Source organism: Ailuropoda melanoleuca, chromosome 17 (assembly GCF_002007445.2).
Source record: "Ailuropoda melanoleuca isolate Jingjing chromosome 17, ASM200744v2, whole genome shotgun sequence".
In the NCBI taxonomy this organism is placed as follows: domain Eukaryota; kingdom Metazoa; phylum Chordata; class Mammalia; order Carnivora; family Ursidae; genus Ailuropoda; species Ailuropoda melanoleuca.
The window spans coordinates 39769493-39841346 of record NC_048234.1 but is presented as its reverse complement, the minus strand read 5'-3'; the positions used below and the strand labels follow the sequence as shown (position 1 = coordinate 39841346).

Below are 71854 nucleotides of genomic sequence, written 5' to 3'. Positions count from 1 at the left end.
GAGTCTTTGTTCCAAGATTAATTCTTCAGAACAGACATTATTCAACTGACTCAAATACCCACTGAGTCCAGGCAGGCCATATAAATGAGTGAGGTGTACTGGGGAAGGAAGGCCAAGGGCAGTGGTGGGGGTGGGGGTAAGCTGGAGCGGTCTAGCAACTGTTAGCATTTGGAAATAGGGGCCCAGTCTTGCCAAGGCTTCCAGCGTCTCAAGAAACACTGGATTAAAAAAATGTAATATTTCTAGATTTGTAAAACATACGTGCTAGCCAACTGAAACACATTCATGGACCACATGAGCCTGTAGATGGTCTCTTTGCCACCCACCGTGTCCATGCCTCGCTTGTTCTGCAGAGGTGCAAGGGTGTCCCAACTGATGCAATGGATTGCATTGTTCCAGACTTAGCTACCAAGTCCATTTCATGTTGTGCGTACACGGGTGAGCTCTCTGAACGCTCGCAGTTTCCATAAGGCTTCGAGAAGGAGAAAATGAATGAAATGAAGGTAAGTCCTCATTCCACTTTAGAGAGAAAAGCTACTTCGTGAAGAGGAGCCCAAGGTGCCATGAAAAATATTGATTAACAGCTTGAATTTATGGATAATTTCTCCCATATGTTTATTAATTGGAGTTACTTATTCAGGTAGATGACAGTTCCAGTGAAGCTGATGAATTGTGGAAAGAAATCGCTTTCACTGTTAGCCCAGCCTACCGTTGAATCTAGAATGCAGTAGGTGGGCACGTTGATCATGCACTTGATCCAGGGCCCCGAAGGGAAAAGGATTGGGTTTGTAAATACCTTTTGGTTTTAGACATGTCCTCCTATGACAGTAATGAAACTTGATTGATTCGGTGCGTTCTGGGGCCACGCTGAACCCAGGATACACAGAGCCGGCTGGAATCGGGCGGGAGACGGAGCTCCCGGTGAGGCCCCGGGCTTTGTGTGCATGGCATATCATAGCAGTGAGAACGTAGGCTGCTTTGGCCCCCTGCACTCTTGCACAACTGGACTTTGGCTCCTTGGAAGTACCAGCGCTTAATAAATAAACAAGGGTAGGAGAACAACACTCGATTAAGTCTCTAAATGGGGCGACCTCAGGGGAAAATAGTGGCAGAGCCAGAGCAAAGTTCACCCGGAGCCCCGGGTACAGTTTCTGCCATCACTGAAGTCTGCCAGAGATGTACTGCTTCCCCAGACGTTCTTCTAGTGACTTCTCCATTGCCTTTGAGTTGATGACCGTGTAGAAAAAATGAAACCTTTCTTGTTTCCAGGTCATAGACCGGTGTCTCAGTTTCTGTGTATTTGGTAGGCTTTTGTCACACCGGGATGTCGTGGCCCCTCACTGCTGGGAAGACCAGCGGGTCTGCTGTAATAGTCCCCCTGCTGGGGCCACCTTCTCATTAACCCCCTGCTCGGCCCTGCCGGCGGGGGTGAACCTCGGACCCCCCCGAGTGCTTCCTTTTCATTCTGGCTGGCGGTTTCGACTCTAAAAGACGGAGGCAGCCGAGTGTGCGTTTCCAGCGGGCTTGCACTCTCAGAAGGCTCTCGGGCTCTCGTCTCGCGTGCAGGAGACTTTCCTCGGTCGCGTCTCGGACGCTCTGGCCGGGTGCCAGAGCAGGGCGTCGGGGAAGCAGGGCTTGGTTTCCAAGACTTCTGTAACGATATCTAGTTAGTTTTCTGATTATAAAAGAACGTTTCTACAGAATTGTGGTCAGAATTTTTGGAAACACACACACACACACGGAGTAAAAGAAAGAAAAGAATCGCTCATGTGAAAGCTTTCAGTGACCACTGTTAATTCTATTCTCTCTCTGTCGTTCCCCTTCTCCGTCCTGCCTGCCTGCTCTCCTATTCCTCCTTCTGTCCCTCCCTCTCTTCCTGCCTTTCTGGGTCACTGTCTTACCTGCAGGAACCACTCTCTGCGATGGGGGTGAGTGGCTGGGGAGAGGCGTACGGGCACCTCCTTTCTTCTTAACCTCCTGCCTCCAGGGAGCAGCCCCTCCCGACCAGAGTCACCCTCTTCTCAGGACACGTGGGAGCCCCAATCAATCCTCAGTCCAGAACAACAGAAGTTAGGTGACACTTCTCTCCACTTTCCAATCTCCTCTAAAGCACCTCAGCCCTGAAGGCATCAACTCAGCCCCGGAACTTGGTGGCAGGACGTTTTGCAGATCAGGGAGCTGAAGCACCTGGGGTTACAGACGCTGTGAGTCCAGACTCAGGATTCTCTTCTCTTCTGTGGCAGCCCACAGAAGGGAAATGTCATCAAGGCAGAAATGGAAAGCCCAGAGCACCCCTGAGCACACCGGTGTAACTCGGTGCCCACGTCTCCTCATACCCCACCTCCTGGCTGCACCAGCACATTTTTCCTTCCTTTTTTTTTTTTTTCCGCAAAATTGCATATTGCTTTGGACACACATTTCCTCTCCCCTCCACCGGGGGGCACAGCTGTTTGTTTATTTTTTATCTTACTTTATTATTATTATTATTTTCTCATCATGATGAGGGTTTCCCCACCCCCTGCCCCCCTCCCCTCTGGTAACCAGCAGTTCGTTCTCTATACTTAAAGAGTCTGTTTCTTGGTTTGTCGCTCTTTTTTTCCCTTTGCTCATTTGTTTCTTAAATTCCACATGAATGGATACACAGTTCTTACTCTCCCTCAGGTTTTGCTGCTGTTGTACGTATTTCTGCCCTCCCTGCTTTTGCCTGTTTTCTGTGTTTTACTGAAGCCATTTGAAAGCCAAGTCACAAGTTTCGATCCCCTGACAACATCTGTGGCAGCCTCATTTCTCCTCCTATTTCCTTTTCGTTCACTGGCTCTTCCCTGGTCCTGTTCACAATTCCTGGAGTGGCAGGCCGGGAACAGTGTGTCCCGGGGCCTGGAGAAGCACCCTGTGCCCCCAGAGTCAGGAGCCCCGGCGCAGCCCAGCCCATCAGCCCTCACAGGGGCTTTGAGGAGGCCGCTCATCAGCTCTCTGTCTCCTTCCTGTTTTCCAGGCCATTGGAGAGTTCATTTTGGTGGACAAAGATGTGAAAATCAAAAAGAAAGGGAATATCTACAGCCTCAATGAGGGCTATGCCAGGGAGTTTGACCCTGCCGTCACTGAGTACGTCCAGAGGAAGAAGTTCCCCCCGGTAAGTGAGGGCTCTGGGGAAGGGCCCCTGAGGTAGGCACAAATTTGTTGGTTCATGATTTACCCTGGAGGCTAAAGGTGGCAGGGATGGCAGGGGCTTGGATTCCACTGTGCACCGACCCCATGGTGAGGTTCGGACTGGGGACTGGAACTCCTGCCCTCAGATGTCAAAGTCCGAGGGTCCGTTAAATCAGGATAATAAAGTCAGCCAGATGAATGAGCTCAGGGCAGTAAAACATTTCACTTCTGTGGCTGATGGATTTCTGTCAGCCATCTCAACATCATGAGTGTCCGTCTTGGTACCATCTTTGTACCGAATACAAAGAGAAGAATGCCTGTTTACAGAGCTGGTTCTATGGAGGAATATCCAATTTTGTCACACTCTTCAAGGCCGTTGAAAGCTGCTGTGTGATGAGGAGAAAGCCCAGATCTTGATAGGATGGCATTCAGGGCCTCCGAGCTGGCCCCAGGCTCTCTCTTCCAGCTTTCTTCTTTCTCCTTGCACCTTACCCTGCATTGCCCTCCCACCCGCTGAACCCCGCACACACGCAGTGTCCCGGCTTCCTCCGCAGGCCCCAGGTAGATGGACGGCATCTGTCTCTGGGTTGCATGCTTTGCTCAGGCAGTTTGCACCCCTTGCCTGGCTCCTTAGCTTGGCAGAGTTGTCCTGAGCCTGGAAGGTTCTGCTGAAATGTACAATTGTGTGATGCCTGTCTCAACCCCGTGGTCAGAATCAACCGCACCCTCCTTGGGACCTCTGCAGGTAATTTGACCCTCTGATGAGATGCGTAAGAGGCTGTCTGTTTCTGCTCCTAGGGCTCAGGATTTTCATCATGTTTCCTAGCACAGCTCCGAACATGCACCTCGTAGGTGCTCATTAAGTGATCGTTGAACCACATGAGCACAGAGGACACAGAACTCTTCCCATTCCACAGCCCTAATTATTGTTGGTCTTAACCTTGCAGGATAACACAGCCCCTTATGGTGCCAGGTACGTGGGCTCCATGGTGGCCGATGTGCACCGGACCCTGGTCTACGGAGGGATCTTTCTGTACCCTGCTAACAAGAAGAGCCCCAACGGAAAGGTAATCAAATCCCCTGAAAAGTGGTTGAGAAGCAGTGGATTCCATTTGCAGCCCGGGGGATTGGACTTAGGAAGAGAGAGAGATGACAGTAGCTGTTACGTTGCTGTTCTGCTCTGTAGTACGATGCTGAGGATGTCTGTGGCACATTCTGTCCTGGATTGAAGGCTGTTTTAGTTACAGCCAGGTGACAGTGGCTTCAAGTGGTCTCGTGAGAGCCCTTCCATCGCTGAAGATGAGTAATAGTGTTGGGTCAGGATGGGTGCTTCCAGTGGGTGGCTTGGGCAAGATGAATGCCATTCACAATGTGAAATGAAACCGTTCAGCTTCATTATGAAGGCAGAAAATCAGATATGTATCCAAATAGAGGTTTCGTTTGAAATTGCTTTCAAAAGGCCTAAAATAGAAATAACTGATGAGCTGACATGGGCTGCTTGGAAAATGAATGATACCTTCCTAGGGAAGGAAAGAATCTCTGGGGAAACCTAGAGCTTTCAGGTGAGCTGTTGCTACCGACTGCACTGGTCTAATGCCCAGTGTCCCAAAGCCGTGTGTGTGTGTGTGTGTGTGTGTGTGCGCGCAGGGCTGCGGAGCGGGGGGCTGTCCTTGCTTAAACTGGCTAAGGGACAGAACAGTTCTCTTCTGCACCATGACAATGTCTTTCCTTCCCAACTATTGTCCCTTTACCTTCCCCAACAGATAGTCTCTTTTTTCCCCTCCAGATGTGGGAGAAGGAATGGGAACAATAATCCCTGTAAGATAGATAGAAATGGGTATGTTCCAGATACGTTCAGATCCCTGTTTAGAGCCGGTGGTGTCCAGTTCACTGCACTTAAAACACTACTCTTGCCATTGCCTCCTCAGACATCCCAGCTTATGTGATTAGCCTCGACAGCACTTTTCTTTAATGCCTCAAAAAATGGTTTCTTGACAAGAATATTGAGTTTCCTCCTTTTTTTTTTTTTTCCTGTTTTGCAAATATGGCCATGACACCTGTATGCAAATACAGCCAGGAAACACCTGCAAGGAGCTGTCTGCTCAATAGGCAGACTGCATGAAAATGCAGACAATAAAAGTTAATATTTAAAAGTAAATGCCAAGATGTATAACATACTAAATCCCAACCCCGAAGCCTTCAGAGAATTATAAAAAGAATGTGTACAGGGTTGCAAACAATATTATACTGTTTGGAGGAGCCAGCCTGCTTTCCAGATGTCTGCAGCCAGACAGTACCATGGACGTTTAATGCTTTTAGAATAGGCAAAGCTCCATCCAAAACACACAGAGTCACTCATTAGGTCCAGTTTCCATGCTATAAAGAGAAGGGAACCATCAGTTCTGCCAAAATGTCATTCAGTCCTGAGTCCAGGTGGTCTGTCTCACCCGCATCAGGCAATCTGTTGCTGGCTCTGGCTGGATGAATGGCTTAATTTAACCAAATGGTTAAATTAACCATTAGGTCTTAAGAGGACTATTAGAACCTCACAGAAGGAAAGGGTGAGTATCAGTTACCTTGGAAACTCCCACCAGCTCTGTACTAGTTTGCTAAAGAACGCATGCCTTTTCTGTGTAATATTTGCTGGTGTGAGCTTGCTGCTCGTGGCCCTTTTTTCCAGTTGAGACTGCTATACGAATGTAACCCCATGGCCTACATCATGGAGAAGGCGGGAGGACTGGCCACCACTGGGAAGGAAGCTGTGCTGGACGTTGTTCCCACTGACATCCACCAGAGGGCGCCAGTGATCTTGGGGTCGCCTGAAGACGTGAAGGAGTTCCTGGAGATCTATAAGAAGCACGCTGCCAAATGAAGAACGGGCCTTGCCCATACCAAAAAGAATTGCCATTTATCTGGACCTTTCGTCTCACAGGGTGCTACCCCTTTCTGACCGTGCATCACACGTTCCTAGACCGCAGAAATAAAAAGCATGGGTATTTTCACCATCAAATGCCGTGTAGAGCCTGGCACTGCCTTGCTATCTCAGTAATGCCACTGAGCGTGTATTTTGAGTGGATGGGGAGAAATAAACATATTCTTTCTTTTTCTAAAAAATAGTTTTCTTGCCTTGTGTCAAATAGTAGTAGTAGTAACAGTGAATGCGTATTGCATTTGGTAACTCACTTAGTTTTCACAACCTCACGAATTAGGTACTCTATACAAATAACCCCTTTCACAGATGACAGAATGGAGAACGGAGAGGGGAAGTCATCGGCCCAAGGTCTCCAGCCAGTGAGCGGCAGCACAGGTATGTGAACCCAGGTAGTCTGGTCAGGAAACAGTTCATGTATTGCTTCTCCCGTGTGTTGTCCGTTGGGTCTGAGTGTGCAGACCTGACCTGTTATGCTTTCTGGGTACTGGACAAGTGAAAAGTTAGGGGCTACCCATCTACGAGCTGTTGGCCTCACGTGTGGGTGGAACCCTCTGAGTCACAGAGGAAGGCTTACATTAGTACTCAGGGGTGACATTTCTATAAAAACGTAACACACTATTGAACAACAAAGCCTAGTCATTCCTAATGTCTTAATTACCATAAGGAAAAATATTCATCGTAAAAACAAGGTTTAAGGAAATACAATTTGTTGCAAGCAAGTATATTTCTCACTAGGCTTTCTATATAAGCAGTTTCTGCCTTAGCTGACCTTGGGCTAGAATTCCAAGATCATAGCAAGTTACATGTTAAACATCTGTGGACTTTCTTGAGCTCAAATTTAGGCAACTAATATGTCATTTGCTATATAGATAATATCTTGAGCTCTAGATTTAGGCAAATATAATATGTCATTTGCTAAATATAAATACATTAAATACATTTAATCAGATAAGTTGAACATATTACATATTAAAATTTAATATTTTAAATACTTCAAGTCTATTTAATGTGTTAATATGTTAAAATGTAGACATATAAAATACATATACATATATTTAACTTGTGAGCTTAAATATGCATCCATGTAAATCCTCTTTTCCTCCAAACGATCCCTGCTAATTTGGTGTTTTCCAATAGGAAACTTAAGTCTGAGCTTAAGCATTGGATCTGTGTGTCCCTTGACCGGACCCAAAGCCAGTATTTTTTCCACTCCAGCTGTGGCTAGGCCTCTCAGGAAAGTCCCCTGAACTCACAAAGCACCTTTTGATTTTTCACCCTCTTGTAGCTTAGTTCTTGTAACTCCTGGCTCTCGAAGCACTGAGGGAGACGGGGTGGCCTGGGAGCCATTTCTTACTATTAAGAGAACTGGATGGGAAACGATACTCCCGTACCCAGTGCCATGATGAAACCAGACAAAACCACAAAAAGATAAGTTTGCTCTGCTTTGTGTATTCTGTGTGGTGTCTTTTGATGAGGCCGCTGCTTTATTTATATCTTCCACTGGTACTTGCGTTCTGCCGTGGATGCATCCAGTCTTTCTCTCTCACACTGAGAAAGGAAGACAGACTTAGCATAAACAGTGATTGTCCTCTGATGATTTGTGGAATCTCAAAACTTGGATTTGACCTTGGAAATCCTGAGATGCCCTTCACTGCTGAGGACGAAGGGCTGGTGTTCGCTGAGCATCGTGTGGAGGCTTGGCAGGAACTCGGGTCTGCTGGTTCTCAGGCTCCACATGTCATGCTGTCCCTAAAATGCGAGCTCCCTCCTACTCCTAATCAAAACTCGTAATGTTCTCTTTGCAAAGGAAAACACCCCTTCAACCACTCAAATATTTGGCTGCCAGGGACTTTCTGTTGGGTTCCTCAGTAACAGCAATAGCAGGATTTGTAAAGGTCCCCATTCCTCCCTGCTGCCACCTACAGGCCTGACTTTGGTTCCCAGAGGTTCCATAGCCATATTCCTCATGTTCTAAGTTAAAATCGTGCCTAAATACTTTAAAGTATGTCAGTAGAGGAGTTTCTCCACAATGGCATTCTTGCTGTTTTGTGTCTTTTACCAAAAGCTGAGTCCAGTTTGACTTGAAGCACCTGTCTGTCCTGACTTTGCTACCATGCTATGCCACTGGGTGTTCGATGGGATGCCCTGTGACCAGGAAGGGGGTAGAAACTCCAGATGAGCATTATTGGTTCTCAAAAGTTCTCAGAGTGACCGTGGTCCCTGGTCCCCAGCTTAGAATTGGAAATAATTTCGGGATGACTACAGTAGCACTGCCCCCACCCTGCAATGACATGTCCACTTCCAAATCCCTGGAGCCTGTGAACATGACCTTATTTAGAAAGAGGATCTTTGCAGATTTAATTAAATTAAAGAATTTGAGATGATGAGATTATCCTGAATTACCTGGGTCTGTCCAAATCCAATGATACGCATTTTTATAAGAGAAACACACAGAATGCAATGTGAAGATGGAAGCAGAGACTAGACTGATGTGTCCACAAGTCAAAGAAACTGAAGAATGCCAACAGCCACCAGAAGCTGGAGGAGCCAAGGAAGGATTCATCCCTACAGCTCGAGGGAGCACCCAACTAAATGAAATACATATAAATCCAGCAAAATATGTGTAAGATCTACAAAACTCTGATGCACCAAATCAAAGAAGAATTGCATGGAGAGTTATTCTGTGTTCATGGATAGGAAGACTCAATATCGTCAAGATGTCCGTTCTTCCCAACTTGATTTATAGATTCAATGCAATCCCAACCAAAATTCCAGCAAGTTATTTCATGGATATTGACAAACTAATTCTAAAGTTTCTGTGGACAGGCAAAAGACCCAAAATAGCCAACACAATATTGAAGGAGGAGAACATGAGTGGAGGACTGATGCTACCCAACTACAGGAGTTACTATAAATATACAGTAATTAAGGGGCACCTGGGTGGCTCAATGGGGCAGCCAACTTGATTTCAGCTTGGGCCATGGTCTTGGGGTTGTGGGATCAAGCCCCGCATTGGGCTCCACGCTCAGTGTGGAGTCTGCATGTCCTGCTTCCTCTGCCCCTCCCCCTGTTCACGTTAGCGTGCTCTCTAATAAATAAATTTAAATATTTTAAAAATCTAGAGTAATTAAGACAGTGTGGTATTGGTGAAAGAATAGACAAATAGATCAATGGAACAGGATAGAGAACCCAGAAACAGACCCCCATAAATATAGTCAATCAATCCTTGACAAAGGAGCAAAGGGAATACAACGGAGCAAAGATAGTCTCTTGAACAAATGGTGCTGGAAGGACCAGACATCCACATGCATGAGATGAATTTAGAAACAGATCTTATACCCCGCACAAAAATTAACTCGAAATGATCATAGGGCTAAATATAAACCGAAAACTCCTAGAAAATAATATAGGAGAAAACCTAGGTGAGCTTGGGTATGGTAATGACTTTTCAGATACAACACCAAAGACAAGATCCATGAAAGAAGTAATTGATAAGCTGGGCTTCATTAAGATGAAAAATTGCTCTGGGAAAGACAGTGTCAAGAGGATGAGAAGACAGGCCACAGTCTGGGAAAAAATACTTGCAAAAGACACATCTGATAAAGGACTGTTACTCAAAATATACAAAGAACTCTTAAAAATTCAATAAGAAAACAACTGCTTAAAAAAGGGGCCAAAGACCTTAACAGACACCTCACCAAAGAAGATATTCAGATGGCAAATAAGCCTGTGAAAAGATGCTCCACATCTTATGTCATCAGGGAAATGCAGACTAAAGGAACACCCCTACACACTTTTTAGAATAGCCAAAATCCGGAACACTGACATCACCAAATGCTGGTGAGGATGTGAAGCAACAGGAACTCCCATTCATTGCTGGCAGGAATGCCAAGCGGTACAGCCATTCTGAAAGACAGCTTGGCAGTTTTCTTATAAAACTAAACACACTCACCATATGATCCAGCCATCATAGGACTTGATACTTACCCAAAGAAGCTGAAAACTTCCATCATACAAAAATCTGCAGAAAGTCATTTATAGCAGCTTTATTCATCACTGCCAAAACCTTGAAGCAACCAAGATGCCTTTCAGCAGTGAATGGGTAAATACACTGTGGTCCATCCATACAATGGAATATTTTTTGGTGCTTGAAAGAAATGAACTATAAAGGCATGAAAGGACATGGAAGAAACTTAGATGCATATTTCTAAGAGAAAGAAGCTGAAATGAAAAGGCTACATGGTGTATGATTCTAACTATATGGCAATATGGTAAAAGCAAAACAATGGAGACAGTAAAAAGGTCAGTGGTTGGCAGAGGTCAGTGGGGGAAGAGACATGAACGGGCAGAGCAAAGAGGGTTTCTGGGGCAGTGAGAATACTCTATGATATGATGATAGATACATGTCAGTATACATTTGTCTAGACCCATAAGATATGCAACACCAAGAGAGAACCCTAAAGCAAACTACGGACTTCGGGTGATTACGATGTGTCAGTGTAGGTTCATTCTTTGTAAAAAATACGTCACTCTGGCGAGCGATGTTGGTAACGGGGCGGGGGGTGGGCTGAGCATGCGTGGGTGCAGGGAGAAATGGGAAATCTCTGTACCTCCTCTTGATTTTATCGTAAACCTAAACAGCTCTAAAAAAAACAGTCTTAAATTAAAAACAAAACAAAACGCATAACATGATGGGAATAAAAGTAAAAAGCAAGGCGGTTACCACAGAATTAAAACACAGGTCTAACATGGACCGGGTCCACTTCAACTTTGTTTTTCACTTGAAGAATGTACATAGCACTTTCCTATATATTTTTTATGCGTTGAAAACTGGACTTGGTATATTATAGAAAAGTAGAGATTGGATTCTTGGTCTCCCATCCTTGTTTTCTGCTACCCTACAAAGCTGAAGTTCAAGCTGATTTCATCGGTGCGTGAGGAAAGCAGGGTGATCCCCGAGGAGTCAGATTCCCCACGTGGCGCAGCTTACAATGGCCTCCGTGTCCCGCGCTCAGGTACAGAGTAAGCACTGCAGTCCTACGGAGGCAAATGTGTGCGTATTTTTAAACATTTTGCCACAATTCCTTTTTTTTTTTTTTTTTTTTTTGCTTTTTTGCCTGATGGCATTGTTTCTTGTAATAAAATCTTTTCTGATTGACAACTTAAAACACAACCCCATATGCTGGGATTACATGAGAGGGTATATGTAAACCCTCTTGGTAGGGTTTTGCTAACACAGATGTGTCCCTCAGTTGGTACTCTAGAGTCACATCCTAGGTCCTTGTCTTTGTCTTCAGATCCTGACGCAAGAGCGAGATTGCCTCAACTATCAGGGGGGGCCTGCTTGTCCTTACTCAGCCTCAGGTCTGCGAGCATTCTCCACCATGCAGAGCGAGGCCACAGGCAGCTTTGGGGTCACCAGTATACCAGTGGCACCGAAGTGAGTGTAAGCTGGATACTACTCTCCCTTTCTCCCGGCTTCCACCATGGCCGCTCTGTTGTGTGCCCTGAAAGAACTTTGGCATTTGCTGAAAGGTCATCAGTTGCAATTTTAGACCGTTGGGTAACTCGAACTTCTAACATTTAAGTGTAGCTGCAAAAGGGTAGGATTGCTGCACCCAGCTGTCAGCCCGGGCCAGATGGTGGCAGAAATAGCGGACCCTCCCCTGTCCCCTTTATGGATGAGTCACAGACCGCATGTAAATGACACTGGTCAATACTGCTCCCTCCTCTTCTCCAGGTTCTCCAGTCTTCTGCTTATTCTTATCGTCCGTGTGCGCCAGGTGCAGAACTTTCTCCGGGTAGTTTGCACCAAAGTACTGGTTGGTTGGTTTCACTTCCAATCTCTTGTTAACAGATACTTTTATAAAACCTAATACAGAGAATTACGGGAAAGGCCAATGAAGAGAGTTATCGTTTAAGCAGGGTTTCAGTTGGGGGAAATGAAACAGTCTGGGGACGGATGGTGGTGCGGGATGCGCCACACTGTGAATGTATTTGACGTCACTGGACAGTGTGATTAAAAATGGTTAAAATGGTAAAAACAAAAACAAAACCAAAATCTGGAAAAATGAAATAAAAAATAATTACATACAAAATGCAGTCCTGGATTGTTTAGTATTAGATTGTAATGTCATTTAAATTTAAGTTATATTTTATTGCTAGACTTATTTATTTTTTAAAAAAGATTTTATTATTTATTTGAGAGAGAGACAGAGAGAGAGAGAGAGCAGAGGAGAAGAGCAGAGGGAGAGGGAGAAGCAGGGAGCCTGATGCAGGACTTGATCCCAGAACTCTGGGATCATGACCTGAGCTGAAGGCAGATGATTAACTGACTGAGTCACCCAGGCGCCCCTTATTGCTAGATTTAAATCACATTTTAATAGAGACAGAGCAAATATAACATAGGATAATTGCTGTAGAAATTTCTAAATACTTCAATTTTTCTACTAACTTTGTCATGGACCGGTACAGTTTGCAGACTGCCCGTGACCCATTCTGTATTTTGTTCTACAGTAAAATGAATTTTTAAAAAAGTGTACAGCTATTTGACACACATCCAGATTCAAATTGCCATCACCATAATTAAGATACAGAATAGTTCCATCAGGCAAAAAATCCCCTCACTTGTTCTGACCCTCCCCATGCCCTTACGCCCTGGCAACCACGGAATTTTTCTTTTTATATTTAATTTGGTTTTTCAAAATATAAATGGGATCATACGACATAAAATCTCTGAGACTGGCTTCTTTCACTTAGCACAGTGTCTTTGAGATTCGTTCCAGGGCTGCCTGCAACAAGTTTGTTCCTTTTCATTGCCGAATGCTGGTCTGTTTTATGGATCTACCCCAGTCTGTTTACCCACTCGCTGAAGAGCATTTGGGTTTGCAGTCTCTGACATTATAAACAGAGCTGCTATAAATATTCATGAAAGGTTGTTTGTGTGAATAGACATAATCATTTCTCTAGGGAAGACGATGCCCGACTGAATGGGCATCGTTTCACACCATCATGTGGGAAATCCTTTGATGACAATGTGGTACTTCAAGGGAAACCTGAAAACCAATAACCAGACACTCTTCTCTTGTATTCACTTACTGGCCCAGAACTCTAACATCCAGCCACAGCTCTTCCTATAATTATGTCAGAAGAATCATTGTTGATCTCCCACTCGGAAGACAAAACTTAGTTACTCATTAATGGCAACATGACATGGCAGGTAAAGTAGGTTCCCTCCACAGTGCTTACCATTCCCCGAAGCTCTCAGAAAAGAAAGAGACCTTTCCGGTTTAGATCCTGGTGATGTCAAAATTAAAATGTTCTGCAGAGCAGGTCTCCTTCCACAGCTGTATCGTACTGAAGGCTTCACACAAGCATGTGCACAAATATGGAAGCTTGTTGAAGCATTGTTTCAAGAGTGAACCTTTCCAAAATCATGGAACAGTCCACACATTGGGATGCAGTATATCTCTGTGTACCAACAAGGATGTGTATTTCCAAGATGTTTTGCTACAGCAGCTACATGAGACTGGGTGATCCATGGAATACCCATGCCCAACCCTCATAGCATGGGGTCCCCACAGGACACAAATCTGGCCAAAGGTATGTAGGTAGAGGTCCACTGGTGTGTGTGTGTGTGTGTGTGTGTGTGTGTGTGTGTGTGTGTTCTGGGGAAATATTTCTTTTCTAATGAAAGGGAACGGATGTGATTGGAGTGCCCTTCTTCCCCTTTGGGTCTTCAGTGTGGGTGAGACGTTCAGAATGGTGTTGCCATTTTGTGCTCTTGAGACGTCTTAGCTTGGAGGCAGAAGCCAGCTAAGCAAGGGTAACAGAAGAGACAGAGGGGCCCCTAATGGAGCCTTTGAATAGCTAAATAAATGCCAGCAGCCACCTCCTGGTGAACTCATGAGAAAATATGAGAAAAATAATCCCCTGCATATCTAAGTCATGTGAATTTTCTCTTACTTGCAGCTAAACACATTCTGATTGAAATAACTGTCAAAAGAAAAAAATCCTATGGCAGAGCTATGTGTATATTCGACAGAGCAATGTGAACATTCTATTTTGCAAAATGGAATTATATATGTACACACAATAGTTATATATACATCTAAAATAGTTATATTACATAATAATTATATGAACATCTAAAATATTGTATATACATCTGAAAACTATAACAATAGTTATATATACATCTAAAATATATATACATCAAAAGTAGATACAGCTAAGAGGTTCTGAGCACCTACTATGCGCCAGGCTCATCTTATTGCTTCTAATCGTGACAACCACTCTATAAGGTAGATATTTTACTGCTATTCCCATTTATAAGAGAGGAAACCGAGGCTTCAGGAACTTTCCCAGGAGAGCCAGTGGATAACTAGCCTTGGACTCAGTGCCAGGTCTGTGGGCCCCTGCAGAAAGTTCTTGGTCCACGCTACGTAGGCATCCCCCCCCCCCCAGTGCCTATTACCCACACAGACCCCCACCAACTCAGTTAGTCCTAGAGAGTGGGTTGGGGGCTGGGCTGGTGGTGAGGACCTCACATTTTTCTTTCTTCTTTCTTTCTTTCTTTCTTTGTGATTTTATTTATTTGAGAGACAGAGTGCATGAGCAGGGGGAAGGGCAGAAGCAGAATCCCTGCTGAACGGGGAGCCCCATGCAGGACTTGATCCCAGGACTCAATCCCAGGACCCTGGGATCATAACCCGAGCTGAAGGCAGACGCTTAATGGACTGAGCCACCAGGTGCCCCTCAGTTTTCTTTACATATTTCTGTAGTGTTCCCTTTCAGTAAGAAAGTAGTATTTTTGAATTAGAAGTGCAAATCTAGAGGAATTGATAAAACAACCCTGATGTGAGGCACTGTGCTAGGAACAATTTTCTTCTTCTAGATTTGGATATCTACATGGATACGCACTCAGTCATACGTGCTTTTTGGAAATAAGAAGCACCCTTTTCAAACGTTTATGAAAGACCCCTGGCTAAGCGGTGCCAGGGTTGCCGTTATCTTACTGCGTGACCTATCCCCCAGAGAAGCTCTCCGCCAGGGTGCCTCCCATGGGCACCAGGGCATTGGGCTCAGCAGTAGGTCTATGTGAAGAATCCTGAGTCCTTGAATGAGAGGGTTTTATGGATCGTTCTTTAGTGGCTGGATTTCTCCTCTCCTACCAGTTACTAAAGTGTTGCTTCCTAGGTTCTTCAAAGGAAAAGGTTCATCAAAAGAAAGTAGGTGTGTGTTTCTGGGCTGCCTGATTCTATTTACGGCTGGCTTACGGTGCTTTGGCGTCCTTCCAGATCAGCCTGCCAGCGAGATTTCCTTGAGGGCTTGCCCAGTTATCTTAATCACGTGGGTTGGGGCACTTTTTCCTTCAAGGTCCTGGCAGGGCTCGCAGGAACCACCTCCGATACCAAGGAGCTACAGCCTTTAGAGAAAAACAAGACTTCCTGGGAGAAAAGAAGGATTTGGAAAGTTACCTGCCACCATGTCAGACAGAAGCCCCTTCGAAACGGACATGATCACCCTGACTCGCTACGTTATGGAAAAGGGGCGTCAGGCCAAAGGGACCGGGGAGCTCACCCAACTGCTGAACTCCATGCTGACGGCCATCAAAGCCATCTCCTCGGCTGTGCGCAAGGCCGGCCTGGCCCACCTGTGAGTCCCGGGGGAGCAGGTGCGGGTGCTCAGAGCCACCCCTGACATGCAGGGATTCAGGACCAGGTGGGGCATGCGCGAAACCGCAGGTGCGTGGGCAAGCTATCGTGGCAAGAGCTAGTTGCCTCTGTGCCCTGGACGGAAGGTGCTTTTAGAGTTTCTGTCTCTGATAAAGGGCTTTTGACTTGTTTCAAGAAAGGAACAAAATTCTTGGAGACGTGGTATGGAGAGAAAAGATATACTTTTTCATTTTCTTTTTCTTTTTAATATATAAGTTTTCCAGTCACCTTGTATTAGAATGATGACAAGCTCAGGGGCTTGTTGCATTAAAAATATAGATTGAATTATCACGACTTGTTTCTTGTGGCACAAAGAAAGAGCAAAGAAGACTTATTTGGCTTTCTGCTCCTACCAGATAGGAGCATTTCATTGCCACGAACTTTGCCAACGTGCTAGAAGCTAGGAATCATTTACAAAATGACTTCCTACTCTGAAGCTCCAGTCTTACTCTGGAAAGGAGTCTTTCGCTTTTAAAATAATTTTTTGTTTTCTTTCCTGTGACTCTTTATATTCTCTACTTGGTATGCAGGAAGCTGGGAGGTTCTGGGTGTAGGAGGAGGGGATGCAGAGCGTTCTTCCACTTTGCTGTCTTCCGTGCTCTGTCCAAGCACAGAACGAGGCTAAGTTCACGCTACAGCTGCTGACTGTCACAGCGGCTGACCTTAGAAAATAAGCCGTGTATTTTACCAGCAAAAAGGAGTTTATTGGGGAATGGAAGAGAATTGCAATCTGGCATAAGCAAGCTATGCCAAAAACCATAGGCTGGTCTAACAAAGGAGAAGAACGTCATTTTATGGAGGAGGAAATTGGCCGGGGTTATATTGAACAAAAGCCTATTGGTGAAAAGCAAGAGTTCAGGGCCGTAATGGTTTCTTACTGGCTGAGTTGCTGGGGTAGTCAATTTCTTGCAGGAGATGCGATGTACATCTTTCCTTGTAGGGGCCTGTAATTGATGATTTCCTGGAGGATTCTTCAGTGAGGGTCTGGAATTGACACCACTTCCGGCAATGCCCTCCAGTGGTGCAGTGTGAGGGCTCCCCCTTGTGGCCTCCTGACTCAATTTTACTGAGGCTTCCCTTTCTTAATTTTCACACAACCAAATGTCCAGTTTAAGTCTATGGTAAAAAGAAGCTGACTTTCTCTGGGGTTCTATTTTCTTTGTAGCAATTCCAGTGGATGTCTTCTCAAAAGTTGAAGGGATCCATTATTATTATTCCTCCAAAAATGAAATAACAAAAAGAAATAAAAACTAATAATTTAAAATATTAATTCTTAACAATTTAGTACTTTCAATACAAAAATTTTGATAGCGTTATGGGGTACTTGGGTGGCCCAGTCAGTTAAGCATCTGACTTGGGAGAGATGAGACAACTCATCTCAGGGTCATGAGTTTAAGCCCCGCACCTACTTAAAAAAAAAAAAAAAAACAAGATGCGTTATGATTGCCTTTCCTCCCCTCTCTGTGTATTGCTGTAACTGTATAATTGCCTCATTCAGCAATAATGGCCAAGCTCCACGTTTAAGGACCTTCATGAATACAAGGTGCAGCCATTTGCCTCTGTCCTGCTCCTATGAGGTGATGGGCTGTGCTGACACTAACTAGTGACTTTACCTTTCCCTGTATGCGGGCCCTGCTATGCTTAGCGCCATGTTCTGGGCATCTCCGCTGCTTGCTGATATCTTGGTATCATCCACCCACCTAATGTGCTCCTCGTCTGTGCACGTTGCTTCGTCGGGCAGTGGGTGCTGTGGGAGGGTTGCATTAATCGGCTCCAGATCTCTACCTTTGTGGCTGTTGAGTGTCCAGATGAAACAGACTCAGAAATTGCATAACATGTTCACCGAACTTGGCTCTTCCTTCCATGTGATTGTCTACTCTTGCCAGGACCTCAGTTTCCCATTTGTAAAATGGAGGGGATGCTAACAGCCCCTAAATTATAGGGTTGTTGTAAGGCTTAGTCTATCCATGGGATGAAGATTTCAACAGGGCCACAACCATTACAAATGCTCAGTAAATGCTCATTATTACAGTGGTTCCAAGCCCTGATCTGGGGAAATGTGCCGCTGGCTGGTGCATGCTGCTGATTGTCCACTAGGTGACAGGTGCAGCCCATGGAATCAAGATGTCAGGACCCACCTTTTTCTCAGAGGCTGAGGCAGGCGTCCTCAGGCTGGCAGGAGCCCCACATCCTGCCCATTCAGATGACATCTTTTCCCTGGCCCCTCAGTAAGAAAGACCAAAGTGACAGGGTGAGAAGCCCACTGTCTGGAAATCCCTTCTTTCTAACAAAATGCTGAGATTAATTAACAAGACCCTGGAACTGCTTCTCATTCTGCTCTGTCCCGAAGCAATTCTGCTCATGAAAATGGGACTTCCATGTACTCCTGCCCCTTTCCCATTTAGGGGATCTCAAGTCCCTCAATCTCTTGCTTCCTTTTTCTGGGAAGACATTTTTAGGCACAAGCTTAACGAATGCAAAAGGGATCAGAAATTTTCATGTTTTTTCTTTTTTTTTTTGTCCACTCATTGCTGTAGGAAGAAGGGAATGCTAGACTGCTTCTCCTGGAAACGTCTTCGTGGTTTTCTACTGTCAGAGTGGCAGAATATTTCATTTAAAAATTGTCAGTAAAGCTTTAATGTTAGTTAAAATGGTAAAGGATATTGTCCTGTGGGTTATAAATCTCTCTTGCATCCATGATCTAACTTGGAACAGTTATCAGGCAATTAGATCTTATTATGAATGAGCTTCCATTCTCTCTAGAAGGAGGGGTGTTGATGGCCATGAGTGGTAGGCAGCACCTGGAGCAAGGCTGTCAGTCAAGGAAGAGGGTGGGAAATGAGTTGTCCCCTACCTAGGGTAGATCAGTGGTTCTATATCCTGGCTATCTGTTAGAACCACCTGAGGAGTCCTTCAACAAGTAAATGACATTAAATAAAGGAAAAGTAGGGAAATTACTTTCCTGCCATGCCTTCTTCATAATTCAGTGGGCATGTATTAAGCATCTATGCATCCTTGAACACTATGGAAACCTGTACAGTAGACCAGCAGGAAGGGTATTCACATGCACAGGTCGTGAATTGCTGTAGGAGGGACGACAAGGGATGTGCCTAGTGTGTGTAGTGCGACCAGGGAAGCTTCCGGAAGGGATCAGGAGGGAGAGTAGGGAGAAGCTGATGGTTGGCAAACAGTATTCCTGTGGGGGAAACACCATGAGTGAAGGTGAAAAGGAGAGGAACAGCTTGCTGGGTGCTGGTGGCCACAGGACCTTTGTGGCTGTTGAGATGAAAAAGGCTTGAGTGGAGTAATAGCCACGCCACTCTTGGAGGGACGAGTGTGGGGGTAGGGCAGCAAACTCAGGGATACCTGTAAGGCAAGTGTGTGCCTGGTGGATTCCAGAGGCAAGGCTGGCTGAGCGAGGTGAGTGGGACAGGGCTTCTTTGGTGGGGCCTTAAGCCCACTGTGGGGACCTGGGAGCTCTGGGTGAGGCCAGAGTGATCTGGTTGGCATTTTAGAAGGAGCCTGCCCATGAGGGTGGGAGCTGGGAGAACTTTGCATACGAATATTCTAAAACAGAAAGCTAGATAGAAGTTTTCTTACATTGCTTGAAATGGTAGTGAAGAACAAAATTAAATTAGTTAATTGTGTCCCCGAGTTTCCTTCTTAAGGAGTGCAAACCTACCACAGGGCAATTTTTCATTCAGCCCACCAGGCCACTATTTGAGGGTAATCAACAGATACTTGAAATTTCAGTGCTGGAAAGCCACGGGCCTTTACTTGTTGGAGTCATCAGGGACGGCGGCGACGTATCTGACTTTATGAACTAGCTCTTTCCCCTCACCTCCCACTGCCAAATGCAAGTTTGTGTTCTATTAAGATTGAATTCTGGGTGGGGTTATTGTGAAAATAAGGGGATATGACAACATCCCCGAGGTGTAAAGGAAGCAAGGTTGGGAATCACCGCTGTGAGACATGGTATACTTGGCTTGTATAATTTGGAGACTCTGCAGGCAAGAGGGGAAAGGCGGGATACAATGGTGGGGTCTTAGCGTCCGGGCTTCTTTGCTGGAGTTTGGATTCCCTTAGCGATTTCGTTCTGACTTTCCTCTTCTTAGGTATGGAATTGCGGGAAGCGTGAACGTGACCGGGGATGAGGTGAAGAAACTGGACGTGTTATCCAACTCCCTGGTGATCAATATGCTCCAGTCTTCCTACAGCACCTGCGTCCTGGTTTCTGAGGAGAATAAAGACGCGATTATCACAGCCAAGGACAAGAGGGTGAGTGCGGGGCCGGGATGCAGTTCCCCTCTTGACCAGTAGGTGGTACTACCGAGTTGGGCAGAATCTTTAGTTGCCTTGCTTTTCTTTAGTTTCTGGGATTTTCCTCGATTCCTTAAGTTCTGTTTTCTAAACCAACCAAACAACCCAAAAATGGATTGCATACTTCTTTAGCTAGAAGTCTTACGCTGTCTAGTGAAAAAAATTTCATTACAGGGGGGTGATTCATTCAGGAAATAAATCAGAGTGATTTACTGAAAATGCCTCCGTGGGTGGAGTTGATGTGCCCGGGGCTGACGTTTCACTTCATGTGCCCGTAACAAGTGCTGCACTTTATTATTATTTATTTTTATTTTTTTTTGTGGCTGCAAAATCATCAAGTCCAACAAAAAATAGAGTTCCTGGGAAGAGCAGGACATACTCTTCCCATCCCCACTTTCCCCCCTCACCCCAACACACACTTCTCCAAGGGGGCTCTGGTTTCAGCAGATATTTCTTCATGCCTGACAAACTATTAGACTCATGTAGGAGGAAATCATAAAGATCGTGTGGTCTTGCCTTAATCCAATGGCAAACTTGGTCAGTGCAGGGCATGGCCGGGGAGGGTCTATAGTCATTCTGGTTTCACAAACAGTTCATTAAACACACAGGTTTGCTGGTGGCCAAGAATTCAACCTATATTCAGCTATGATACAAAATAAATACTGGGACTGGCCCTTGTTTTCTACATTGGGTGTTGGAGACCATTTCTTCATAATTAGCTGAGAGGATGAAAGAGGTAAAACCAAATTTATTAAACACCTGCTGTATACCAGGGACTGTGCAAAGCACTTTACTCTCGTTGTCTCGCATAATTTAAACTAAATCACACCGATTATTTTCAATGTTCAGTTCCCACCGATATGCCCCCCAATCATCTCTCCAATCTAATCCATCATTTTCTTCCCCTGTTGGCCTGACCTATACAGGTCTTAGTGCTAGTTCTTGAATATTCCGTGCCTATTTCCACTCCAGCTCCTTGAACATTTTCCAGCATATGCTAATATTAGATGCTCAACAGATATCTGTTGAATGAATGCATGCATGAGTGAATGGATAAGCTGAATTGTCTACAGATGATGGGGACTTCTCAAATTTATGGATTATCCCACTTTTTAGCCCATCCTCACCCCCATTGAGCAAGGAATAAAAAAGAAATAAAGGTCAGTTTAAGCTAGGGCATTACTCACCAGAAAGTCAGGGAAAAGTAATTTTAGTGGTGGGAGGAATGACTCCCATCTTACTCGATGTTATATTATCCGTGTTTAATTAGCCAGGAGACGCTGAGCCCCATCACTAAAGCTCTCCTGGAACCTTACACATGGGAGGCCTGTAGAAAGTATCTGGTGATTTCTTCTTATGGAATGACAGCTGGAGAAGCCTGTGACAGCGGTGTGAGTGTGGGCTAGAAAGATCCCACCTGCTCTGTCTTCTGGTCTTCACATAGGACAGGTGGGTTGGAGGCAGCAAAACCTAAGACAGTGTTTTTATTCCCCTGAGTACTTACGCATACTAGCTCTTTTAATAAGACAGATCCAGAGGCTCTGGGACATTGTTCTGAGGTTTTCCAAAGTCTTTTGGCAAAAATGCTCCAAAATGAAGAAAGCCTGTCTGCAGAGAGGTTCAGAAAGAACCATGAATAAATCCATAACTGACCTTACAGTGGATATGGATAAAGCTAGCCCGGGTTCATCTTCCAGCTTCTCCACCCCATCTGGGCCAGGTGCCAATTTCAGACCTGGTTTCGTCTCACACCCTGGGCAGCTCTGAGTCCCCAGTGGGCCCATACAGGAGGGGAGGGCAGAGCCAGAGGAGGCGCAGAGGTGGATGGGACCTGGATCGGCCCATGTGGGTATCAACTTATCAGTCTATGGACAGGTTGGCCCTCATCGATGCTGGTACACTTTGCCCTCCTTAAGTAATTGCATTTTTTGATAACACTTCGCTCTAAATCACTTTTTGATGTAGTGTTACGTGCCGTGTAGAGCCGTTTACACAGAGTGTGTTGTTTGGAAGGGGACCAATCCGGTGGTTCTTCCCTCTGTGATTTAGGGGAAGTACGTGGTCTGCTTTGACCCCCTGGATGGATCTTCTAACATCGACTGCCTGGCCTCCATTGGAACCATCTTTGCCATCTATAGAAAGGTGAGTAGACAGTCTGATCTTTAATGCCTCTTCCCTCTGGTAGTTTCTGGAAGGTTCCTAGGCTGGGAGCCACAAGTTTGGAGTTCCAGTCTCCGTCCTCCTGCTCACCAGACACACCACTGTAGGCAAACCATAACTCTCCTGGTCTCGGGATCCTCACTGGAAGAAGTGATCTGGTACTTCTCCGACGGCCTTCTTCACCCAGGTGAGAACCTATCGTCAGAGGACAGATGGGGCCTGATTTTGAAAATCTGGATGTGACACAAATATCAGACGTGGTATTAGGTTCCTGGTGGCATTTGAGGACTCCTCTGTTTCTTTGTTATGCTGCTCAAATCTTACCGTATTAATTTTCTATTGCTGCTGTAGCAATAGGCCACACATTTAGAGGCTTAAAGCAGTGCCCACTTTGGTAGGCCACTTTGGTAGGCAGAATGCCTACCTACCATTCTGTAGGTCCGAAGTCTGACAGGCATGACTGGGTTCTCTGCTCGGGTCTCATGAGGCCAAAATCTGGGTGTCAGCTGGCCTGGCCTCCTCCTGAGAAGCTGGGGGTGGGGATTAGCCCCCAGCCTCATTTAGGTTGTTGGCAGAACAGTTCCATTCTGTTGTGGAATGGGGGTCCCTGGTTTTTTGGCTGGCTGATGCTGCGGCCCTTGAGGCCCTTCTCAGCTTCTAGAAACTTCCTACATTCTGTGGCCTGTGACTCTTATGTCCTCCAAGGCACAAAGGCAGGCCAAGTCTTGCTCAGACTTCTAATCCTTCGGATATCCCCACTTTGCTTCATCTCCCCTGCCCTCAGCCACAGAAAGTTCTGTACTTCTGCATTGTCCACAATAGCTAAATCGTGGAAGGAGCCGAGATGCCCTTCAACAGATGACTGGATTAAGAAGCTGTGGTCCATATATACAATGGAATATTACTCAGCTATCAGAAAGAACGAATTTTCAACATTTGCTGCAACGTGGACGGCACTGGAGGAGATAATGCTAAGTGAAATAAGTCAAGCAGAGAAAGACAATTATCATATGGTTTCTCTCATCTATGGAACATAAGAACTAGGAAGATCGGTAGGAGAAGAAAGGGATAAAGAAAGGGGGGTAATCAGAAGGGGGAATGAAGCATGAGAGACTATGGACTCTGAGAAACAAACTGAGGGCTTCAGAGGGGAGGGGGTGGGGGAATGGGATAGACTGGTGATGGGTAGTAAGGAGGGCACGTATTGCATGGTGCACTGGGTGTTATACGCAACTAATGAATCATAGAACTTTACGTCGGAAGCCGGGGATGTACTGTATGGGGACTAACATAATATAATAAAAAATTATTAAAAACAAAAAAAGAAAGTTCTGTGCTTCTAAGGGCTCATTTGATTAGATTGGGGCCATCTGGATAATCCACGATGATCTCTCTATTTTAAATTGATAACCCTAATTGCACCCGCAAAGTCCCTTGTGCCACATAATGCAACACGGTCACAGATTCTGGGGATTAGGATCTCTTTGGGGCATTTCACCAACCCCACATACCTAACAACAGAGAGGATTTTATGGGTTGGTTTGTGACCATCCAGAGTCACCAGAGACTTCATGTCAAACCACATAATCCACATTAGATCTCAATTTGAGGGTCAGTCTTCACTCCAATCAGGATGGCTGGGCTCCTGCCCTGGGGGCTTTCAGGCCGAAGGGAGACCAAGGATGCTGGATGGTCGTTAAGGATTGTTCAGTTGGGTAATCCTCCCTCCAGGCTGGTTGTAGAGGCCCGTACCCATGCCTCTGGGTCCACAGCACACGTACTGTCCACTAAGCTAGTGATCAAACAAATTGCAGGCATCACTGACTTTCTACACTACGATTTGGCATTAATTCTGTAATGTGCATGTAATTAACTTTCTCTGAGTGTTTTCCTTAGTGCTCTTAGATGATAAACGTGGGGGAGGATTGGGTCTGTCCCATGTCACCTAATGTGTTCTCTGTAGATGTTGGTATTGCAAGATATTTCTGCCTGCCTGACGATTGTCCAAAGACAGGGGCCAGAATTTTATTTTCGGGGGCAAAAGCTTAGCAGAAAACTAACCTTAGCAAGATAAGTGAATTAGTCTAAGCTTCTCTCTGAGGAGAACGTCAAGGAGCAGGAGCTGGCTCCGTTACTCCTGTTCTGGAGAACCAAATGGAAGCCAAGCCAGCCTGGGCTGAAGGGAAACTCTGAGAATTTTGCTTTCCCAGTTGGTGCTTCTCTCTTTTTTCTTGCAAAGAGAGGAAAGGAGACTTTTGCTGAGGGAGCAGGCAAGAATGACCCCAGACACTTTCTCTGGTATTTGAGAAAGTGAAAGACTAAGATGATGTTTTGAGGTTAAGCAAAAATGAGCTAGGTGAATAAACGAGCTTTGCTTCTCCCTTTGAAATACAGCTTAGAGATAAAAATAAAGGGATAGATGGTGTGATCTTTATGAGATTCTGGAAAAAGACACCAGTTGTACCTTTGAGGTGGGTTTACACATTGGCTTGTTCATTATGGCTAATACCACAGACTGCTGAGCATGAGTCGGGCACGTTCTGCCCCCTGCAAGCACCGTGCTCCTGGGTCAGTCCTCTCCTCAGCACGTGAGCCAGGAGCACATTCTGCTGCCACTTTCTTCCTGGTGAACAAATTGAAGCACAGAGAAGCTAAGTGACTTGACTAAAATCCCCAGTCAGTACGTGACAGGTCAGGGGTTCAAACAGGCTCGCCAGCGCCACCAATTGCAGCTCTTAATAGCTTCTCACCCCCTCCGGTTTTATTGAGATATAGCTGCATCGTATTAGACGAGGTGAACAACAGCATGATCTGAGATATGTGTTTATATGTGTGTGTGTACACACATATACATTTGTTATATATGGTGAGATGATCACCCCAGTAAGTTTGGTTAACATCTATCACCTCACATAGTTAAATATATATTCTTTTCTGGTCATGAGAACTTTTACAATCTACTCACATAGCAACTTTCAGATGTGCAATCGGTATTGTTAACTATAGTCACCACGCTTTACATTACACCTTTAGGACTTATTCATCTAACAACTGGAAATTTGTATCTTTTGGCCACCTTCACCCATTTGCCCTTCACCCTTCCGCCCCTGCCTCTGGCAACTACCAATATGTTCCTAGAAAAAAGCCACAGGAGAATATCTTCATGCCTTTGGGGAAGGTAAATATTTCTTTTTTTTAAATATTTTTTTATTGTATTATGTTAGTCACCATACAGTACCTCCCTGGTTTTTGATGTAAAGTTCGATGATTCATTAGTTGCGTATAACACCCAGTGCACCATGCAATATGTGCCCTCCCTACCACCCATCACCAGTCTATCCCATTCCCCCACCCCCTCCCCTCTGAAGCCCTCAGTTTGTTTCTCAGAGTCCATAGTCTGTCATGCTTCATTCCCCCTTCTGATTATCCCCCTTTCTTTATCCCTGTCTTTGGGGGAAGGTAAATATTTCTTAAACAAGAGCTAGAAAGCAATAACCATGAAAGAAAAGGCTAATGAACTCTAGTTCATTAAAATTAAGAACTTTTGTTCATCAGAAGACAAAATTAAGAGAGTGGAAAGGTAACTACAGACTGGCAGAAAAGATTTTCAAGACATATTTCTAGCAAGGCACTCCTATGCAGAATAAATAAAGAACTTCTACAAATGAATTTAAAAAATACTGTCAACCTAATCAAAGGGATAGGCAAAGACTTCAACAGGCACTTCACTAAAGTGATTTTTTTTTTTTTACCACCACCGGTTAATATAAGCACGAGAGAGATGCTCAACATCATTGGTCTTCAGGGAAATGGAATTTAAAACAACGAGACATTCATCCCCACGAGAATGGCTAAAATGAAAAGTGCATACCAAGTGTCGATGAAGAAACTGAAATTGTTGCACATTGCTGGTGGGAGTAAAAAATAACACAAACGCTTTGGAAAGTTGGGACGGCACCTGCTGATGATAAGCATAGAGTCATACGTGATGGTCCAACAAGTCCACTCCTGGTACGCACCCAAGATAAGTGAGTGCTCGTGTCTTCCCAAAGACGTGCAACAAATGATTCATAATAGCCCCTGACTGGAAAATAAAGCCCAAGTGTGTGTCAACATGAGAATGGATAAATAAACCGTGATACATCCATACAACAGAAAACTACCTAACAATGAAAACGAACAGAAAACTGCTGTGTGCAAAAACACAGATCAAACAGCAAAGACATGATGTTGTGAAATATAAGCCAGATTCAAAAGAACACCTGCTTCGTGAGTTCATTTATATGAGGTTCCAAAACAGGCAAAGATGATTAGCCTTCGATATCCACATGATCAAGGGCAGGGTAGACGTTACCTTTGAGGGAGGTGATAATATTGAGGAGGGCAAAAGAGTCTGCTAGGTTGTTAGTGATGTTCTGTAAACGGATCTTGGCAGTTACATGTGTATGTACCACACATGTGTGCAGACTTACTGAACTGCACAGCTTGGGCCTGTGTGCTTTGCTATGTGAAGTTATACCTCAATAAAAAGAAAAATGGTCTACTTTTCCATACCCTCTCCCACCAAACACAGGGAGCCTTTGCAATGCCATTAACTTCACTGGTAAGTGGCCATAGGACGCATCCCTTCTGTTATACGTGACAGATTTAAATATTTTCTTGGTGTAGGAAGAAATAAAAAGCCCAGAGAAAGAAAGATAGCACCAAATCGTTTGCAAACCACTCTGAGATTTTCTGGAGAGTGTCACAGCCATAGAGATGACTAATGTGAAGTAGATTTTTGAAGTCTCAAAACCAGGAAAATAATGAAATTTTCTTTTTTCCATGTACTGAAATAAATTACAGATGGATTAATGAATTTTGTGGAGAGATGGGCAATGAAACTAGAAATAAAATATAGAAGTCTGGCCTTGTCCTGATGTAGGAGAAATTCTATCTAACCATAAATACAAGAGATGAAAATAATATGGGCTGTAGTGAATAATTTTAATTATCAAAAAATTGCACTGTGAAAGAAAAGGCCACTGTAAATAAAATTAAAAGGCAGATGGCACTGGAGGAAAATGAATGTAACACACATAAAGCATTACTGTCTCTCAGATGTAAGAAGGTATTAAAATAAACAACCAAGTAGGCAAATACCCTTAGAGAAAAATCCACAGAGACACGAAATGGGCAACTTGCAAAATAAGATTTAAAAATGGACAAGAAGGCTATGAAGTTTACATTGCTAACTATAAAGAAGGGAAATTAAAACAAAAGAAATGTAATTTTTTTCCAGCCATCAAATTGGCCAAGTTGAAAAGTTAGTGCTCTCTTATGTTCATCAGATTGAATTAAAGCAAATGCTTTGGGGCACCTGGGTGGTTGGTTGGTGAAGTGTCTGATTCTTGATTTTGGCTCAGGTCATGAGCGCTGAGCATGGAGCCTGCTGAAGATTCTTTCTCTTCCTCTCCCTCTGCCCCTCCCCCCACCCACTGGCGTGTGCTCTCTCTCTCTCTCCCCCCTCCCAAAAAAAGCAAATGCTTTTATCACTTATAGTAAAGCTATAAGTTCATACAATCTTTCTGAGGGCCAAATTTTCAATATGTATCAACCAGTCTTCTACCCAGTAATTTCATTATTTGGAATTTCTCTTGGGAAAATAATCAGAGAAACACAGATTCTTTCAGTAGATTGTTCATCTCAGAGTTGTTTTGGTATTTTAAAAAAATTAGAAGGCATCAAAAGAAAAATGAGGAAATACTATAAACACGTCTATGCACATGAATCTGATGACTTAGATGAAGTCGAGCGATGCCTCAAAAAGCACACTCTGTTAAGAGGATGAACACACAAGCTACAAAATGAGAGAAGATATTTGAAAACCAGTCTGACAAAGGCCTCCTATCTAGAACGTAAAATCACTCTCAGAACTCAGTAGTAAAAAGCTCTGTGAACAACGCAATTAGTCCATGAGACATTAAGAGACATGTTACCAAACAGGTGAAAATAAGTTTGTTGGCAAATAAGCGCTTAAAAAGATGTTCAGCATCACTAGCCATTAGGGAAATGCAAAGTGAGACCACGATGAGACATCACTACACACCTAATAGAACCCCTAAAAGACAAAATACCAAATGCTGGCAAGGATGCAGAGAAATGATGTCACTCATGTGCTATTAGTGGAAATGTAAAATGACACGTCTACTTGAGAAAAAATTTAACAGTTTCTTCATTTGTCCCAGAGAAATGAAGACTTATGTCCACACAAAAACCTGCATGTGATTGTTTGGGACAGTTTTATTTGTAACAGCCCACAACTGGAAATAACCCAGACGTCCTACAATAGGTGATAACATCTCTACCACGGGGAACCATCCAGCAATAAAGTGGGATAAACTATCCATACTCATAACAATCTCGATGAATCTCAAGGGTATCGTGCTGAATGAAAAAAAAACAATTTCAAAAGTTCACAAGCTTTATGATCCCATTTACGTAACCTTCTCTAAAAAACATACTTGTGCAGGGCGCCTGGGCGGTTCAGTCTGCTGAGCATCTAACTCTTGCTTTTGGCTCAGGTAGTGATCTCATGGGTTGTGGGATCGAGCCCCACATCTGGCTCTGTGATCAGCAGGGAGTCTGCTTGAAAGATTCTCTTCCTCTGTCCCTCCCCCTGCCCTTTCCCCCATGCTCTTTCTCTCTCTAATAATAAATAAGCAAATCTTAAAAAAAAAAAAAAAGACATACTTGTACAGCTGGAGAAAGATCAGTGGTTGCCAGGGGTTAGGGATGGCGGGGTGGGAAGGAGGATAGGCATGATCATAAAGGAGTAGCGTGAGGGAGATTTCTCTGTCTGATGGGATAGTTCTGTATCTTTATGTGGTGTCTACACATGTGATAAAATGGCACAGAGTGACACACAGACTTAATACCAATGTCAGTTTCCTGGTTTTGATACTGTACTATATAGTAAAATATATGCAATGTAACTACCGAGGGAAATTGGGTGAAAGATACATGGGATCTCTATACTACCTGTGCAACTTCCTGTGAATCTATCATTATTTTAAAACAAAAAGTTAAAGAATTTCAGGACAAATCTAAATTTTAAAGAAGAGGTTGATTAAATTTGGGAATGCCTGTGCAATAGCCTGCCCAGCCTGCTCCTGAAAAAGTAGGCGTGCTTGCTTTAGATACATATATGCACGTGTGTGAACTGGCATGTGTATTTGCACGTGTCCGTCAACTGAATGCAGTCACCATGGGCCAGATTGCACCTCATGGTAGGAAAACAGGCATGAACAAAACAGTTGGCACCTGCCACCGTGCAGCGTACAGTCTATTTAGGAGGCAGACGTTAAACACAGTAATGAAGGTGTGTTTGGAGCTTCCGACGAGAAGAACCGAGTACTTAGAAGACCAACCATGAGGCCAGGGAAGGCATCCAAGGGGAAAGTGATGTTTCACCTGGGCCTTGAAGGTTAACTATGAGTTCTTCAGGCAGAGGATGTGAGGAGAAAGGAGCTGACCATTCCGGCTAGAGAGAAGGTCATAGAGTCTTGGAGCTCAGATACAGAGGGAAATGCTCAAGAAGAGAAAAGAAGCTCAGTATTGGGTACTAGCGTGACTGGGGTTAGTGACTGAGTGTAGGGCATGGCATGGGTGAGGGCAAGGAGGGTGGTCAGGGAAAGGGAGGGGCAGGTGACCCTCAGGTTTCTACTGGGCGAATGACTGCCATTTGCTGAGACAGGAAGCACTGGGAGCAGAGCAAGGATTTTGGGGGGTGAGATGGGGCAAACAAATTCCATCTTCAGTTTGAGGTATCTGTGGGATACCTGACAAGGGTTGTCTGGTGGGTGGGTGACTCTGAGGCTGGGCTCTCAAGGGAGATGAACATGGAGGTCTGGGAGTCATCAGCAGGTGTATAGGGCTTTGAGATCGCCAGGCATTGGGTGAGATGGCCAAGGAGTGGTTGTGGGTGAGATCGCCAAGAAGTGTGTAGACTGAGAAGAGAGCTTTATTGGTCAGGGCTCTGGTTGTAAATGGCAGGAGTGGGTTAGGAAACTTTAAGGCAGGAATATGGCCAGCCTCAGGGAAGGCTGGGACCAGAAAAGAGTCTCTTATCTTGACTTCCTGCCGCATGGCCACTTCACTCCTTCCTCTCTCTGTGAACCAACAAAAGTTGGTAGAAGAAAGGTGTCATCCCACAGCTCATAAGTTAACATAAACCAGAGTGTTCTAGCCCCAAATCTGGATTTCTGGAGCAGACTCTGATTGGGCCAGGTTGGGTCAGGCATTTATCCCAGTCCTCATTAAATTTGTTTGTCTCACAGCAACTCAGAGTACCCACTTTGGAGAGGGTAGCAGTTAAGAAAGTCCATTTTGCACTGGTTAGATACCCTGAGGGTGGGGAGGAACCAGGAGGAGCACCTATGTTTAAGGGGTCAGAAGAGTAGGAGGTGGCAAAAGCAAGTAAGAAGGCAAAGCTAGAGAGTCAGAAAGAAGGTCATGAAAGGTTCCTGGACCCAATTCCAACGTGGGAGTGAGGTGGGGCCCCCACATAGCACAAAGCAATTCTCAGACACTGGCAGGTGTCCAAGAATTCAACTCATTTCTGACACTATCTACCCGGAGATAGCATCAGATTCCAGGAGTGAAGGGCTCAGTACTACAAGGCAACCCCAGGCTATTATCTGTATTTCTGACCAACCTGCTATAGATTGGAAATCCTAATGATCCCCTTCTTTGGCAACTCAGTTCAGATGCCAGTCACAAGCCCTGTTGTTATCTGTGCTTATTAGGGACTGGCTAGAAATCAGAGGTTCCCAAGACCCCCCTCCTCAGGTTTGATTAATTTGCTAGAGCAGCTCACAGAACTCAGAGAAACATGATGCTAGATCACCAGTTTATTATTAAAGGATATAACTCAGGAATAGCCAGATGGAAGAGATACCTTGGGTAGGGTATGGGGAAAGGGTGTAGAGCATCCCTGCTCTCTCTAGGCACACCACTTTCCCTGAAACTCTGGGTGTTCACCAGTCCAGAAGCTCTTCAAACTCTGGGCTTTTCAGGTTTATGGAGGCTTCATTATATAGGCTTGATTGATTAAGTCATTGGCCACCGGCAGTAGATTCAATCTCCAACCCTTTCACTCCTCCAGGAGGTCAGGGGGTGGGACTGAAAGTTCCAACCTCCTAATCACAGGAGTTGGTTCTCCTGGCAACAAGCCATCCTCCTTCCATGCTGTCTAAAAGCCATCCGTCAGCATGACAAAGACATTTTATCACTCTGAACACTTGGGGAAGTCTGAGGGTTTTGGAAGCTGTGAGCCAGGAACTGTGGGTGAAAACTAAATACATATGAGAAATGCATTTTGGTCATCTGAATGCACAAATAGATATTTCTTATAAATCACAGTATCAGAGGTCAGAAAAGAGGGAGGTGGACAGAAGCTCAGGAGAGACCCATGTCAAGATGAAGACAGTAGCTAAGGGACCCAACATTGCCCAAAGGTAGGGTAAGGAGGACTGGACAGTGTGCTCCCCCTAGATGGTAGATGGGGTCATATCTGGCAGCCTGCAGTGGGGGCAGGAGGAAAGATAGCTAGTAGACACAGACATTCTAGACGCCAGGATCTAGATGAAGACGGAGATAGGGCAATGGCTAGAGGGAAGTCTTGTGATCTAGAAAGTATTTTTTCTTATTTCTTTAGGCCAGAGAGTTCCACCTGTTATTAGAAGCCAGTGAAGCCAGTGGGGAAGGAGTGGTTCTCTTCAAGCCCCAGCACAGAGCCCAGAGGCCATGGAGAGGGTGCTAGGCTGCGTGGGGGCTGCAGGACCACAGCTCAGAGGAAGGGCAGCCTCTGGTCAGAGAGAAATCAGCAGGACAGAGGCTCTGGTTTCATACACAGAAAATGTGGCCCTTCTGGTGACCGAATGAAGCTGTTTCAGAAGCTTCAATGGTGAAGACTAAAGATTTTAGTAAAAAATCTTCTTCTTAGGAGCTCATGCTTTAGAGCTGTGGTTCAAGCTAGCATGCCTCAGAATCACCTGGAAGCTTTCTGGAGGCCCAGAGTTTCCAACTCCATAGGCCTGGTTGGGGGAGCAGGGGAGGATGAATATTTGTCCTTCTAACAAGATCCCAGGGGACACTGATGCTGCTGGTCCACTTTGAGAGTCTGCTCCAGGGCCTGTTTCTCAGAATCTGTATGTGGCCAGGAATTAGAAATAAGGCCAATTTATTGAACCCATCCAAGTCAAATAAAAATGTAATTAGTTGCAAAAACAAAGCTATTAGAAACAATGCAAGATTGTAAAAATAAAGAAAAATTATTAGAGAGAACATGACACTTTTAAAGAAGGGTAAGGTTTGCTTTACAGTGAAGATATTATTCACAAAGGGCAGACTGGCCCCATATTCAGTGACAGTGCTGAGAAGGATGCTGGCTTAGCCTTGGGAGATGTGGGTCCACCTCAGTTTTGTCACTCACTGGTTTCAAAATCTGTGGGTACCTCTCCTGACCTCCATCCCATCAGTTTTAAGTGAGGGTTAGGGAGACTCTCCATTCTTTCACAAAGCATGATGATGTGAAAGTACTTTGAAAAAGATAAAACCCTATATAAATACAAATTACTATTTTTAGTAATTTTAGAAGTCATTCTTCAGGAGAATTAATTAGCATAATTGACATATTTTTAACATGTGTGTAATATTCTGGCTCAATATTATTGTTCTGATTCCTATTTACATAATCACCAGTGTGTCTTCATAATTTTAAAGGTATTCCCTTCACCTCCACCACTTTGCAATTCTCTGGAGTTTTCTGCTCAGCAGGGAATCTCCAGGCGATATTTCTGGACTGGCCTTTTAGCCAAAATCCACCGGCGTCTAGAGAACAGAGCATCTAACTAAACAAGAGGTAGCAGTGCTGGAAAACAGAGAGTGGGGACTCGAATGGCTCAGAAGCAGCGAGGCCAACAGTTTGTATTTAACCCTTGCACACCGAGCTCCACACTCGTTGGGTATGACAGGCTACGGGAAAGTGAGTTTGGAGCTGCACTTGTCACATTCGTCATAGCTATTTGTCATGGTCTGTGGAGCTGAATCCATCTGGATCTTCTGATTTGAAAAGAGTTGATTGGAGTCTGCCCATTCACCTCTCCTTCCGAGCTCCTGTCACATCTGCCATCCACAGTGATTTTAGGGTCCAGAGCGAGCCCCAGTGCTTGTCCAGAATTCTCCCCTATCCTCGAAGGCTTTGCTGTGAAGTCAGAACCCCAGAAGAAGGTCGGGGAAAGAACAGAGAATGCCTCTTCTCCTCCCCCCACCCCAACTCAGCTCCTCACAGCTGAGCCTAGAAGTTTGCTACTTGTTTTTCCAAATCAATCAGATTTGATTCACTTACCTTTTAGAGCACAAGAGGTGGGGAGGGAAGGAACCTTTGAGAGGTATTGGGGAAAGTGGGCTATAAAGTGGACTCTCAACTGCAGAACCCCTCTATCGAGAGCAATCTCTGTTCCTTCCTCAGTATCCCCACCTGTCCTGTCTCCCTGAATTCCCATTCACATCTGCACTGCTGCCATGGCAAAGGGCAAAACTTCCTCAAGAAAATGTTCAGAACTGTAGACATGGGCTCAGGATGGGGGCATGGGGGTGTAGGTGGGGGGCAGGCAAGGGCAAGACCATCCAGGTGCAGCACATGGAACAGGGAAGAGCCCTGGGCCAGGCTGCCAGGGCTTGACTCCAGCTCTGAGGCTTCTTGGTGTCAGGTGAGTTATCCAGACTTTCAGGCTCTGAGTGTTGCATCTACACAAGGGAGATGATAAAGATATTTCCCTCAGAGGGCTGTTGAGTACATACAGTGAAATACGGCACAAGCTCAAGCTGAATGACTTTGGTTGTTGTAACAGTTAAGGAGCATGGCTTATAATTTTTAAGAGGTGCTCTAGTTTTAGCATCTTGGGGTGCTTTTTGGGCAGGATGCAGACGAATGTGTTCAGAAACCAGGGATAAGTCCAAGAACGGCCTCTGCAATGGCTCAGCTAAGAACCATTTGTTACCATGGCAACGTATTCCCTCCAGAGGCATTTGCTTCAGCTCAAAATTCTGAGGACTGCACTTTCTTCAGTGGTTCAAGGAGATCTGAAGCCCAGGCCTCTGGCAAAGGGTTCTGTCCAGAGACAATAACACCCCGTGTTTCTCTTTTCTCTTCCACAGACCTCAGAGGATGAGCCTTCTGAAAAGGATGCTCTGCAGCCAGGCCGAAATATCGTGGCTGCGGGCTATGCCCTCTATGGTAGTGCAACCCTGGTGGCTCTTTCCACTGGGCAAGGAGTGGACCTCTTCATGCTCGACCCAGTAGGTACCCAATAAGGTAGTATCAGTACTTAGGACTCCAGGCATCTCTGTGCTTTAATTCCAGTTGGCTGGGGTAATTTTATGGTCATTCTTAATATTTGCTTTTGGGACAAGAGAGTCTAGTTGGGGAATCAACACCAACATCAGAAAACACTAATGACCTGTGTCCAATGGAGGGCATTCGAAGTGTTCTGTGGGGTCTGTCGTATCAACTCAGGCTCTTCCCCTAAGGAGTTTGTAATCCAAAAATGCTTTCAACCTCTTTGGCTTATGGAAATACAATAATTAAAAAAAAAACAACCTAATGTTGCCAATGTCTAGACAGAAACACGAATTTTTTAGAGTAGCAACATTCAATAGAACTTTCTGTGACCATGCATACGTTCTGTAATCTGTGCTGTCCAATACGGTACCCACTTCATGTGGTTATTGAACACTTGCAATGTGGTTAGCATGACTAAGAAATTCAGTTTTAAAACTTTATCTCATTTTAATTAACTTAAATTGCCACACGTGACTAGTGGCTACACTATTGGAGAGCATGGGTTTGTGGGACTGACGCTAAAGTAGACGTTCTTCCCAATTAAATAAAGGATGTTACCATATTAATGGTAAAGCTCAGGACACAGGCTGGAAATGGGCAGGTCTTGAGGACTGGGATGCAGGAGTCCCAGGAACGAGCTTGCAGACCATGGCCAATCTGGTCTGTGCACTACCCCTAATTCTGTGTCTCTCACTCAGGTTTCAGTTGCCAGGGAGGAGTATCTAATTGGCCAATCTAAGTCAAATGCCTGACCCTGGGCTGGAGGAGGCTCAGCTTAGTCCTCCTAGACTGGCATCCAATGGGAAGATTTACTTCCTCAAGGGGAGTTAGGCTGCTTCTAGGAAGTGTTACTCCACACTGGGCTGTCCACAGTAGGTTAAAGCTCATGAGCCAGAGACTATCAGGAGCTTGCCTATAATAAAAAGAAGTTGGGTTTTCTGAACAGGGATGGATGTGCTCTAGAACAGGAGTAGAGTGTTATGCTAGGAGGCAGTCGGCATGGACTTACTCTATAGCAAGTGGGCTTTTGCTTGATCATCTCAGGAGCATTCAAGAAAGAGAGGGTCAGTTCTGGCCTTGGCGGTGGGTATAATTAATGATTGTGTATCAATAATTTTTTTTAAAGATTTTATTTATTTATTCGACAGAGATAGAGACAGCCAGCGAGAGAGGGAACACAAGCAGGTGAGTGGGAGAGGAAGAAGCAGGCTCATAGCGTAGGAGCCTGATGTGGGGCTCGATCCCACAACGCTGGGATCACGCCCTGAGCCGAAGGCAGACGCTTAACCGCTGTGCCACCCAGGCGCCCCTGTGTATCAATAATTTTTATCTAGGAAGTGGGAAGATTAAAGTGAAGGTAGAGATTCATTGGTAAAGAAGAAGTCATCACTCACATACAGCAGAAGGGAGAGATGGTTGTTACTTTTGTGGTTGCTGAGTATTCTCATCGCTGTTTTATTTCAGACATGGTCTGCACGGTCTTGCCTCTTTATATTCTGGGAATATAAATTCCTATGTTTATTAGGAACCTTCTAGCCTAGCTGCCAGCTGTGAGCTGTCATCCTGGGGGATTTCACTTTCCTAGTCTTTGAAGTTCATTAAAACTGATTACATTTCCAAGCCTGGTTTTCCTCCTGTGACTTAGAGAGACAGCCAGCCTTTCAAGGTGATGCCCGCAGCCAGCTAATCACATCCACAAGCACTCAGATGAATGGGTACCTGAGGGATGTCCTGCAGAGTAACCATGGTGGGGGCAGTGGGCACAATTTTATTAATAATTCTGAGGATCTCTTTCATTTTTAACCTTTTTATTCCTTATGTCAAGTGAATACAGTTTCTGATTGCAGGGATTTCCTCATTTCCTTGTATAAGAGTCACTGGGATACTGGGAATTTTTCATGGTTTCTAAGACTGAGTCATTAAAATAAATGGACTACAGAGTAGTAGGGGAACCACATCCCCCACCTTTATGATGAATCCCATCCATGAAACTTCTTTCTCTCATTGTCGATGGCCCAAATCTTCCTGGAAACATTAGGAATGAGGAAACAACTAGGGATGAGAACTTGGGGCATTAATACTTTGAGGTTCCCTATAAATGAGTAACCTGGCAGGCAGTAAAAACTACCAAAGAAACTTTCTCTCTTTCCTTTGAGTTATGTCATCTCTTGCTAGGGCACCGCTGGAGATTCAGAAGGACGTGGCACAGCCAGGCTCTTCGAGCAGGCCCACACCTTCCAATGCTCTCTGATTGTTGGGGAGTGTGCAGTTGGCTTCTGTTTCCTGGTATCTCTCTTCTTCCAGGTGTTTCTTTTCATCTTTCTAGGCTCTCGGTGAATTTATCCTGGTGGAAAAGGATGTCAAGATAAAACAGAAAGGAAAGATTTACAGTCTCAATGAGGGCTATGCCAAGTATTTTGATGCGGCCACCTCAGAATATGTGCAGAGAAAGAAATTTCCTGAGGTGAGTGAAGAAAGCCTAAGGCAGCAGTGAGAATGCTGCCTCAGGGGGTCCCTGTTTGGGTGGCGGCTTTGGGGGCCTGACCGAAAGAGGCTGATGCCACTGTTCATGGCTCTGATCAGTATGAGAAGGGCAGACTCTGCTTTTCTTCATAAACGAATAACATCTTTTACGGCTAAAAGTTACCTACTCAAGATAATACCCCCTACTTTAGTTTTTCTAGGAGACCTTGTTTATGAAGAAGACAGACCACATTTTCAAAATTCAGAGTCCAGGGCAGAAGCTGTCAGGTCATTTGCTTGCTGAGCTACCCTCTATATAGATTCTGGTCACTCACTTATATTTAGAGTAATTATATTTGGAAGTCCCATTCATATGCCCTAATATCAAGGCCTTGTGTTTAACCCAAGCTTTAGGATGTTCTTTGTCTCTCAATGGGATTACCAAGTTCTGGACTTCATACGTCTATTAATGCAACCCAAATAATCCGTTCAGTATGTTCACCATACTAAGAGAGCTTTTAAGACAGGTGTGGAAGCAAAGTCAAAGAATTTCCAGATCAAGTGTGTAAAGTCTGTTCTAAATTGGAAGAGGAATGCAAGGTTGTTTACAAGTGGGACCATCTCTCACCAAATTCTGGGAGATGTCATAAGAGAGGACATTTATCCTGTGGTGGAAAGGCAGTGGTGTAGTGTGCTAGCTTGGCTGTCCCTGGAAGTCCTCATGAGCTCCAAGGAAAAGGAGCTCATGATTCCATGGGACCAAGAGGCAGTCAGTCAACAGGATTCCAGGACTTGCCTTTGTGACCTGAAGCTGAAACTATAGAGAACTTCCTACTTTCTTTCATTTGTTTTTTAAGCGAAGTTCTCAAAAGTGCAGTTTCCTGTACCTCTCCTTTATAGGGTTGTATTTTGCTATCATGCACAAACCCATCCAATGTCTTGGGGGCAAAAGTCACAGGATGTGGATTGCAAGGTTAATAAACTCAAAATTATTTACATGCTTCCGATCTTGGAGATGTTTCATGGTGGCTCCCATTCTAAGCTAAAAAGTGCCTCCTCTGGAGCCCATAAAAGAAGATATTTATGTTACCACTAAAAGATAAAAGTCCTACACAAAAAATACCATAAATTTCTTTGAAGGAGAGGTTTCAAATGAGAAAAAAGACATCAGTCCATGAATGACCGACAGCTGGTGAACAGGCTGACCGGACAAGGACCCCTTGTAAATCTTACCACAGGCTGAGCTCCCAAATGGAAAACCACGCAAAGGGCATGATTATGCTAGTCAGGGAAGAAACACGAATCCCTTGCCCTCTCAGTAAAACTGGAACTCTTAGAAGATATTTAAGATCTTTCTCAATTCCATTTTAACTTTTTCTCTTCCCAAGTAATGCTCTCTGCTCTTTAAAAAAAAAAAGTTTCTTTTGCATCCTTTCTCACAAGCCAGCTTAAATAGTTTGACTACAGCTAGAAGAAAGACACTAGGTTCTAAGGTGAACCTACCTGTTGTAATTTTACAAAATGGAGTAAATGCCTTAAAAGGATCTACACAGTTTCCCAAGAGATGTCCCAGGAGTAAGAAAGGTCCATTAGGCCAGTGGTTCTGAAGAATTTTTGACTGTGACCATTAGTAACAAATGCATTTAATGTCTAATTCAGAGCACATGTGTGCAAGCACGCACGCACCCCCGTGCACATGCACACAAGCACGCACGCACCCCCGTGCACATGCACACAAGCACGCATGCACACACGCGCACATGCGCACACACCGAAACAAAAGAAAACTGCCTTCCTGGCTACTGTGCTGTAAGATATTTTTTCACTCTTTACTTTTCTATTCAATTCAATTCTGTTCTTTCTTTTTTTTTTTAAAGATTTTATTTATTTATTCGACAGAGATAGAGACAGTCAGCGAGAGAGGGAACACAAGCAGGGGGAGTGGGAGAGGAAGAAGCAGGCTCATAGCAGAGGAGCCTGATGTGGGGCTCGATCCCACAATGCCGGGATCACGCCCTGAGCCGAAGGCAGACGCTTAACCGCTGTGCCACCCAGGCGCCCCAATTCTGTTCTGTTCTGATCTGATTTGGTCTGTTCTGTTCCGTTCCATTCCATTTGTTTAGATTGCATTTCATTAAAAAAAAAAAAACATGTTTAGTAATGATGCATTAAATGGATTTTATGACCTATTAATGGATTTCCATCCACACTTGAAAAAGCACTGCACTGGGCAGCTTCCTAGACATTTCACTAGATCATAAAAATAATCTACAAATTCAGAAGGGAGATACTGAGACAAAAGTAAAATAAAGGGGAATGTATGCATAACATACAGAACAGGTTAACGTCACTTGGGTAGCCCGTAGATGGCCTGTTATTGCACCCAGTATGCTGAACGGGTGGGACTCGTGCAGTAGGACCTAAACAACAGGTTATTCTGATCTCCTCCTCACTCTGTCACAGTTGTTCAGGAGTAGTCCCTTTTAGAAAATAGAAAGTCAGTGTTCACTTGTCATGGAAATGGTAGACTACTGAGCCCAATATATTAATCAGTATTTCAATACTGCTTCAAAGAGGAGACCCTTCTCAACAGCAAAGGAAGGCACATATTCCCCAACATAAGGCAAGTCTCCGGAATCTTCCAGTTGCTTTTTAACATGGAACTCTAGATTTAATATGCATCTGCCCCTAGCATAAAAGGAGTTGTTTTGTCTCTAGGAGATTTTGGTTTTCTTGCTTGCTTTTTACATAAAATCCCTTACAATTTCCATAAATTGAAGACTGGGGATTAGTTGGTTTTGGCCCAGAAAGTTCATTATACAGGTAACAGTAGGAAACCAGTGTGAATGCTTGATGATTTCCTCAGGCAACGCTTGAGAGTTGGGGCGGGGTGGGGGGAGTGAGGGAATGGGGGTGGGGATGGGACTTTCTTCTTGATGTAAAAACAATGATGATTTTGACGGAAGTGTTGAATGGTCTTGGCGTGTCCAGTTCTAACTAATAAGACAACAGAGATAAAATGAAACCCTAAGCTACTTTCTAGAATTTCCACCTATAGAAACAAAAAGGAATTTTGACTTTGGACAAATGGGGATACCCTCAACAGAGTGGTGGGCATCCTCCTGGCTATGGTTGAGGTTTGCAGTGATTCCTTAGAAAGATTAAGAGGAAATTAGGGAAAATAATCTGAGCCCCCTTCCCTTAGCAATTCTCTGAGAAGAGAGAAGGGCAGAGATGAAAGCGGGAGAGGCTGGCCTGGTGGATATTGGCATGAAAATGTTGCTTTCTTTTATTAAGTACTTTTAACTCTTTTTAAATAAAGAAAGGTCCAAAGAAGATGACAATAAATAGTCCTAATATTTCCACTTGATTGAAACTAGTTTCTTTTCTTGTTAACAAAATTTAAAAAGCAATATATCTCCAAAGTTAAACATAGAATTACCATATGACCCAGCAATTCCACTCCTCAGTTTACACCTCAAATAATTGAAAATGATATATTCAGTAAAAACTTGCACACAGATGTTCATAGCAGCATTATTCACAATAACAAAAGGTGGGAACAACTCAGTCCATCAACTGATGAGCAGATGAATAAAAGGTGGTACATCCAGACAAGGGAGTATCATTCAGCCAGAAAAAGGAATGAAGTACTGATCTATACCACCACATGGATGATTTCAAAACCATTTATGCTAAGTGGAAAAAGCTAGTTGCAAAGATTAGGTCAATGTGTAGAGACATAAGGCAGATTAGTGGTTGCCAGGGTCTGGGGGAAGGGAGGATGGAGACTACTTAATGGATATAGGGTTTTCCTTTGGGCAATGGAAATGTTCTGTAATCAGATAAAGGTTGTGGTTGCACCACATTGTGAATGTACTAAATGCCACTGGATTGCATATTTTAAAACTGTTAATTTTATCTGATGTAAATTTTACTTCAATTTTAAAATGTAATCTAAGATTAGGAAATGTAAAACATACAGAAATATACAAAATTAAAAGTGAAAGGCTCCCCCCTCCCTTGCCCCCAGCCAAGTTGCTCTTTGCAGGGATGACCACTGCCAAGTGTTGCTTTTATTCTTTGAGCTGGGATGGCGGGAGGGATTATGCACATTCATCTCCATGTCTACCCCACCACCCTTCTAGAACATCAGGTCGAGCACATTAGTCTCACCTGATTTTCTTCTTCATGATTTGGAGATTGACACAGCTGCAATGGAGATCCCAAACGTGTATACTCGTGACCTTTTGCAAATATATCCGTAGGGCACGTGTCTTACTAAAGTTGCTGGGTCAAAGGGTGTGAGCATTTCACATGCTGTTGTTACCAAATACTCTTCCAGAAAAGTTGCATCAGTTTACACTCTCCAGCATCATATGGAAGAGTACCCATTTCCCTGTGTTCTTGCCAGTGTGAGATATGGTGAATCTTTTAACATTTTGTCCCTTTGACGGTAAAAAGGTGAACCTTGTGACTTGATTTGTACCTGGTTAATTATGGTTTATGTTGTACAGCTTCCTTGTATTTATTGAGCACCTACTTTTGTCTTAGTAAATTGCCTATTTCTATCCTTAGCGAATATTTAATTAGTATTATTTATCTTTTTCTTGTTGCCTGTATAAGCACTTAGTAAATGAAGAAAGCTAGCCTTTGTCTGTTATTCATGTTAGAAATATGTGTAGACTTTCAGCTTTTGACCCTATGGAGGCGTTTACAGTTTTGCGTTATATTTATTTTTCTTTATATCTAATGGGTGTGGTGTACCAAATCATAAATTAATGTACTCATGTTTTCCTCTCCTGTGCTGTCCAATACAATAGCTACTAGCCACATGTGGCTATTTCAGTTTTAATTAATTGCTGGTAAATAACATGTAAATCATTCTATTTTTTCTATACTTGTCTCGTTACCAGAGATCAACAGTCACACGTGGTCAGTGGCTGCTGAGTGGGACACTGGTGATAAAAAGTGTTTTCATCACCACAGAGAATTTCACTGGACAGCCTTGTTCTAAATTATTTGTAATTCTCTCCTTTGAACTCTATCTTGAAATAATTTGGCTGTAAAGAGTGAGGTAGGGATCCTACACACCTCTTCTCTGAGCAGCTAGCGCAGTGCTGTTTGCTCACTAATAGTCCTCTCCTACGCTGTTTGAAATGTCCTATTCAGCTTAAATGAAATTCTCGTCTATCTTTAGGCCCAGGACTAGGCTCTATTCTGATCTGCTGGTCAGTGTTTGCATTTCTTCTTTGCATATGTAAATATTGTTATTTCACTGTATTCTCTTAGATTTGGTAGAGATACTCTTTTCCTTGTTCTTCATTTTCACAAATGTTCCTGTTTTCTTTGCCAGGAAATTTTAATACCATTTCTTTCAAGTTTCTTCCCCCAAAAGTCTGTTGATATTTTCTAAGAGTTTTATAGTCTTGGCTCTAAATGTGTAAGCCTTCCATCTACTTTGGGTTAATCTGTCACGTGGTGTAAGGTAAGTTTGTAGTCTATTTTTAAAATGGGGTTATTCATCTTTTTTATCATAAAATTGTAAGTTCATTTATTTTTATTCATTTATGTATGCTAGTCTCCCCCTTTAGTTGGTAAGTTCTATGGGGCAGAGACTGTCTTCCTGTTTGTGGCATCCTCAGGGCCCAGCCTGGTGCCAGGCGTAAGATGCTGAAAAATTATTTATTGAGCTGAATTTACACATGATCTGTGAACAGTACTAGTCATGTTGTTAACTAGGAGAGTAATTGGCAGGTTTTGCATTCCACCTAATATTCAGGGTTTGGGATCACCTACAGTGCCTGCTTTTATTGTAATTCAAATCTTTGTGTGTGTGTGTGTGACTATCTCTTGCTTGTCTAATCCAAGCCTAAACGCTACCCAGGTCTCCTTCTTTCCTTAGAAGACTTTAATAGTTACTTTCCTTTGCTTTGCAAACCTCCTAAGGCAGGAAACGCGGGTAAGGTAGAATCTAATCCAGGTGAGCATCTTGTCTCTTCTCTCTCTGCCTTCTAGGATGGCAGTGCTCCCTATGGGGCCAGGTACGTGGGCTCTATGGTGGCCGACGTGCACCGCACCCTGGTCTATGGAGGGATCTTCCTGTACCCAGCGAACCAGAAAAGTCCTAAGGGCAAGGTAATTCTCATTTGTCCTCTGGCTGTATCGGTCAGTAAGCCAGTTGGAGTTCCCTTTCTCTCCATGCGTGCTTTTTGGCTACTGCTCTTTCCTTTTCACATCTGTTTGGGAGTGGGCAGGTGGAAGAGAAAAGAGGTGTATTTCCCATTAATGAATTTTGAAGCTGTGGTAGAAGCTGAAGTTGTTATTGGCAATTTTCACTGGCCTTCGCGTTCCCTGGCCTCATGCCCGTCATTCACCATGAGTCAGCTGTGTTCATCTATCGCTTAATACGTGCTATGGCTGACTTGTAGCTTCAGCACCACCTGGTTCTGGATGATAGACCCTCTGGAATCTAGTGGAAGGTATGGATCCACTTCCCAGGGGAAAAAATGCTTATAAACATACACATTGCATAAGTTTTTAGGGGGCTCATAGATGACCTGAAGTCTACCCATGAGTCCTCTAGAGAGTTCCCAAACTCCAGAATAAGAACTTCTGGTCAAAACTTATTTAATACTTCTGGAAAGGTAGCTCCTGGGTGATCTTACTGCAACTTTATGGCACAAACCCAGAAATACTTGTATGATCAGATGGGAATCTTAGGATCCAAATGCATCTATCTTGAATAGACCCTCCCATGGAAATGTGTCTGATTTTTTAGCCGGTCACAGAAATCGTAGGTAAGTAGACAAATCAAAACAAAGATCTACTGTATTCTCAGACACACCAACAACTGGCCACATGCATATTTGTCTCCCGGGGTGTGCAATTTGAGTTATTGGAATGCCAGATTCAAAGCCATGATAAGAAATCTAAAAGCACATGAGACCAGAGGGAAAACTTTTAATATGCAGATTGGGTGTCAGGAATTTCTCTTCATGTGAGTGTTGAGCTCAAGTATATTATAACCTTCAGAAGTAAGAATCACAGCCACGTCTGCATGACACGTGCTTAAATGAGATCTAGAAAATGAGGGAATGCTTACATAGAACCACTCTTGCTGTCCACTAAGTGCCAACACAGAAAACATTTGGCTATTTCTTTCTGATTGTCAAAATGATTTACAATGAGTCCGAAAATATGCACATGTACGTACAGAGACATTTCCATAAGCACATGTAATTCCGTGTATAGATCTATATTCATAGCACCGTCACCACCATCCCTATTGAAAGTACCATTGGTTCCTGACCTCTGTGTTTTAGCTTTTGTGGTCTCTGTGAGCACATTGGTGTGTGTTTTGGCGGTGGGGTAGATGCGTATGCCTTTTCTGCTGTGTGTGCTTTTCTCTGTATATCTGTTTAGATTTTAATTGCAGCAAAAAAGTAGATCACATGGACTGCAGGTCAAAGCATCATGAAGACCTGTACATTGTGTTTTAAGGTGAATTTACTACAAGGGCAACTTTAGGAGAAGGGCAGCCTTGGCTCAAAGACAAACTTTGTGCGAGGGTGTTGCGTTTTCTTCTTCTTCTTTTAAGTATCTGAATCAACATGGTACAAACAAAGGCTACTTGGTTACAATCTGAGACTTTGTCTGACACCCCAAGTCCCTCATCCTCAAGCACCCAGAGCCAGGAAAAGGGGAAGAAAGAGCCGAGTTCTAGAAGCTAACAGGTAGCTGTCCAGGACCAGTTGGCCGCCAGTGTCCCTCCTGTGGATGACCAGGGACAAAGCTAGCAGATCCAAGTGTGTCCATACCCACCGGGGCTTCTTTGCACCCTGCCAGGACACCCACTACTCCAAGAGCTGGAGGGCAGTGTATACTGTTTTACCAAAATGGCAGTAAATGGCCCCCTGGAGTCTTAACTTACTCTATCCTGAATGCCTGGCTCTCTAACCTAGACCAGAGATATTTTGCTTCTCACCATGAAATAACAATGATTCAAAAATCAGCACAAGATATGATTGCTTCTCAAAGTAGTTTCAGTGGATTTGAGAAAAACAATGGGAAAGAAAAGGCTGCAGAAAGCTGGCTCAACGACTTTGTAAGCTGACAGAAAGGAACATGTTTTCTTTTTAAATACAGATTTTCACCTATCGGGAAGGAAGAAGATAGTATGATACTGAGTTAGAACATGCAGTTAGACTGTCACCCTGAATCTAATGTGATATGTGTGTGTGTCTGGTTGGGGTGGGGGTGGGGAGGAGGGAGTCACATCATATTCACAGAAATAGGCCTACAAAAGGCATTGGGTCCAGCTCATTTCAATTCAATTCCCCAAGGACTCACTGGATGCAGGGTAGACACCTGCTAGATCCATAGTGCCTATTAGAAAAAGAAGTCCTTCCTCAGGATAGGCTCAGCCCTGGGTCCACGGGCACACATTGGAAAGCAAGGTACAGGCTGACTTTACCCTCCCAACCCCGCCCATTTCTGCCTTCTACTTGGAGCCCTTGGGCAAGGGACCCAGTAGCCTTGTTTGGACACTTTCCTTGTGTCAGACATTACTGGGAAGGTAGATGCCACAATGACCAACCCAGATAGACTCCGTCCCTGCCCTCAAGGGTGAGTGTGTAAGAAGAAAGGCAATGGGAAACAAACCTCAATGTGACAAATAAAGAAAGAGGGATGTGAAGGATGCTATGGGAGTGCAAGCAGTAGAGGGTAACTCAGTCTTGGGGGCCAAGAGAAAAGGCCATTTAAACCCCAGCAAACTACCTAGTCGAGTTGACACTTGAGATGTGAGGATCTTCCACTTGATCCCGAACACTGAGGCCACCTAATACTCTCTAGGTGACCTTCCATCTCATCCAAGTTGGACTCCTCCCTAGCCATAAGGCCTCACATACAGAGGCTCCTGACCAGGCCTCAGCATCAGTTTGCCTCGCTGCTGAACGAACAGCAAACAAGTATCTAGATCTCATACTCCCAAGGGAGGAGGCAGGTCTCTCATAAACACAAAGGTCACAAGACAGGTAGAGACTGACCAGCAGTGCCCCAAAGTCATGGAAATGAACCCAGTGTATTCATGCTAACAAGACACAGAAGTTCAGCTCCTGGAATTCCCCATCAAGCTCTAGGGGTGCGCTTCAGGATTTTTGGCCACTTGCAGAGCTTGTCCACCTGACTGTCTTTCTCCCACAGCTCCGGCTCCTGTACGAGTGCAATCCTGTGGCCTATATCATAGAGCAGGCTGGAGGCCTGGCGACCACAGGCACCCAGCCTGTGCTGGATGTGATGCCGGAGTCCATTCACCAACGCGTCCCCCTCATTCTGGGGTCCCCAGATGATGTAAAGGAATACCTCTCCTGTGTACAGAAAAGCCAGGAAGGCAGGTAGTGGGTTTCACCCTGAACACTGCCTTTTTTTTTTTCTTGTCCCTTCTATTAAGGGCCCTAAATAAAGGATCATTGTAAATAGTGGTGATGAGTAACAAAAGGCAAAGCCCTCCTGAATCATCTCCAGAAGAGCAGCAGCCAAGTGCTCTTCACAGCTGTAGAAGCCAGAGGCAGTTCTGTGCTCAGTGTGAAGGGCTCAAAATAAAAACCCATATGTGAAAAGAACAGCTTTGATCTGTCTTCTCTCAAGAATAGCAGCTAATAGGTTTAGAGTTCCAAGTCTGTCAGCCAGGGAATCGGCAGCTACGAATTTGTGGGCAAAAAGTCTAGAGATTAGTTAAGAATTTGTTTGGTTGGCTTAAAATTTGAACCTAGTGGGGACTGGTTCCAAGATGGCAGAGTGTTAGGGGGACCCTGAACTTGCTTTGTTTTGAATACAGCTAGACCATCCTTGAACTATTTTGAAAAACTAGGAACACCATCATAGGAGTATGGAAACAATCTGCACATTTGGAGCGAGTGAATTTGGCAGAAACATGGTTCGCAGCCCTGAATTGGGGGTTTGGGAAGCCATGGGTCTGGGAAGGGGAGGAAGCCCAGTTTGTGGAGCCAAGTCAGGAAGAAAGAGGAAGTCGAAAAGATTGCAGTGGTTTGTGACCCCATAATTAGCTGTGACAAGTGGATCCCTGGGTTGCTCAGGGAAAGATTGCTCCCCTTTCTGGAGGGCATTTGAGGAGCATTATTTTTCCTCTCCAGAGACAAAGGGATAGCCAGGGAGCCACTGAGGGGAGCTCTCTAGCGGGGCAAGAGGGGTGCACAGAGAGGAGAAAACATCTTAACTTTTTGCTCTGAGCCACAATAGGCTTGCACCTCTGTGCACATGCCAACAGTTGCTTTTCTGGGACTGGCTGTGGGCAGTGCAGAGGCTGAAGTGGATCATGGATAACATGGCCGCTGCTTTTTGCTGTCTGCCATGAGAGAGTCAAGCTTCTGCGATGGCTTTGCTAGGACAAAGGGGGTAGGGGACTGAGTAAAGTGCAGATGGCTGATAGCCTGGCTCCAGCTTTTTGTTCAGTGTTACAATAAACTCTAGCCTCTGCACACACACTGTGCAAAGGCTTTTTATGGACAGAACACTGTTGGGCACACCTCCCTGCTTGGGGATGGGAGTGGGGGTGCACACCTTACCAAAAAACCTTGGGGTTTTGAATCCCAGCCACTGGCCAGAGATAAAATACAGGAGATCTGTGGCTCTGGGCATGATGATGACCCAGACGCAGACAGGTTAGGGCAAAGAATTGACCAGGGCCCGGGCCACAGGAGATGGCTCGATTTTCTGGGAGAGCCTCCTGAGCAGCGGCTACTGGGAGTTCTGCCCCCCAGGGACAAAGGGATGAGGTGACACCATATTCTTTTTTTTTTTTTAAGATTTTATTTATTTATTCGACAGAGATAGAGACAGCCAGCGAGAGAGGGAACACAGGCAGGGGGAGTGGGAGAGGAAGAAGCAGGCTCATAGCAGAGGAGCCTGATGTGGGGCTCGATCCCACAACGCCGGGATCACGCCCTGAGCTGAAGGCAGACGCTTAACCGCTGTGCCACCCAGGCGCCCCGTGACACCATATTCTACCTTCTCCACCACCACCACACCCTCTTCCCACCCACCAGCACAGACTCCAGAGAGAAACAGCACCTCTGGTAGAGGCTTGAATCTCCTACACTAAACCCCACCCCCTGACCTGGCAGGAGCATGTTGTGAAGGCAAGTCAGCTTGTGAGTCAGCATAGCAGCTCTTTCCTTCAGAAGACAAACACAAACCCCAGCATATACCAAGTCTACTGATTAAAGAAAGCTCCAAAACATTAGCTTCCGGCTTAACTTCACAAAGAAACGATGCATACCTACTTAAAGGAACAAAAACCCTCCACTAGAAACAAGGAGGAACTCTGTAGAGGAAGGACCAGTGGGAAAGAGCAGCCAAAACACAATAGCAGAGTGTACACTGGAATCACTTCCTGAAAATGTTGTTGTTGTTGTTCATTATAATTGCTGTTTTTGCTGGGGTTTTTTTCTTTTCTCTTTTTCCTTTTTTCCTTTCTTTTTCTTTTTCTTTCCTCTTTTCCTTTTGGGAAACAATGACTAGAAGGAGAAATTCACAACAAAAGAAAGAACTAGAGGTAATACTCTGCCATAGATTTAATGGATATGGATATAAATAAGATGTCAGAACTAGAAGACAGGATAACAATTATAAAGATACTAACTGGGGTTGAAAAAAGCATACAAGACACTAGAGAATCCCTTAGTGTAGAAATAACAGAACTAAAATCTAATCAGGTCAAAATAAAAAATGCTATTACTGAGATGCAGTAAGAAATGGAGGCTCTAACTGCTAGGGTAAATGAGGCAAAAGAGAAAGTCAGTGATATAGAAGACAAAATGTTGGAAAGTAAGGAAGCTGAGAAAAAGAGGAAAAAACAACGCCTGGATCATGAGGGGAGGGTTCTAGAAAACAGTGGTACCATAAGGTGCATTAATATTCAAATAATAAGGGTCCCAGAAGATGAAGAAAGAGAGAGAGAGAAGGGACAGAAGGTTTATTTGAAAAAATTGTAGCCGAAAAATTCCCTAATCTGGGGAAGGAAACAAACATTCAAGTCCAGGAGACCCAGAGAACCCCCCTCAAAATCAATAAAAATAGATCAACACCCTGACATATAAGAGTGAAACTAGCAAATTTCAGAGATAAAGATAAAATCCTGAAAGCCACTTGAGACAAGAGGTCCTTAACCTACAAGGGTAGAAACATTAGATTGGCAGAAGACTAATCTGCAGAGACATGACAGGTCAGAAAGGACTGACATGATATATTCAGGGTCTTAAACGAGAAAAACATGCAGCCAAGAATACTTTACCCAGCAAGGCTGTCATCCAGAATGGAAGGAGAGGTAAAGAGCTTCCAAGACAAACAGAAACTAAAAGAATTTGTGATCACTTAACCAGGCCTGCAAGAAATATTAAAGGGATCCTGTAAGCAAAAAGAGAGCCCAAAAGTAACAGAGACCAGAAGGGAACAGAGACAATATACAGAAACAGTGACTTTACAGGTAATACAATGGCACTCAATTCATATCTTTCAATAGCTACTCTGAATGTAAATGGTCTAACTGCCCCAATCAAAAGACACAGGGTATCAGATTGGATAAAAAAGGAAGATCATCAATATGGTGTCTGCAAGAGACTCAATTTATACCCAAAGTCACTTCCAGATTGAAAGTGAGGGGGTGGGAAACCATTTATAATGCTAATGAACATCAAAAGAAAGCTGGGGTGGCAATTCTTATAGCAGACAAATTCGATATTAAACCAAAGACTGTAATGAGACACGAGGAAGGACACTATATCATAATTAAAGTGTCTGTGAAAAAGATCTAACAATTGTAAATATTTATGCCCCTAATACGGGAGCAGCCAATTATAAACCAATTAATGACAAAATTAAAGAAACACACTGATAATAATGCAATGGTAGTAGGGGACTTTAACACCCCCTCTCACTGCAATGGACAGATCATCTAAGCTGAAGATCAACAAGGAAACGAAGGCTTTGAATGACACACGGGACCAGATGAATGTTATAGATATATTCAGAACATTCCATCCTAAAGCAGCAGAAAGACATTCTTCTCGAGTGCACATGGAACATTCTCCAGAACAGATCACATACTGGGTCACAAATCAGGTCTCAACTGGTACCAAAAGATTGGGATCATTCCCTGCATATTTTTGGACCACAGTGCTTTGAAACTTGACTCAATGACAAGAGGAAAGCTGGAAAGAACTCAGATACATGGAGTCTAAGGAACTTCCTACTAAAGAATGAATGGGTCAACCAGGAAATTAAAGAAGAATTAAAAGAATTCATGGAAACAAATAAAAATGAAAGCACAACTGTTCAAAACCTTGGGATGCAGCAAAGGAAGTCCTAAGAGGAAAAACACAGCAGTGGAAGTCTTTCTCAAGAAACAAGAAAGGTGTCAAATACACAAGCCAACCTTACACTTAACAGAGCTGGAGAAGCAAATAAAGCCTAAACCCAGCAGGAGAAGAGAAATAATAAAGTTTAGAGCAGAAATCAATGAAATAGAAACCAACAGAACAGTAGAACAGATCAATGTAATTAAGAGCTGGTTCTCTGAAAGAATAAAAAGATTGATAAAACCCTGGCCAGATTAATCAAAAAGTAAAGAGAAAGGACCTAAATAAAAACATGAATGAAAGAGGAGAGATCACAACTAACACTGAAGAAATACAAACAATTATAAGAACATATTATGAGCAACTATATGCCAACAAATTAGGCATTCTGGAAGAAATGGATGCATTCCAAAAACATAAAAACTACCCAAACTGAAACAGGAAGAAATAGAAAACCTGAACAGACCCATAATCAGCAAAGAAATTGAATCAGTAATCAAATATCTCCCAACAAATGCCCACAGCCAGATGGCTTCCCAGAGGAGTTCTACCAAACATTTAAAGAAGAATTAATACCAATTCTTCTGAAGCTGTTTCAAAAAATAGAAATGGAAGGAAAACTTCCAAACTCATTCTATGAGGCCAGCATTACCTTGATCCCAAAACCAGACAAAGACCCCACCAAAAAGGAGAATTACAGACCAATATCCCTGATGAACATGGATGCCAAAATTCTCACCAAGATACTAGCCAATAGGATCCAACAGTACATTAGAAGGATTATCCCCCACGACCAAGTGGGATTTATTCCTGGGCTTCCAGGTTGGTTCAACATCCACAAATCAATCATTGTGATACATTACATTAATAAAAGAAAGGACAAGAACCCTATGATCCTCTCAATTGATGTACAGAAAGCATTTGAGGAGGAGAGTCCAAGATGGGGGAGGAGTAGGAGATCTTAATTTAATTTGGTCTCAGGAATTCAGCTCGATAGCTATCAAATCATTCTGAACACCTGTGAACTCAACCGGAGATCTAAGAAAAGAATAGCTACAACTCTATGAATAGAAAAGTGACCACTTTCTGCAAAGTAGGAGGTACGGAGAAGTGAATCAGAAGTGATATATGGGAAGATAGACTGCGGGTGGAGGGATCCTCTGTCAGCCAACTACTGGCAAGTGATAGAGCATCGGAGCACAAAATCAGAACTTTTAGAAGTCTGCTCTGGTGAGGGACATGGCTCAGGCTGCTAAGTCGGGGCAGAACCCTAGCTGGGACAATGTGGTCTCAGGATCCTCGGGGTTACAGTAAGACTGAGGGTGTTTGAGTGCAGCAGAGCTCCCAGGCATCAGAGTGGGGAAGCTGGCTTCAAAGAGTGAGTCTAGGAGTAGACTCTCAGCTCAGGGTGGCCATAAACTGAAAACTGAGGAATTTCTGGGCCACTGCTCTCCGAGATGGGGCCCAACAAGTGGCAGAACCAGCAAGGCTCCCCCTTCCTCCCCTGGGAGGAATGGTGCAGGTGGGCACCACAGGTGTCTGCAGGGCTTGGAGACTCAAAACAGGGTCGTGTACCTGAGATAGAAATGCTCAGTCACAGGCCGGGTGAGCATGGAGTGTGATCAGAGACCAGGGAGACAGGAGTGATTGACTGCTTTTCTCCAAGGGCTCCCTGAGGAGTGGGGCTCCAGGCTTTTGGCTCGGAGGCCAGAGATTCATTCTCATCCTCTAAAGTTGCTAGGTACTAGCCAATAGGATCCAACAGTACATTAAAAGGATTATTCACCACTACCAAATGGGATTTATTCCTGGGCTGCAAGCGTGGTTCAACATTGGCAAATCAATCAGTGTGATACACCGCATTAATAAAAGAAAGGACAAGAACCATGTGGTCCTCTCAGTAGATGCAGAAACAGCATCCTTTCTTGATTAACACTTATCACAGTGTAGGGATAGAAGGTACATACTTAAATATCATAAAAGCCATATATGAATAGCCTACAGCGAATATCATTCTAATGGGGAAAAACTGAGAGCTATTCCCCTAAGGTCCACTCTCACCACTATTGTTCAACAGAGTACTAGAAGTCCTGGCCTCAGGAGACAACAAAAAGAAATAAAAGGCCATCTGAATCAGCAAAGAAGTCAAACTCTCACTCTTTACAGATGACATGACACTTTATATGGAAAACCCAAAAGATGTCATGCCAAAATTGCTAGACCTCATACAGGAATTTAGCAAAGTAGCAGGATATAAAATCAATGCACAGAAATCAGTTGTGTTCCTATATACTAATGATGAGACATAAGAAAGAGAAATTAAGGAGTTAATCCCATTTACAATGCACCAAAAACCATAAGATACCTAGGAATAAACCTAACCAAAGAGGCAAAGGATCTGTACTGAGAAAACTATAGAACACTCATGAAAGAAATTGAGGAAGACACAAAGAAATGGAAAAACGTTCCACTTCATGGATTGGAAGAACAAATATTGTAAAATGTCTGTGCTACCTGGAGGAATCTACACATTCAATGCAATCCCTATCAAAATACCATCAGCTTTTTTCACAGAGCTGGAACAAACAATCCTAAAATTTGTATGGAACCAGAAAAGACCCTGAATAACAAAAGGAATGTTGAAAAAGAAAGCCAAATCTGGTGGCATCCCAATTCCAGACTTCAAGCTCTCTGACAAAGCTGTCATCATCAAGACAGTATGGCACTGGCACAAAAACAGACATAGATCAATAGAACAGAATAGAGAACCCAGAAATGGAATGGTCAACTAATCTTCTACAAAAGAAAGAAAGAATATCCGATGGAAAAAAACAGTCTCTTCAACAGATGGTGTTGGGAAAATTGAACAATCACATGCAGAAGAAAGAAACTGGACCATTTACTCACACCATACACAAAAATAGACTCAAAATGGATGAAAGACCTAAATGTGAGACAGGAATCCATCAAAATCCTAGAGGAGAACACAGGCAGCGAGCTCTTCGACCTCAGCTGCAGCGACTTCTTGCGAGACACGGTCCAAAGGCAAGGAAACAAAGGCCAAAATGAAGGATATTAAGGAGGGCACGTATTGCATGGTGCACTGGGTGTTATATGCAAGTAATGAATCATGGAACTTTACATTGAAAACTAGGGATGTACTGTATGGTGACTAACATAACATAATAAAAAAATTAATATGAAAAGAACTATTGGGACTTTCTTTTATGGATAAAAAGCATTTGCACAGCAAAAGAAGTAGTCCACAAAACCAAAAGGAAAATGACAGAATGGGAGAAGATATTTGCAAATGACATATCCAATAAAGGGCTAGTATCCAAGATCTAGAAAGAACTTTTCAAACCGAACACCTAAAGAACAAATAATCCAATCAAGAAATGGGCAGAAGACATAAACAGACATTTCTCCAAAAAAGATATTCAGGTGGCCAACAGACCCACGAAAAGATGCTCAACATCCCTCGGCATTTGGGAAATACAAATCAAAACCGTGATGTGAGACACCACCTCCCATCAGTCAGAATGGCTAAAATTAACAAGGCAGGAAGCACCAGATGTTGGTGAGGATGCAGAGAAAGGGGATCCCTCCTACACTGTTGCTGGGAATGCAAGCTGGTGCAGCCACTCTGGAAAAAGGTATGGAGTTTCCTCAGAAAGTTGAAAATAGAGCTACCCTATGGCCCAGCAATTGCACTACTGTGTATTTACCTCAAAGATACAGATGTAGGGATCCAACAGGGCACCTGCACCCCGGCGTTTATAGCAGCAACGTCCACAACAGCTCAACTATGGAAAGAGCCCAGATGTCCACTGACAGATGAATGGATAAAAAAGATGTGGTGTATGGATGCCTGGGTGGCTCAGTTGGTTAAGCATCTGCCTTTGGCTCAAGTCATGATCCTAGAGTCCTGGGATCAAGCCCCACATTGAGCTTCCTGCTTGGTGGGGAGCCTGCTTCTCCCTCTCCCTCTGCCACTCCCCCTGCTTGTGCTTGTTCTCTCTCTCTCTCTGTGTCAAAAAAATAAAATCTTTAAAAAAAAAAGATGTGATATACATATATATATATATATACACACACACACACACAATGGAATATTATGAAACCATCACCAAAAAGAAATCTTGTTATTTGCCAGGATGTAGATGGAACTAGAGGGTATTATGCTAAGTGAAATAAGTCAATCAGAGAAAGACAATTTCACTCATATGTGGAATTTAAGAAACAAAACAGAGGAGCATAGGGGAAGGGAGGGAAAAAATGAAACAAAACGAAATCAGAGAGGAAGACAAGCCATAAGAGACTCTTAGTCATAGGAAACAAACTATGGGTTGCTGGAAGGGAGGGGGGTGGAGGGATGGGATGACTGGGTGATGGGCATTAAGGAGGGTATGTGAGGTGATGAGCACTGGGTGTTATAAACAACAGATGAATCACTGAACTCTACCTCTGAAACTACTAATACACTACATGTTAGTTTATTGTATTTATTTATTTATGGTTATTTTTAAAAAGATTTTATTTATTTATTTGAGAGAGAGAGAATGAGCGAGAGAGAGAACAAGCAGGGGAGAGGCAGAAGGAAAAGGAGGCGGCTTGGATACCTGGACCCTGAGATCATGACCTGAACCGAAGGCAGACGCTTAACCGACTGAGCCACCCAGGCTCCCCTTAATTGTATTTAAATTAAAAAAAAATGTTCATTTGAGCCGCATTTCCCTGCACGGTGCAGGGGCAGTGAGCACATGCACAGCGCTGGGCACCATCAGCACCATCCGTCCCCAGAGCGTTTCCATCTTCCAGACTGGAACTGTCGTGTGCCCGTTCATTGAGCACCTCTGCTGTAAGCTCAGCTCTCCTGACCCCCCCTCACGTGTCCCCCCTGACAGGCACGTGGCCGCCGTGCGCTAGGAAGAGCTAGCTCAGCCCTGCACTTTGCAGTGGCTTTTCCAGGGTCACACAGTCCAGGTTTAGTAAGACCCATGTGGACTCTGGGGCCAAATGTGGTTTTGTCATTTCAAGGAATCCTACAGCTGTAATTAAACCCCTTTTGCAAACTGTCTACCAGGATCTCCACAGACAGTTTTGATTCTTTTTCAAAATGTGCCATCCAGATTTGGAGCCAAGCGGAACCCCCACAGTGGCCTCCAGCTCAGCCCACAGAGGCTTCGGGCCCTGGGACGCTCCTGTCCACATGGAGACGCCAGGCACCACGGACAGCCCAGGAGCGGGCTTTGTACCAAGGGCAGCGCCGCCCAGAGGGGATGAAGAGCCTGTTCCCAGGTGCCCTTCCCTGCAACACCAAGACAAATCCCATGAGGCTCGTCTTTGTGGCTCCCAGGACCTTGAGCCATCTGAGTCTCACTGTGGCCGCAGGAGGGGAGCTGCCCCCTGCAGGACTGTGGTTGTATTTCTGGAACAGGGAGTCCTAAGGCTTCCCTAGCAAACCCTCTTTAAAAACTTAGACTTGTCAACTGATTCGAGGTGCAGACAAGGGGGCGTTTCTGCTGCTAATCGGGCGCACTTGGAAGCCTATGGAATGGCAAGGCAAGGTAAGGCTACCCCCGTGTTCTGCAGACACAGACTTCTCCCCAGGACTGTGTTCAGGATCCACATGAGGGGGTCTTACGGAGGGTGGCTTCCTGCAAGGTGTGTGATTTTTTTTTTTTTTAATTTCACAATCAATGGGGGAGGGGAGGCAATGACATGAGCTGCTTGGGGTCCTCATGTCTCAAAGGAACAGGAAGTCCTACCTGCCCCAGAACATGAATTTTACCCTGGTGACACGAGTTCTAATTACCCATAAACTCATTGTCTTGGCCTTCTCTGCAGGTCCCCCTGCTCCTTGTGACAAGCTCCCAGGGAGTCAGCGCCTGGCTCAGGGGCACAGGGTAGGGCAAGGCCAGAATGCAAACACCCAGCTCCTACCCTGTTCCTTCTGGACAGAAGCCAGGGAGTTCTGGGACATTCTGAGCCCTCTAGTCATAATTACGGCCGCTTGGTTTCTCTGTGCCTGGCACTCTGCAGGTTCTTGTCACTTGGTTTTCTCCGGTCTGCTCAAGTCCCTGTGTGGTGAGGGTGCCCGTTCCCGCCTTGCAGGTGAAGGAGCCCAGGATCCAGGAGGCCGAGGGACTGACTGCACAGCTGGCGAGGGGCAGATGCAGGACGTAAACCTCGTCCTTCTGACTCCGAAGGTCAAACTCTCCACGACACTGGCAGGCGTCTCTTTGGGGAGCCTGAACAGGGTCTCCTTGGACCAAGTGTTTTGCAAACTGTAAAGTGCAGGCATTTGGTTGTTGGTGGTTTTCTTGTCACTGTGGAGGCTCCGTGATGGACAGTAACCTTTGTCACTGAAGGTCCTCTGCCTGTGTAACGTGCTGATCCCGGGCCTCCGAGAGAAATGCTGTGGCCACAAGACACCGAAAGACGGACAACTTTGGCCAAGGCTCGGATTTCTCCCAACTAAGACAGTGGTCCCCACGCTTGCCCGCACGTCGGAGTCACTGGGAGTGCTTCCAACTGCTGTGTCCGGGTTGCCACCAGGCTGAGGGAAGCAGAATGTCCAGAAGGGAGTGGGCGTGTGCAGCCAGTGGGAGTTCTTAAAGACCCCGGGGCTCCAGTGTGCAGTGAGTTTTGGGAACCGCTAACCTGAGGCCTTTTCTTGTCGTGTCAGTAAGGATCTAGGCAGTTTGGCAGGAATCCCTGGTTGGGGTGTGGTGTCTGACAAGATCCCTGGTTCACCCCAAAGCAAGAAGCCCTCCCCTGCCCGCTGGAGACGTCTGGGGACCCTAAGGGAGAGCAAGATGTGGGCAGGCTAGGAAGGCCACCTGGGGGACACTGGGTTGAAGGAGGGGGACAGGCTCCTTGGATTGACTGTATAGGCTGCAGGGAAGGGGGTCTGGTTATGGACACAGCAGCTCTATCATTGCAGAGAAGCTCTGCTGTGCCTGGGGGGCCGTGCTCTTCTCTCTCCCAGGCCACAGCTCTGGTCCCCCTGAGCCCTGCGAGAATGGCCAGCCCTGTTGCCTTTCCCTGGGACAGATGTCCTCGTGGCACATTGATATCACTCAGACAGCAGGCAGTGGGTTTGCCCTAGACACCTGGCCCTTTCCTCCATCATCTCCTGAAAATGCAGGAGGGGAAGGGCCAGGCCACCAGGCAGGACACAGGAGCGGGGGGACATGTGGATGCCACTGCCTCCATGTGCAGCCGCTCAGGGCCCCTCCCTGCCAATGGCTGTGCCCGGGGAGCCTCCGGAGCCCACCCTCTCTAGACCAGCCTCGCACAGCGTGAGTGAGAGCAGACTGTGGCCCTCAGCCTTTGAGAAGCCCCTGCCCTCTCCCAGTGTCAGGCAGACTCTTCTCCTCTCTTCCTCCCACCCCACTAGGCAATGGGCACTTCGTTCCTTGATGATGGCGACCTTATCGGAGGAATTCTCTCTTCCTGGGATTAGGAAGTCTTTTTTTTTCTTCCAAGTTTGGCTTTCAGGGTCCTTGTGGACTCAGGAATTTTAATTGGGTTGTCAGGTGCTGAACACTGAGTGTCCCTGGCCGAGGAGGGGACATGTCCCTAGAAATGGAGCACAGACAGGAAAAGAACACTGACATATTCAGAAAGAATCACTCCCCTTGCCTCACACGTGGTACAGGTCCAGAGGTGTCTACAGGGCCCCTCAGCATCTAAATACAGTCTCCCTGCAGCCCTGCCAACTGCTGTCTACAGGGCCCCTCAGCATCTAAATACAGTCTCCCTGCAGCCCTGCCAACTGCACCCCAGGACCCCCTCTAGAGGAAATAACTCAGGAGTGGGGGGTCTTCTGCAAGGGGTAGAGGGTTTGGTTCCTGCAGTGAGAAGAGAGGATCTCCCCAGAAGTCGTGCACAGTCACAGAGCACAGGACGCACTTTCCAGAAATGTTTAAGTGGACACAGTGGCAGAGGGTCAGGGATTGTGCCTGGGGTAATGACGTGGGGCCCCAGGGAGGAGTGTGGTCCCTTGGCTGCTGTCCCCAGGACAGTAGCACGAAACAATAACTGTTGTCCTCTGCAATTCTCTTTAATGATCTTGACTGATGGTCAGCCTTCAATCCCGGGCCTGGCCCAGCCCTGGGTCTGGCCCAGCCCTGGGTGCCGCCTTGTCTGGAGTAACAGCTCCGGAGATCAAACCCTGACTCCCCGTTTACCAGCAGGGAAGCTGCCAGACCTCTCCAAGCTTCAGTTCATTCCTCTGGAGCATGGGATAGGGATGTTATGGTGCACAAAATCCATCATCCAAGTAGAGTGTCTGTGACTATATCCCAGATGTCCACAAGGAGGTTGGCTGGGATTTTCATTGCATGTTTCTTCCGTTTTGCTTATCTATACTTCCTAAAGTTTTCATAATGATTACTTGTTTTGTTTTTTTACTAAAAAATAAGAAAAAGTAACAGAAGAAAGTGCTGGAAGGACAATGGCCAACGTCCCTCTGCGAATCCATGAACACAGCTACTACTAAGTGGGTCATGAAAGCTCTAACGGGAGGAGATGAGCCAGGGCAATGATGCTTTATTGTCCCATCCCCAGCAGCACGACATGGGAATGGGTGACACTGTTGCTCATGAGTCAGGCAACTGGTTTGGTTAATTGTTGCCCTTGGTAGTGAAACATTCACACTCTTTACTCTTACAACAAACCACCACGTTTCCATTAGATTATGGACAGGTCCAGGACATAGAGACTGATGTTTTAAGGTAATCATTTAGTCATGTTTTCTGGCAAGTCCAATTTGCCAGGACCATTTGGAGAATGAACCCACTGGAAGTCTCCAAAGTTGCTTTTGGCTTGGTTTTCTTCCTTCCTTCCTTCCTTCCTTCCTTCCTTCCTTCCTTCCTTCCTTCCTCCCTCCCTTCCTCCTTCCCTCCCTCCCTCCCTCTTTTTTCTTTCTTTCTTTCTTTCTTTCTTTCTTTCTTTCTTTCTTTCTTTCTTCTTTCTTTCTTTTTTTTCTTTCTTTCTTTTTCTTCTTTCTCTTTTTTAAGATTTTATTTATTTGACAGAGAGAGACACAGCAAGAGAGGGAACACAAGCAGAGGGAGAGGGAGAATCAGGCCTCCTGCTGAGCAGGGAGCCCGACATGGGGCTGGATCCCAGGATTCTGGGATCATGACCTGAGCCGAAGGCAGATGCTTAACGACTGAGCCACCCAGGCCCCCCATTGGCTTGGTTTTCTGAGAACATGCAAGAGAAGAGGGGGAAAAACACCAGCTTCCCAGACAGATCACAGATTAGCAAAGTTCACCGAGGCAAGGCCTGGACACAGCAGTGCATTTTGTCACCGTTCTGCCCATTCTGACCTGTTTTGGTGCATCATGCACATTTGGGGGCTCGACAAGCAGGGGCAATACAGGCCGAAAGCCACGATGATGGAAGCTGGTTTGGTGGAGAGACTCCAAGTTTGCCTTAGTTCTTGACTCGCCATCCAACTTTGAGCACAGAGCACCCGTGAGGCAGCGTGTTGGAATGGCTCCAGCTAAGTATTTGTGGTCTTGTGTTCCTAATCCTCTGTCCATCTCTGCCTTGATCACAGGTGCTCGGCCAACCCTAGACCTCAAGGCCTTGTCACATATTCTATTATTTTTCTGTGTTTTCTGATAATTCTATAATCTTCAGTGATATATGTAAAAGTATGATCCCAACAAGGGTATTTTGATGGTTTGAGGGCCCTCCAGGTCCAAATTCCAGAGCATCATTAAGAATAATAGTAGTAGCTACATGCTAAGGACTGTATGCTAAGCCCCATATAATGTATCCTCTATAATCCTCACAATACCCTCAGAAGTAGGCATTTTTTTCATCAGTCTTAAATATTACCCAGCATTCATTACAACACATACATTCCCCAATGTCCATCACCCAGTTACCCTATCCGCCCACCCTCCTTCCCTCCAACAACCCTCAGTTTGTTTCCTAAGATTAAGAGTCTCTTTTGGTTTGTCTCCCTCCCTGGTTTTGTCTTGTTTCATTTTTTCCTCTCTTCCCCTACCATCCTCTGCCTAGTTTCTTAAACTCCACATATCAGTGAGGTCATATGATAATTGGATTTCTCTGATTGACTTATTTCACTTAACATAATACCCTCTAGTTCCATCCAAGTTGTTGCAAATGGCAAGATTTCATCTTTTTGATGGTTGTGTAATATTCACACACACACACACACACACACACACACACACACCCCGTATCTTCTTTATCCATTCCTCTGTCAGTGGACATCTGGTCTCTTTCCATAGTTTGGCTACTGTGGACATTGCTGCTATGAACATTGGGATGCAGGTGCCCCTTCGGATCACTGCATTTGTATCTTTGAGATAAATACCCAGTAGTGCAATTGCTGGGTCATAGGCTAGCTTTATTTTCAACTCTCTGAGGAACCTCCATACTGTTTTTCAGAGTGGCTCTCCACCAGTTTCCATTCCCAGAAGTAGGCATTTTTAATCTCCTTTGACAGAACTAAAAATGGAGTCTCTGGGAGGTGAAGGGTCTTGCCCAAGGTTAAATGACTGTTAAGAAGCAGAATCAAGATTTGAACCAAGAATTATTTAATTCCACAATCAAAGGCCTAAATTACTACATATTTATTCATTTGATTATTGTCTGCCTGGAACCATTGTGTTCACCACTCACCTGGAATATGATGGGTCCTAAATAAATATTTGTTGAATGAATGAATGAACGCTATCTCCCATCGACACCTAAGGAATAGGGTATAATGGTGGAATGGCAGATCATTGTTCTGTTTTATAGTTTATTGAAATATCAGAGTTGCCTGTGGCCCCAGCCAACTCTGTGGCTCCCTGGTACAGAAGCGTGAATTCCTCATTGCATTCCAGAAACACTTCATGTTGAGACTTTTTATAGGATTCCATTATTCTTTTAAAAATATTTTATATGCTAAATCAGTCAGCTTTAGTTGTTCTAAAGCTGGGAAGACTAAATTAAGAAGAAAACATGAACAGAACATTTTTCTGTAGGGGAAAGTAACTCTCACCTCAAAGGGGAAATATCTTGAGCAAAATATAAGTCTGAAAAATATGGCTAGCACAATTTCTCCTACAGAAAACGAATGCCAGTTCTCATTTTCAGCAACATAGAGCGACTTCTTTCTGACACATCTCAACAACCTTTCAGACAGCAGGACGTGTCCTCTGTGATTTGATCCTTTCTCCCAAGCTGGGGCAGGTTTCCTGGAGAACTGCCTTCCACCTGCATTCCTCCCTTCCTCCACCCAGCCCTGTCTTTTCCCCTTGTGTCCATCAGGCACATTTTCCGGGTTGACACTCTGGCCACACTGACCAGATAGACACGTCTTTTATTATGCATGTATATTAATTGTAATTTTACACAGAGAAAAAAATTGGCATGAGAAATGTTTCCATATGTTTACCATATGGGAGAATCCAGGTCTCATTTCGTTTTAATTGCGGTATAGGTTTAATTGAGGTGAAGTGCTCCTATCTTGCACATGGATGAGTCTTGATAAACATATTCACTTGTGTGAACAACATCGAGCTCAGAAGGTAGAACATTCAATCCAACCAGCACCATCCATTGTGCTGCTTTTCCAGGCAATGCCCACCCAACGCTCCTTCTGAGCCAAGCACTGCTCGGATCTCTCTCACCACAGATCACTGGTGCCTGTTTATTCATTCATATCAGTGGAGTCACACTGTAGGCCCTCTTTTGTGTGTCTTGCTCTTTCACTCAACATAATGTCAGTGAGATTCATCCATGATATTACCTCTGTGAGCAGTTCCGTCCTCTCACGGCTGGCTAGTACTCCAGGGCAGGGATATCCACACTCATCCGGGCATTCTCCTGTTGATGGGCGTTGGGAGTCTTTCCTCCTTTTGGCCATTACGAATAAAGCTGCTGTTAACATTCTAGAGCAAGCTGTTCCGTGGCCACCTGCTTTCATTTCTCTTGGGGAAATACCTAGGAATCAATTGCTCAGTCATGAGGGAGACCTATAGTTTAATTTTCTAAGAAACAGCCAATTTTCCAAAGTGGATGCATCATTTTTAACTCCCACTGGCAATGTAAGATTTTCAGTTTCTCTGTATCCTCACCATCTGGTCTTGTCAGTCATTTTAATGTTAACTATCTTAGTAGGTAGAATGAGGGATCTCAGTGTGGTTTTAGTCTGTATTTTTTTTTAAAGACTAATGATGTTGGGTAGCTTTTCATGTGTTTAGTGGCCACTTTTGAGAAGTGTCTGTTCAAAAGAGGGAACTTTTTAAACTTTGGTTCACAATCCAGAAAATAAGCACTTGTTTATTTTAGGACAAGTTCCAGTAATGTGAGATCAGTGTAAAACAATGCCACAAAGCATAGTTCTATTAGAAAAGCTGGTTGCTAATAATTCTAGCCAAGGTTTGGTCAATCTTACCCTTGTTTTCAAGGCTTCAATAACCCTCAACACAGTTGCAGAGTTTTGGCCATGATTGTGCTGTACTGGCCATGATGCATAGTGCCCTACAAGTCTGTATTTAGAAGCCTGGACACTAACCTCCTTTCTTGTCAAAGGGACCTCCTGGTTTACATGTCAGCTCATGTTTCCACCCCTCACTTCTGAGACAATCCTGGCTGACCCTGAATAAGTAGTAACCAGTGGACCACAAACCAAAGTCCAAAAACCTAAATATACAGGTATCCATTGTAATAGGAGACATTCAGCCCTGACAAATCAGGCCATCTGAAGATGCACCACAGACCCTGTCTCATGATAATGCTTTTAAAAGTTTGCAATAAAGTACTTGAAATTACAAGGTGATCAGATATTGAAATACATTTACCAAGATACAAATATGTTGGTAACATGATAATACGTGTGCCTGCAGTGGCGGACCCTCTAAGTGCTGCAATTTTGAAATAGTGACAAGCATAAACAATTTCCTAAGATTATGGACTAACTGTAATGTGATATGAAACATCTGATTTCTCATAATGACAAAGTCATGAGTACTGCTAATATCCCCGTCTGTGAGTGACATACACACTTGAAGGGAATGTTTTGGTTCAAGTTCAGAAAAAAATAAAGATGTTCTTTTCCCTTTTATAGATTCATAGCCTCTACCATGAATTGTATACCACTCACAATTCAGTGTTAAAGGTCTAATCCTCAGTGTGACTCTGTTTGGATATACAGCTTTTAAGAGGTAATTAATGTTAAATGAGATCCTCGGAGTGGGGTCCTAATCTAATAAGATTGGTGGCATTATAAGAAGATATAGAGAAACTGATCTCTGTCCCATGCACGTACACAAGGGCAAGTCCATTTTGAAGACACGACAGGAAGGTGGCCATGTGCAAGACAGGAAGGGATCTCTCACCAGAAACCTCATCAACCATCTCCTTGGTCTTGAACTTCCAGCCTCCGCAGCTGTGAAAAATAAATTTCTGTCCTTTAAGCCACCCAGGCTATGGTATTTTGTTATGGCAGCCCAAGCACACAAAGACAGGACCTACCCCTACCGCCCTCTCTGCTATAGCTTAACTCAGGTCTCAGCAGGCCCCTAGAGGTGAGGTTCAAGGTGAACCCATTCAGAGGTACACTACACTCCAAGGGACCACTTGAGTTTTCTACCTTATACAGACAGCTCTGGGAACATGTATGAGAATGGATATTAAGGGTGTGAGATAGTGGGGAGAAGAACATGAACTTGGGTTAGGATAGACTGGTTGATAGGGGCTCCCTAAGAAGAGGTTCGGCATTTAATGCTGCAGCCTGGGGACTCAGAGGGTCTAACAGTGTGTTTGGTTGGTTGTGAAACATAGACCAAAAGCGGCCCATAGAGAATGAGCTGGAAATGCCAACCCTGTCTTGGTTTAATGTAGAGGAAGGGATTCACAGGTGAGGCCGACTGGAATGCTAGATTGGACTTGTCACTGAAGACATTCTCACCCACACTGGGAAGATGCAGGAGACATACTTTGTACCACTGTGTGAGACATGAATTTGTGAGGGACCGAGGGGCAACACTCAACAGCCCAAGGCAGGGGGGGCATGGTCACTGTAATGGACAGCAGAGTCAAAGCAGCGGTCAGAATAGTCTGACTCACGCAGACCTGTGGCGTTGACTAGTTGATGACAGTGTTTCTAGATGTGAAATAAAATTTTTTTAAAAAGAATTTATTTATTTATTTATTTATTTATTTATTTGACAGAGAGACAGCCAGCGAGAGAGGGAACACAAGCAGGGGGAGTGGGAGAGGAAGAANGAAGAAGCAGGCTCCCAGTGGAGAAGCCTGATGTGGGGCTCGATCCCAGAACGCCGGGATCACGCCCTGAGCCGAAGGCAGACGCTTAACGACCCAGGCGCCCCGATGTGAAATAAATTGTAATCAAGCAGAAAAGTTCCACGTCAGGGGAACAAAAGTCTAAACTGAATCATAAAAGAAAATTGCATTCCTTAATCAATTCCCAGACTTGAGCCAGTTTACAGACCCAGGACCCTTGAATGAAGGGGAGTCCAGGTCCCCTTGACGAAGAATCCTGGTAACTAGCAAAGAATTTTCCTGTTAATCTTTCTCCAGTCTTTCCTAAAGGTACCTTTGGCTTTGACCAGGGTAACTACTTAGGAAATAATCAGACATTGCAGGGACCGCTGGACACTTACTCCTAATCAACACTAATTCCAAGAGACCCTGTAGTCTACCAGAGTGGAGGCTTAGGGAAATCAAGTGATCAATGGAGTGTTAGGACAAATCCATCTCCAGTGGGCCTAGTGGGTCCCCAAACCCATCCTGTGATTATTTCTTCAGTTCTGGAATGTATAATTGGAATAGATATACTGAGCCCCGTGTTCGGCAGAATCCTCATATTCATTCCCTGACCTGTGAAGTGAGGGATATTATGGTGGGAAAGCCAAGCAGAAGCTACTAGCACTGCCTCTATCCAGGAAAGCAGTCATCCAGAAGCAATGCCACATTCCTGGAGAGGTTGCAGAGGTTAGTGCCACCATCAAGACCTTGAAAGACACAGGAGTGGTGATTGTCACTGAATCCCCATTCACTTCTCCTATTTGGCCTGTGCAGAAGACAGATCCATCCTGGAGAATGACAGTGGATCATCACAAGCTTAAGCAGGTGGTCACTTCAATCACAGTGTTGGACCAGATGTGGTTGCATCGCTTAAGCAAATTAATACACCCCTGGCTATTGGCATATAGCTTTGATCTGGCCAAATGCCTCTTTCTCCATCTCTGCCATAAGACCAAGCAGAAACAGCTTGCTTTCAGCTGGCCAGGCCAGCAGCACTCCTTCCCTGGTCTATGTCAGAGATATATCAACTCTCCAGCCCTATGTCATAATTTAGTTCGCAGGGATCATGACTGCCCCTCCCTTCCAGAAGATATCACAATGGTTTATTACATTGATGACATTATGCTGATTGGATATAGTGAGCAAGAAATAGCAGCAACTCTAGACTTGTTCGTAAGACATTGTTGTGTTAGAGGGTGAGAAATAAACCAGACAAAAATTCAAGGGTCTTCTATTCTGAGACATTTATAGGGACCCAATGGTGTGGGGCTGGTCAAGACATCTCTCCTAAGGAGCGGATATGGTATTGCTTCTGGTATCCCCACCAAAAAAGAGGGTGAAAGCTTTCCTTTGGGTTTTTGCATTTTGGATTTTGGAAACAACATATTCCTCCTGTGGATGTCATGTCCTGCCTATTCACTGAGTAACCAAAAACACTGCAGATTTTGAGTGAGGTTCAGAAACAAGAGGAGCTCTGCAACAGGTGCAATAGCTGCGTGGCTGCTCTGCCACTTGGGTCACATCCAGGGGTGCTTGAAGTGGCAGTGGCAGATTGGAGCCTTTGGCGGGCCCCTGTAGATGAATCACAGCACAGACACTAAGGATTTCTGAGAAATGCTGTGCTCTCTTTTTGAGAAAGAGGTCTTGGCCTGCTCCTGAGCCTTAGTAGAGACTGAACATTTAACCCCAGGTCATCCGGTTACAGTGTGAGCTGGGCTGCCCATCACGCGTGGATGTTATCTGATACACCAGACCATAAAGTGGACGTGCACAGCAACACTCCTCCATCAGATGGAAGTGGTATCTGCACAATTAGGCCCCAGCAGGCCTGAAGGCAGGAGCAATTTACTTCAGGAGCAGCCCAAACGCCACGGCCCCCACCCTTGCCTTCTCTCGCCCAGCCTGCTCCTATGGCCTGCTAGGAGTTCTCTACAGTTTATTGACAGAGAAAGATAAGACTCAGGCCTGGCTCACAGGTGGTTCTGCACAATGGACAGCGTTCACCTGGAAGTGGACAGCTGCAGCCCAACAGTCCTATCTGGGGCATCTCTAAAAGACAGCGGACAAGAGAGAGTCTCCTGTCTTGGAGGAGGGGCAGAACTTCTAGTTATACGTCTGGTGGTTCATTTTGCTTGGAAGGAGATGTGGCCAAACGTGTTGTTATATTCTCATTCACAAGCTGTGTCCCATCATTGGGCAAGATGACTAAAGACATGGAAGGACCAAGACTGGGTAAGTGGTTCTAAGGAAATTTTGGGGGGAAATTATGTGAAAAATCCTTTCAGAATGGGTAGTAAGTGTGAAGATTATTTGTGTACTGTGTGAATGCTCACCAAAGGGTGAGCTCAGCAGGAGGATTTTAGTAATCAAGTGGGTAGGATGACCCATTGTGTGCATAGCAGTCAGCCTCTTTCCACAGTCACCCCTGCCATTGCCTGGTGGGCTCATGGACAAAGTGGCCATGGTGACTGGGATGGTGGGTATGCATGGGCTCAGCAATACAGACTTCTATTCACAAGGGTTCACTGTCGAGTGTCCCATCTGTTAACAGCAAAGACTGACACAGAGTCCCTGCCACCATTCTCCAGAGTGATAAGCAAGCTACCTGGTGGCAGGTTGATTACATTGGACCACTTCCATCATGGAGGGGGAAAGCCTTTTGTTCTTCCTGAAATAGACAGTCTGGATACAGATTTGCCTTCCCTACATACAGTGCGTTTGCCGAAACTACTATCCATTCACTACAAAATGCTCTGTTCACCATTATGGTATCCTATACAGCATTGCTCTGTTCAAGGACTTTCACTTCACAGCCAGTGAAGTGCAACAATTGTCCCATGTTCATGGAATTCACTGGTCTTATCATGTTCCCTCACATGCAAAACAGCTGGGTTGATAGAATGGCGGAATGGACTTTTGAAGTCTCAGGTACAGCACCAGCTTGGTGGTAATATCTCACAGGACTGAGGCAAGGTTCTCTAGGAGGCTGTATGTGGGCCGAATCAGCATCCAGTATGGTGCTATTTCTCCAATCACCAGAATTCAAAGGTCCAAGAACTAAGGGGTGGGAGTGGCATTACTCACCACTACCCCTACTAGTCCACTAATAAAATTTATGCTTTCTATTCTCATCACCTTATTCTCTTCTGCCCCAGATGTCCTAGTTCCAGAAGGAGAAAGGTTCCCACCAGAATATACACAATGATTCCATTGAACTGGAAGTTAAGACTGCTGCCTAGACACTTATGGTCTTCACACCTTTGAGTCAACAGGCAAAGAAGGGAGTTACGGTGATGGGAGTGGTGAACGATCCTCACTACAAGGAGAAATGGACGGCTACTCCACAATGAAGGTGAGGGAGAGTGTGTCTGAAATACAAGAGATACCTTAGGGTGCCCTGTGATTAAGGTCAACAGAAAATGACAGCAACCCACTCCAGCTGGGTGGTTATGGCCCAAGACCCTTGAGGGATGAAGGTTTGGGTCACCACACCAGGTAAAGAATCACGACCAGCTGAGGTGTTTGCCGAGGGCCAAGGAAATACAGAATGCTCCATCTCCAGTATCGGGGAAGGGGATGGAGCTTGTTGATGGAAGTAGTATAAATCCCGGATGTGTCGGACCATGTAACCTGTTCCAGAAATGAGGATTGTCATTATCATGAGGATTTCCTTCCTATTTTGTCATGAATATGTGTGTAAGTGCGCATAAAATATCTTTGTCTTTTTCCCTCTATTATTCTTTTACCGTGTAGTGTAAGATGTATTATCTTTGTGTCAGTCTTTAGTATTGTTGATTTTACGTCATAATGTTTTAGTTATGGGGTATCAAGGAGAAGAATAAGTATCACTCAAGAACCTTATTTCCTCTTTTGGGTAAAGGCATTAGTGCATTTTTGGTTGTGTCTGCTTCGTTGGATCATGTTAGGCAGAATTAGGACCTTGTTATTGTCTTTACTTGGAGGTTAAGAATAGTTTGAGAAGATGTGTTGGTATGCCAAGTGGGCAAGGACTTGAATTGTGATGGTTAAATTTATGTGGCAACTTGACCAGGTCAGAAAATACTTGAATATCTGTTCGAACATTCTCAGTGTGTTTGTGAGGGTCATTTGGAATGAGATTAACATTTGAACTGGCATACTGAGTAAGGCAATTTGTCCTCCCGAATGTGGGCAGCCGTCATCCAGCCAGGTGAAGGCCTGAATAGATAAAAACAGAACAAAATCACTGACCCTTTTCCGAATAAAGGGGAACTCCTCATGCCTGACTGACTTCTAGTTAGGATATTGGTCTTTTCCTGACCTTGGACTGGAACTGAAACTTTGGCACATCTTGGGCCTGTAACCGGCCTGAAAATCGGACAATTGGATCTCCAGATCTAACACCTGGCACTTAGGTCTTCCCAGTTGGACTGAACTACAACTTGGGTTCTTTTGTGTCTCCAGCTTGTTGACTTGTTGACTTGTTGACTTGTTGACTGCAGATCTTGGGACTTCCCAGCCTTCACGATCATGTGAACCAATTCCTTATCATAAATCTCATTCTTTATATATACATCTGGTTGGTTCTGTTTGTCTGGAGAACCCTGAGTAATGAAGGTTGCCTGAAGTCTATCCACGAAGCCAAGCCGCCAGTGGACATCAGATTAAGAAGCCCTGCCCTAGAGGCTTTTAGTGTTTAGGATTTGTCTATAAGGCATAGGATACACTGGTATATGCATACATATTTATGTAAATATTTATATATGTACTGTATACATAGGATAAATCTGGTCTCAAATCTTTAGGACCCAGTGCTATTTGGCTCTGACCCTGTTCACTTGCACAGCCTTCACCAGGTTTCCATTTTTACTCCCTTGCCTCACATTCCAGGAAGCACTCCTGCCTCAGGGCACACATTTAGGGTCAGGGCCACATGACCTTACAAATGTTTTGCTCAACAGGGATGAACAGATGCTTATGATGTTCTAAACCTGCAGGAGAAACTGGCTCTGGGGACCATGTCCCCTGTGCTACCACCATTCCAGCTCCCTGGTGTCTTGATGCAACAGCTGACTGCCCCCAGGTCCCCTTCCTCATTGTAGGCTCCATTTCCAGTATCAGGGAAGGGAATGGAGCCTATGTGACAGACACCTGGCAATGACACAGTCTTCACGTGACTCTCATTGCTGCCTGCGAATATGGAGTTCTTGTTGACAATCTGATTCCTGGATACATCGCTAGGGGTTTAATAATAAATAACCAATTATATGTTTGTGTTCAGAAAAAAGGAGTCATGTGGTTGCGATATTGGGAGGAATGGTGCCAGTTAATATTTTCTTGAGAGTGTTTAGAATTGGTCCTCTTTAAACCTGTATACATAATAAAATAGAGCTAGGGCAGAAAACATGGGAGCTTGCCTTCTATTTACTTAGACTGGTTTGTACATGGCTACCCATGGAAAAAATTGAAATGTCACATGATTCTATTTTTATGATTACTCACTTCAGATTATTACAGTCAATGCTAAACTATTTCTTTTCTTTTTTTAAAAAAGATTTTATTTATTTATTCGACAGAGATAGAGACAGCCAGTGAAAGAGGGAACACAAGCAGGGGGAGTGGGAGAGGAAGAAGCAGGCTCATAGCAGAGGAGCCTGACGTGGGGCTCGATCCCACAACAGTGGGATCACGCCCTGAGCTGAAGGCAGACGCCTAACCGCTGTGCCACCCAGGCGCCCCCAATACTAAACTACTTCTTAATATTAAAGACAAAAGCAAATGCTGTCATAACAAATTGAATTCTACCATAGAGAATTCCCCATAACAATTTGAATTTGTAAGTTCTCAATGAAAGTATCCAGTGGGGCTAAGATGGCTGGAGCTCTCATATACTGAATGGGTATAAATTGACTTACATTTTTGTAGAGTATTTGAAAACATCCACAAGGGTGCCTGCGTGGCTCAGTCGGTTAAGCTTCTGAGTCTTGATTTTGGCTCAGGTCGTGATATCATGGGTTGTGAGATCGAGCCCTGTATAGGGCTCCATGCTTGGTGGGGAATCTGCTTGAGATTCTCTCTCTCCGTCTCCCTCTGCCCCTCCCGCCCACACTCACCATAGCTCGCTCTCTCCCTCCCTCTCTCTCAAAATAAGTAATCTTTTAAAAGGAAATATCTACTAAAGCTTTAATGGCCATACTATTGGATGTAGTGAGTTTCCCAAGAATCTAAAGAAATATCCACACAAATGTACAAGAATGTTTGTACAATAGTTTTAATAGGGAAAAACCCAACAATCTGAAGACAGACCAAACGTCCTCCAGCAGTTATGTCCCCGTGGTAGAACTCCACACAGCCGTTAAAAAGAACCACAGACGTACATGTACTGACAGAAAAGGATGAACGAGCATCTTACTGAGCGAAAGTAAGGGGCATATATAATTTTATCTGACATACATTAAAAAAGGAAATCACACAGTTTAATTTCTTCTTTACTAGGCAATGACTTACATAGGAGGAAGCTTGAGACACTGCAGAGGGTATTTTTGTTTTCCAGTAATTTCTCTGCTACTCCAAATAAAGTCCTGGTACCCAGAATCACTTCAACTACCTTCTGCTTCTACCTTGCCACGCGGAGAAGGCAGTCATCTTCAGTTCTCAGGCTAAACAACCCTTCTCCTCGGACTTTAAGGGAAACCCCGGAAGAGCGATGTTGTCTGTCCACGCAGCCCTACAGAGACTCACATCCACGTGTGGAAATCAGGCTCCGCTCTCCGCCAGGCACAAATGCTGGCTAGTCTGTTCTGGTCGCTAAGGTGAAATAACAGAGATGGGGTCTTGTACACGACGGAAATTTATTTCTCACCGATCTGGAGGCTGGATTTCCAAGATCAAGGCACCAGCAAATTCCAGCGTCTGACGTGGGCCCATTTCCTGCTCCACTGATGGCCATCTTCTGGCTATGTCCTCTCATGGCAGAAAGGATAAGGAGCTCTCTGGGGTCTCTTTTGTAAGGGCACTGATCCCATCCCTGTGGGCACCCACCACCTCCCAGACACCCCAC

The 71854-nt window shown here is 44.6% G+C and overlaps 2 protein-coding genes across 3 annotated transcripts in view; both read left to right on the top strand.

Moving 5' to 3' along the window:
* FBP1 (fructose-bisphosphatase 1) overlaps positions 1-6160 on the top strand; it is a 23812-nt gene extending 17652 nt beyond the window's left edge. Inside the window, exons 5-7 of the mRNA XM_002920319.4 lie at positions 2996-3133; positions 4098-4217; positions 5831-6160. Of these exons, the coding sequence (XP_002920365.2) occupies positions 2996-3133; positions 4098-4217; positions 5831-6022 (450 nt within the window). The 3' untranslated portion in view covers positions 6023-6160. The remainder of the gene's footprint in view (positions 1-2995; positions 3134-4097; positions 4218-5830) is intronic.
* Positions 6161-15469: 9309 nt separating this feature from the next.
* On the top strand, positions 15470-46734 carry FBP2 (fructose-bisphosphatase 2). 2 transcript variants are annotated; one of them, XM_002920318.4, is made up of 7 exons: positions 15470-15739; positions 19914-20076; positions 22168-22260; positions 34480-34620; positions 36990-37127; positions 43145-43264; positions 46334-46734. In XM_002920318.4, the coding sequence occupies exons 1-7, from the start codon at positions 15570-15572 to the stop codon at positions 46526-46528; spliced, it is 1020 nt and encodes a 339-aa protein (XP_002920364.1). In that variant the 5' UTR covers positions 15470-15569; the 3' UTR covers positions 46529-46734. The 2 variants fall into 2 exon arrangements, with proteins under 2 accessions (XP_002920364.1, XP_011224636.1); XM_011226334.3 differs by lacking the exon at positions 36990-37127.
* The last annotated feature ends 25120 nt before the right edge of the window (positions 46735-71854 follow it).

Bases quoted from the DNA above. Each gene is read 5' to 3' on its own strand.
- FBP2 (XM_002920318.4), top strand. From the start codon at position 15,570: ATGTCAGACAGAAGCCCCTTCGAAACGGACATGATCACCCTGACTCGC. The intron at 34,621-36,989 runs GTAGGTACCCAA...TCATCTTTCTAG, and splicing joins ACCTCTTCATGCTCGACCCA to GCTCTCGGTGAATTTATCCT. The intron at 37,128-43,144 runs GTGAGTGAAGAA...TCTGCCTTCTAG, and splicing joins AGAGAAAGAAATTTCCTGAG to GATGGCAGTGCTCCCTATGG.